Below are 72,089 nucleotides of genomic sequence, written 5' to 3' on the forward strand. Positions count from 1 at the left end.
AGCCGTGACACGCCCCCCCCCCGCACAAAATGGTTTCCCGGGAGGATCCGGGCCCCCGACCATACGTTCGGGGGGACCGAGTGGTCGCCCCTTTCCAATAATTCTTTAGTTCATCATGTTCATTTTAATGGCTCTTTCTACCAAGCACTTATTACTGCTATTCCTAAACAGAACAATGATCCTAAAATATTGTAAACATTATAGGCCCACATCTTTGATAAATTATGATTGCTAAATAGATGCAGAGATCCTTGCTATTCCATTAGAGCCAGTAAGACCATATCTTTTCAAAGCAGACCAAGTGGGTTTTTATAAAAGGCAGATTGGCAGCATATAATTCCCATATGTTTTCTAATATTCTATTGTTATCCTCCCCATTTAAAATACATTTAACGTACCTATGGCTGTACTTTCTCTTGATTCTGAAACATCAGTTGATTGTGGTAATTGGAAGTTGTTTTTGGAAACCCTTCAGTAGTTTGGTCTCCTGTTTTTTCCTACATTTATTTATTTATTATTTATTTACAATATTTGTAAAGCGCAGCTGTCACCTTACAGGCATCCTGGCGCTGAGATATCTCCAGAGGGGGGGGGGGGGGGAACACGGGGGAGAGTAGGCAGTACAGTGACCATCAAATTAACACTTTGGGAACAGCCAAGTTTTGACACGTTTCCTAAAAGGAAGGAGTTCTTTCGTTTGACGGATATCTAGGGGCATACTGTTCCAGAGTTTAGCGGCCGCAACTCCGAAAGATCTGCCTCCGGACCTAACTTTTTAAAATCTTGGCACTTTTACAAGACATGCCGTTGTAGAACGAAGTGCTCTGGTTGGGGAGTACCAGTCAAACATGGTTTGCAGAGAGCTGGGCCCAAATCCATACATGGCTTTGAAGACGAGACAGAGGGATTTAAAGGCCACTCGTTGTTTCAACGGGAGCCAATGGAGTTCGGCCATCGCTGCTGTGGCCGAGGATCTCCTAGGCCAACCAAGGGCCAGTTTAGCAGCGGCAGATTGTACTCTTTGAAGTCTGTCTAGCAGCAGGCCTGGAGACTCGAGTAGCAGCGCATTACAATAGTCAAGGAGACTTAGAATAGTACACCTGACTATTGAAGCCCGGGCCTGTAAGGGGAGTAGTGGCAAGATCTTACGTAAGGATCGAATGAGGGCCGAACAGGTGGACACTGTTTTTGCAACCTGGGCTTCCATGCTCAGTTTGTTGTCCATCATAACACCCGGATTGCGAACAGTGGTAACCGGCTGATGTTTTGCCAAGGATTCAGGGGGCCAAAAGTCCACCGTTAAAGTGCGAGGGATCCGACTTCCAGCATAGAACAAAACCTCAGTGTTGGAGGCGTTAAACTGTAGTGAGTTGTTATGTAGCCAGCCAGCTGTGTCTCGCAGACAATCATAAAAGAATTCCAAAGGAATTGATTCCTCACCCTCCCAGGAGAGGATGAGTTGAGTGTCGTCTGCGTAATTGATGGCCTTTAGCCTGTGAGATTTTATCAACGTGATCAATGGTTTTAGATACACGTTAAATAAAATCGGGCTGATGGACGAGCCTTGAAGCACCCCATGAGACACCGGGGAGAAGGCAGATTAAAACGGAGGAAGGGATACAGCCTGCTTCCTATCCCACAGGAAGGAACAAAACCAGTGCAAGGCAGTGCCACCCACCCCGGCCTCCCTCAGTCTCTCCAGTAGAATCCCATGATTTACCGTATCAAATGCGGCAGACAGGTCCAGCAGAATCAGAACTACTGCCTGACCAATGTCTGCACGCATTCGAAGGTCCTCCATAGCAGTAAGTAGGGCTGTTTCGGTACCGTGGGCTGGGCGGAAGCCGAATTGTATATCGTCCAGGAATTGATGCTGCTCCAGATGTTTGGAGAGACATGAGCTCACCCAACGTTCCGCAATTTTTGCAGGGAACGGCAGCAAGGATATGGGTCTGTAGTTCTGTAGGCACTCTGGATTTAAAGAAGGTTTTTTTAGCAGTGGAGAAACAAGAGCCTGTTTCCAAGGAGCAGGAACTGTGCCACTAAGCAGAGATTGATTACAGATCCTGCATAGAGTAGGAAAGAGTTCCTCTCCGGAGGCTTTCCAGATTTTATGGGGGATAGGGTCCAGAGGCGATCCAGGTGAGATACCGCGAGCCATTCTGTCGAAGTCCGCCTCAGTAATGGGGGAAAGTCCAGCAGACAGTCCGCAGGCTGCCATCCTGGGTTCCCCGTACCGATGTCTTTATTACCCTCCCCAGAACAAGGGGGGCAGAACAGAGATGGGGTAGTACTCAAGTTGCGAATAATGGCTTCTATTTTTTCATTAAAAAACAGAGCTAGATTGTCGCAGAGGGCCTTTGTGGGTAGGGTCGATTTTTTTCTAGCAGTCAGGGTGAGTAAGACTGTTCAGAATCTGAAAAATGCTTTTAGAGCTATTTGCAGCGGTACAGATTGTGGAACAGAAATAGTCCGATTTAGATTTCTGGATCAAGGCTTTTGTTCGGAGAGTTTGGTTTTCCAGAGCAGTCTGCTGGCAACGGAATAACCCTGCCTCCATTTCCTTTCCGCCTGTTTAAGAGCCTTTAAGGAATCATTAAACCACGGGGACGACACTCTGCCCTTATGCTTACGTGTTTTTAGTGGAGCAAGAGCTTGAACCCTCGTGGTAATCCTGAGGCATAAAGTCTCGTAATTGTCATCGACTTGCCGGTTAGGGGAGAAGCTGTCATTCACCTTGAACACAGCATCCGTAGTTCTCAGCCTCTCGAGAGCTCTCCAGTCTCTATACTTAAATTCAGAGGAGGTGCCATGTGCCGGCGTTCTGACCCCCTTGCTGTTAATATAGAATTTAAGAAGGGAATGATCAGTCCAGCCCATGGGCAAGATTTCATCCAGGTGTACTAGCTGTGGGACCGAGAAGATAAGATCAATCCGATGCTCTGCTCTATGAGTGGGTTCCCTAACTAATTGATGGAGACCCACACTTTCACAAGAGAGCAAAAGATTGTGCAGCCCAGTATCTAAGGTGCCATTCGGCCAAAGGTTAAAATCGCCTAGAATAATCAGTTTGTTGTGGGATGTCGCCATGTTGGAGAAGATATCGAGTAGCGATTTTTGTTGCTGGGTGCTGAAGGCCCCCGGTGGTCTATAGCAGATGACCACCATAAAGATAGCCCCTGTATGACTGTTAATAGAGAGGCCAAGCAGCTCAGTTCCAACGACGGGTCCATATCAAGAATAGTGATATGCCAAGAAGCTCTATAGATCACTCCCAAACATGTAACTCCTAAGGGAAACTGATATTTAATAATAATTTGATATCAACTGCAGCATAACATTTACAATAAGTTATTCCAAACTTTTAAATCTGCAGTTGTTACCCAAGTGTTATTTTAATATATCCCAGTCAATAATTACTTGATTGTGTATTGATAAATGTAATTCATTTGCTTCTAAATTGTGTTGAACTTGAAATAAGGAGGAAGGGATGTTGCTTCATATTTTATTGTCAACATTAAAGTTAGTTTGATCTGAGTGTTCAGAGATTTTCTTTTTTTTAACCATCTTTATTACATTTATCAAGACATAAAGTTCCACTTCCTCCCTCCCATCCAAGCACATACAAGGCAACAAATGCAGATACCAAAATACACGGTGAGTAAATCTTCACCACCTAGCACTTACTGCACTGCACAACAAAAAAACCTGCTCCTCTGTAGTCAGGCGATGAAGCACAGCTGGGTTGTACTCAACAGCCCAGCTGGGACCCCAAAGATAAAGCATGCCACCAACTAGGTTGGTGGGTGAGGGGTCTTCTTACAAATCCATTCAATGTCCGTACTCTGCAACATCATATTAAGTGGATATAAGTGGCAACACATGTCTATGGGTTTGTCCATATTGTTCAGGGAATAAGTTGTATGGGTAAGAGGATGCAACCCATCATACTTTCCTCACTCTTCTGTTGTTTCCCAATGATATAGAAAAACTTACATAAATCTAGCAGGATCATAACATATAAAAGAAAAATACATACAACAAATGTCATTCCTGTCCTTGGGATAGAAACCATTCCCTCAGAGGGGCCCAAATTTGAAGACCCCTTTTCCTAGCTCGGACACCTTTGTGTGCATATACAACCCTTTCAATCTGATATACAGAGATTAGCCGAGCCAGCCAATGGCTAAATGAAGGAGGTGCCGGATCCAGCCATACAGCCAGGTACAATCTGAACACCGCCGTAGCTAAAAAAAAAATGGAGTTAAAGGGAGAGCTCTTGCTCCTGGACTCCCAGCAAAATCAGTTGGGAGGTAACCTTGATCTGCAAATTTATTTGAGATTCGAAAAAGTGAGGTATCTCCTTTCTCAGATTTGCCAGATCAGGACATTCTGCCAGCATGTGTACCAAATCTGCTCCGAGTTCCTGACACCGAGGACAGTTTGTGCCGGAGACTCCCCCCATTTACATATTTTAGCCGGGGTGATATATAGATTGAACCAGGTTTTGTAATGTTGGATCTGGAGAGTGGCAGATATAAATGTTGACCGGGCTAATTCTAGGGAAGAATGAACACCCTCCTCTTTAGATTGTAATGACTTCACCCATCGAGCAGTGTGTTTATCTGTATCGTCCCCCATGCTGTCATTTAATAGTTTATACATGTCTCCAATCTTAGGTTTGTGTCTAGCTAGTACATCTACAAGTTGACACCTATTAAACCCCTCCTCGCCTCCTCTTTTCTTCCCGATAAAATTCCTAATTTGCAGGAATTGAAAGAATTTGTTATTCCCTAATGGGAATTTACTCCTCAGATTTTCAAAAGTAGTGAAGCTATTGTCAAAAAAGAAATCCCCAAAAATAAATAGACCTGAATTTGTCCTCCATCGCTTAATATGTGAGTCATAAAATATATCAGGCAATAGAGGGTTATCAAAAGAAGGGTATAAAAACTAAAACGGCTGATCCCCAGTCTTTTCCTAACATTAGTCCATACTCTGAAAACATATATAAGAGTCTGAAACCTAACTGTAGTGACTGCACTTCATACTTCCTTCCCCTTAGTCTCTTGCCTAGCTCTGTAGAATGTTGACATCATGATGATGTAATAGAATGCTACAAAGCTCTAGGATTTCAGGTGAGAGTTAGGGCTGAGCTGGTACCATCCTGCTCCTAGTGGGGTTTTGTATTTCCTTTACTTTTACCTAATGAATGTACTACTATCCTGTACCATCTTACTTTAAATAAATATATTTCATCAACTACCTGGATTCCTGATCATCCTTCATTACACATTTTGGCGACGATTTGGGCCTCTGCCCTTCTCAGTGCACCCTAGCAGTGTTTTATTCATGTTTTCTAGTTTTTTGTTCATGTGTTGTATACCTGTTCCACCTCATGCTTTTATTGCTTTCTCCTATTCTCATTCTTGATGTTCTTTTCTTGTTGTTCTTTCTTTTAGTGTTTTTTTTTATTCTTCTCTACTGTGTCTTCTTCTTACTGCATTGTTTAAGCCTTATGATTTTGTTGATATTGTAAAAGGGGAAGATGTGTAGTAACTGCACTTCATACTTCCTTCCCCATAGTCTCCTGCCTAGCCCTGTAGAATGTTGACATCGTGATGATGTAATAGAATGCTACAAAGCTCTAGGATTTCAGTTGAAAGTTAAGGCTGAGCTGGTACCATCCTGCTCCTGGTGGGGTGTTTTATTTCCTTTACTTTTACTTAATGAATGTACTACTATCCTGTACCATCTTACTTTAAATAAATATATTTCATGAACTACCTGGATTCCTGATCATCCTTCACTACACTAACATTTTAAAAATAGCCAAAATTTAACTACCGGAACAATAAGCCACAAACTGAAGCCCTGGTGGTTAATTCGAAGCATGAGGGGACCGTGTTTCGGCTGGGCTCTTCATGTGCCAGATCAAACAGCAGTGGAGTTAATTGTTGTAAGTCCGAGGACCAGTAGTACAGGCATAGGTTTGGAACAGCCCACCCACCCTGTTCTCTGAGAAGGGAAAAGAACTTCAGGGCCCTCAAGGGGCTGGTGTATGCCCAGAGAAGCCACCCAATCATTGTCTCCAAAACCTTGAACCAAGAATTTTCTACATCAAGGGGTAGAGCCCTGAAGAAATACAACACTCTTGGAAGGAACATCATTTTGATTAAATTACACTTTTCTATCCGGGAGAGTCTAAGATTAGTCCAACTTGACAATTCAGCTTTGGTTTGTGGATTAGTGGGCCCAGATTGCCCCTGACCACATCATCCGGATCAGCACTAGTATTAACGCCCAAGTATGTTGCGTTGGGGACCACCCGCCTATCCTCAAACCTAATGTATTAATTTATAGGAATTTGGGTTTTGCCCCTATTAAGTCTGTACCTTGAGATGTGTCCGAAGCCATCAGCCTCCTTTTCATCCTACCTGACTACTTCACCAGGAGCGGAGGTAATCTTCGCAAGATCATCTGCGTAAGCCAGAATTTCCTCTCCCCGCCCCTGGTAACCATAGATGGAATAAAAGCATTACCTTGAATCCAAAGAATTAAAGGGTCTATATAGAGGGCAAATAATGAGGGAGAACAGGGACAACCCTGCCTTGTACCCCACTGGATCTTAGCCAACTCCGACTCTCCCCCCATTAGAGAAATTTTAGCCGTTGGATTAATTACATCATTTTCACCCAAGATATAAAATCCGCACCCAGGCCGTTCTTCTCCAATATTGCCCATAGAAAGGGCTAGGAGACCCTATTGAATGCATTTCAGCATCTAATAACAACAGCGCCATAGGGTCTCCTTGGATTTTAGCCACGTTGAATAACAGGATTACCCGGCAGATATGGTCTGTGGTACCCATTCCCGGGATGAAGCAATGTTGAACAGGTGAGACAATTTTTTTGATAACCTGGGATAGTCTAAAGGCTAACATTTTAGTAAAGAGCTCAGTGTCCACGTTAATCAATGTGATAGGCCGATAGGATTCAATTAGGTTCACTGGTTTACCCTTTTTAAGGAATACTACCATCCTAGCTGAAGCCCACGAGTCAGGAGGAGGATTACCCCTCTGGATGGCCAAATATTCCTCTAATATAAACTTATTACGAGTAGAAGCAAACATTTTATAAAAATTCCCATAGGATGAAATCTGTCCTGACGGCCTTTCCAGATGTTAATCCTGACACTGCTGCTGAGATTTCTTCAATTGAAATCAGTAAATCTAAGTGCTACTGGTCTTCCCTGCCGTGTCTATCCATAGCCACTTGGTTTACAAATGACTGGATCCCTTCCAAGGCCACTTCTTCCTTTGGATACAATTTCTGGTAGAACCTTTAGAAGGCGCTCCGCTTCAGAGATGGGGCCCAGCTCAGGAGCTAGAATTAGTTTCATATTACTGTATGTTGTCTGCTGCCTAGCACAAATTGCTAAGTTATGCACCACCTTTTCACTTAATTCATAAGCTTTATTTTTCCATACTGTGTATATTCCGGCCATTTGTTTTGCTGAGATATCCCCTACACCTGATTTAGTTAGTATAACCTGAAGTTGGGCTGTTTCGATATCAAGGCCCCGGATAACAGCCTCCACCAGGCCAGCCTCCACTTGTTCTAGATCCTGGTAGAGTCCCTGCAGTTGACGTTTTGCTCTTTTCTGCCTGTTCCAGCTGTATCTTGTAGTTGCCCTACATATCCCAGCTTTAAAAGTGTCCCACACTACCTCAATGGGAGCAGTACCAACATTTCCACCCAAAAATAACAAAATCCATTCCCTGATACAAGAAATATACTCCTCATCCAGTAGCAGAGCCCTTTCAAATGACCATCACACTTTGAGTTGTTGATTTGTGTGGATATCAAGTTCTAATACAAGGGGGTTAGGGTCGGACATCACCTTTGGGTATTTATATTTACGAGAGGTGGAGAGCAGTCTACTGGAAATAAAAAAATAATCTAGGTGTACATGGACGTGGTGCGGGCGTAATAATACGCGTATCCTGGATCTTATGGTTCTTTATCAGCCCATATGCCAAGAAGCCCGTTTAAGTTAACCAGCTGAGCCAGTGCTCAGCTGGACAACCTTGGGCTTTCGTCCTGGATACACTGTTGTATTTAATAATAAGGCCTCCGTTTTTAAATTAATGTTAAAGTCCCCACATACTACCAGAGGCATGGGCCACCCCACCAATTCAACACTAATCCAGTCCAATAGTGCAGGATCGTCGATGACAGGGCCCTATATAGAGCAGAGTGTAAACCCCCACCATCATATTTGCATTCTACAATGGCCCATCTCCCGAGTTTGTCTGCCTTGGCTCCAATAGATCTAACCTTGCCTTTACGTGCGAGTATCGCCACCCGTCCCGTACGGGTGCCTTGCAGCATTCTAGAAATAACTTGATTACCACGTGAGTTCCAATAGGTGTTTCTGAGATCCTTCCAAATGGGTTTCCTGGATACAGAGTATATCAGCTTTTAGATACTGTATGTCAATATTAACCCTTTCTCTTTTCCGAAAGTTGCTGAAGCCATATATATTAACTGAGGCAATTCTTAATCTACTCATTCTTTAATCCGGAGTATAACTGCGTGAAGATTACCGACCAGAAACTCAACCCCTTACCATGCTTGGAAACCCCCTGCCCCCCACTTTTTCCCTCCTAACCCCTCCAAACTGTCCCACCCTCCCCCTTTCTACCCTCACCCCCCTTGCAAGGCAAAATAGGCCCAAGGACCCTTGTGATGCCTCCTGTATAGTGCTGCTTCCCACCGCCACCCACCATCACTCCGCAAAAACCAACATGTAAAAACAAGAGAACCCTCTATTTGTAATTAAAGAACCACTAATATATAGTACAGGTAGAGGGGAGAGAAAAGGAGACCAAGAGAGAGATATCAGACCAAACAGCCTTAATAGACAGGAGTATTTCTGCCTCTCTCTAAATTCCTTCTATTTTCCTGTCTCAGAAATCTTTCAAAGGTAATCTTGTGTTTGTACTTCTGAGGAGAACACTCTTATAACCCTCTTGTGAAAAACCTCAAGGTGTGCAGGACTAAGAAGATAAACCTTACACCCTAGCTTTTGAAAAAACATGATAAATTGTTGGAGCCTCCACCTTCTCTCCACAGTAATGTGGCAGACCTCTAGCCTGACAAAAAAGGTATATCCTTCTGCGGAGCATCTGGCTTCCGGTCATGCCCTGTCAAATACCGCTTGCCTGAGGAGAAAGTTTCCCAAAAATATTAAAATAGCTCTAGGCCTTTCATTGATTTCTGTCCTTTCTTTTTTTAGCATAAGTGGAAACTGATGCACTCTCTGCACCTCCGTGTCCCAGTCCCAGTATGCCAACTCCAGGAAACCTCCTTTTAGTAGACGTAGCATGAACCCTCGGATGTCCCTCCTTCTGCATTTTCTGTTATGCCCAAAAGTCTGAGGCTATTGCGCCGTTGGCAATTTTCGAAGTCTTCCAACTTCCACATGACATCCACCATCCAGGCCTGTTGTACAGTAGCCTCAGCTTCTGCCTCCAGAGCCACCACTCTGTCTTCCAATGCAGTTGTCCGCTCTGCAATTTCTGAGCATGTCTTGTTAACTTTTCTAATAGTGCCTTGAAGCGTCTTTGTTGCCAGATGAGCCCTTTTGTGCTCCTGTCTTGCTTCCAGTTGCATTTGCTTGATGATGGAATAAATTAACCCCATTAAGGGAGGTGATTCTGCCCCTGTTTTAGACTCAGGCAGTATTTTCTTCAACCCATGCGCGCCATCCTCACCACCTGGTCTCTCCTCGTCAATCAAAAAATGCATAGAGGAGTAATTCCATTTCAGCAGGCTAGATCGACTATGATATGAATCAAATTGTATTACCTCCATCTCCTTTCCACCTTTATTCCTCCTTCTCCTTCTTTGAGCAGAACGTAGCTTCTGGATTCGAGGATTGGAGAGTAAACTGTCAGAGTCCGCATCAGAATTATCGGGGCTGATACATCAATCTCAGTGATGTTAGACAGCTCAGAGTCCTCATTAAGAGAGAACCCCCCCTGGAGTTCTCCCAAACTTACATAATGTGTGGGACGGATTGGGATTGATTGCTAAAGCCCCCTCTGGTGCCTTCTCTCCCTTCTCCTCCTCCTCCTCATCCCAATTGTTATTATTATTGCTTAAGTTATTTACCGTGTTGCCATTGTCTGCCCCCCACAAAACTGCATCATTGTTGGCTATAATGGCCAGTCCCGTACTTACAGCATCCAAGGGGAGAGGCTCAGTATTCACCGCTGCGATTAGCGGAAGAATCTCACCAGCAAAAGTCTCCTTTTTGCCATCCACTTTGCAGCGACCGGAAAACATCCCTGGAATGACTCGATGCTTGGAGGAGGTCTTCTACTCCTCACTGAGACGCTGATCCTTAGGCTTCTGTTTCCCCGCCTCTACCTCTTTGCGTCTGGCCGTGGGATTAGCGTCTCCCGACTTCGTTGCCGCAGGCATCTTCCAGGCAGTATAGAGGAGACGGAGATTCCCGGCAGTTTCGGAGGTGCCATTCTCCAGACGGTCCTATGGGGGCTTAAGCTGTTTTGGTTTCATACTGCTGTGCCGAGGCCGCTCTTCATCATTAAGCTAGCCGGCCAAGGTTTTCCAGACTCCGCGGATTAGCAAGTAAGGGCCAGATGTAGGTAAGTTAAATTTAGTGAGTCCTTAATAGGTTTTTACCGAATTGCAATTAGGGACTCGCTAAATTGAATGTAAGTAGGAATCGCAAAAATATTTGCGATTCCTTCGTATTCCTTAAGTGCGAATTGCAAATTGAGATTCGCAATCATGGAATACCATCCCATTCATTCTAGGGGCCCATCGGAATGAATAGGATTTGCGCCCGCAATTTGCGAGTAACCAAGAGGCACTCGAAAATTCCGGGCGCAATTTCAAGGGTGCAAGGGTTCCAAAAGGACACCCTGTTGTACCCCTGAAATGTGCATGTGTGCACATGTGGCGCACATACATGCCCTAAGTGCATGAATGTGTGCCACATGGCACTTTTAAAAAAGCAAAGAGTGCTTTTTTGAAGGAAATCGCTAATTACCACCAACTTGAAGTTGGTGGTAATTAACAATTCCTTAAGGCTAAAGTGCACTTTCTTTTGTGCTACTTACATTATATTTAAGGAATCCATTGCAAAATAAGGAATCACAATTTTTGCGATTCCTTATTGTGCGAGTAGGTTTAATCTTACTTACATTTCACAAAGCCAAATTGCAACTGCAAAGGCTAAAATTCTGTGAATTTCTGCGTTTTCGGCCGCTATTTGGCTTCCTACATCTGGCCCTAAGTTCTTTTTCCAAAGCCTGACTGTTTTTCCCCAGACTTGGTTCTCCAGGTGGTTGGACTTTTCACAAGGATCATCGAAGTAGTTTATTTTTAGCAAAAACTCCTCATATCATCAGTGTGCCAGATCGGTCGGTGGGCGGCTCCTGCTGCGCTTACACAGCCGCCATCTTGCCTGCATGCAGATATTTTCAATATATGCATACCATTATCATTTGGAAAAAAATTCTTATTCTGCTTATATATTCGTAGTTCTAGGTCTATGTATAGTGTCAGACTATTAGATTTCTTTATTGCAATTGCCTTTACACAGATACCTTTCTGTATGAAAGTTTTTCCAAATTATCTTTTATTTCCTAATGAAGCAATCTTTGTTATAACCATAGAATTGACACTGTTTCCACGCTGGAACTTAAAGCTAAAATTAGAAAATGATAAGTTATGGTTACCTTTTGATAATTATTCGACTTGTAGGTCTGGTGATTAACTTCATATTGATTAATCTATTTACCTGGTACATAAATATATCTATCATGAATGCCTTTTTCTGACATACTATTTTAATATATTCTCCTTTGTTTTTGATTTCTTTCTTCCTTCTGTCATTTTTCTTTTTTCTTGTTATAAAATGTTTCTATGTGTGTTATATTTTAATGATAATTATTACGATGTATTTCATTTTCCTTGCCAGCAATTGTTTGGGTATTTATTTGCTCGTCTTTGATAATCCTTCATTCTTGTCATGGTCTTTGGCTCTAGGTCTTTTCCTTCCAGTTTATTACCATTTATAAATATGTATTCAATTGACAAAAATTTGACAGAGCAGGGATAGGTGGGTGCAGGAGGCACTAAGGAGTAATAGTTCGATAGAGAGCAGGCAGGATTAAGCACACCCTATAGTTTGGGTACCCTCTACACATACAAACAAAAACTGAAAAAGTCATGTTAAAAAGAAATTAACAGCAATATGTGTGACCTATTCTTTAATTAGAGCACATCTGCAAAATGTTGTGAGCTGATACTAGTACTGATGGACAACCCACAAAGCCAGCACCTAAAGATACCTGCCCCAATGGCTGAAAGGAGCTGCCCAAAGCCCCTCTGTGCACATGTATATTGCATGTTGTGTGCTGCATTGTGTGTTGTGGGATGTGTAACTTGTGGTGATGTATGCTCTCACTTGACAGCCAAAGTTGTCAATTGGCAAGACCTAACAAAAATGTTCTGGAGTCCAAAACATAGATAGAAATAGAGGTACAATGAGTAAAATATATTAGCTTTTAAAGAACAGATTAAACTATGTATTTACTTGCTTTTTTGAACCCCAGATGGTACTTTTACTTTCATGATATACAAAAGAATATGACAAGTTTATAATGCATCTGGAGCCTAGGTATACAATAAGTTCATAAAACGTTGCTCCTAGTCAAGCCACTTTTGTGAGTTCTAAAGCACCAATTCGTGCATTTAACAGAATCGTTTATGATTAAAAAAATGATACTAGGAAAAACAAAACAGGAAGTTTCAGAAATTATTCATAAATACATTTGATTTCATTCAAAACAACATAATAGTTGAAAGTCATTAAAATTCATATTCACATATGCACAACATACTTTATTTTACTAATATTCATAAAAAATTAGGAAAGAGTCCCGAACAATTGTGAAAAATCACAATAAAGTTTATCATAAATGTAAATTAATAAACGTAATATGCTAACCTTAAAACAACAACCCTAATATCATCTGAAAAAGGCCACATAAAAATTTACAAAGATTGAATAAATAACCATAAATAATCAATGTTTGCGACTCCTCCAGGATGTATTTTGGAACTATTATCAGGACTCCTAAAATATCATTCCACAAAGCTATAAAACTAACTATATTTAAAATAGAATCAGATATAAAACCACATGTCTATTAATTGGAAATATGTGATATAACATCATTAAGGAATAAATGCTTGCATCATATAGAAGAAGGCATACTGTTGAGAAATCTCAAAACGTGATGAACAAACCGATTCTGATTAATAAATTAAATAATGTGCTAATAATATCAGCATTTAAATATGCACTCCACTCATGGAATCTATTTATACACAGACAAAGGGACAGCATAGAAAATGTGTAAGATAATTTAATATACTCCAATACAACATACCTCATTGTAAAAGTTGTTATTCATAATTGTCTCACAAGGCAATGCATTTCCTGTTAAATATCCAGAAGATAATGTAAGGAGTGTGTGCTAGTTAACTGATCCATCATTAGTACTGTTAATAGTGGCACAGACTTTGTACCAGAAATCAACACATTAATCTCGGACTGTTAAGTTCATTGTGATTTCCATTTCCAAAGTTTAATTATGGGTTGATCGAGTACGTAATTAAATTATTTACCTTTTGAGTTAGCACTATAAGGTGTTACCTCACAGTATAACACAAAACAAATATAAAACAGCAAATGGAAAGAACATGAAGAAATCAAATTTCAACTTTAAACAAACAGTAAAGGACACAAAACATAATTAACTGTAATATCATCTTCCGTGGCCCATGCTCTTCTCAGTCTCAAACCCTCTCAACGCCACCACAAGATTGCAGAATGATTTCTTGGAGTGATTAGTTCATGGTCCTTATCTGTTTATTTTGCTGTTAGAAACTATTTTTCTTGAGGGTGGCAGAAATAACACTATGGGAGCTGGACATTGACTCTTCGGTGCTTTTGTTGTCGAAACCCCATTACAGCACGCTGCAGGGTTTGACAAAAGCATGAGATCTGCAGTAGGGCAATATTATCTCATGCAGCTCACATGTGATTTTATTTGGAAGATGAGAGTACAGCGAATCCCACTGCCCAATTGTCTAATATATACCAATGTCTGTTTCTGACTATGCACGATACAGAACTCACTTTCTATTCCTCTACACGTTTATATATGTGTCAGTAGAGACCAGCAGAGTGTTTTTTGTGATATCTGGTAGACAGAAATTGATACTCAATTGGTTGGAGGATTGCAGCCTCAATGCTGATTTTCTTTTTCTTTTGGAAGCTTCGCAGCTATTAAATAGCCCAGCAGCTTTGCCTTTGCCACTAAGATACATTTACATTGATTTGGTTTTTATCAACAAAGTACATAATCTAGGTGTCTGATGGAAATGAAATCTGAGCTTAAATTCCCAGATTGTCTCAGTAGTTGAAATTTTCTTAAAACTGCTAAGTTCAAATGTGCACTACTATTTATCTATGATACAATGTGGTTGTGGGAATCCTGATCAACTCTAAGTTGGTTTATGTCAATGCTATGTGGGACAGACTCCCTGTCAATTCCCTCTGGGGAGGCCAGAAAATATTTAACATGTCCAGATATGATATGTATCTATTTCAAGGCAATCAGCATTGCTACCTACTTACCAATGAATAGCATCTAATGCTTGATATACACATGCCTAAATGTTTTCGATCGTCTATGGCTTACAGATAAAATATTGTATTGTACCTTCTCTCACGTTATTCATTCTGAAAGCCCAAATCTTGTATTTCAGTCCCTTTTTCCTTTTCGTAAATCTAGGAGTGACTGTAGATGCTTGCCCGAGGCTGCTTCGTCATGAAATAAACTCTTTCTAGGTATACAGTCACATACTGGCTACTTAATACTTTTGGAAAAGTTTTTAAAGGATATCTACTGCTAATATCTCCTCCCTGCTCACCATACCATTAATACAATAGAAGCCTTTTATCTCTAATATAGCACCTAAACAGGATTCAGTTTGCTTTGTGTGCCAATGAATCCTCAAAATCAAAATGCTAATTGAATTTAAAAAATGGTTGAATTTCTGTCCTCAGTCTCATGCTGCCATACAATCCTGGCTCGAGGGTGCAGAATGTCAGAAAACATACCTTTAGATCCTACTGTGACTTCATTATTTGGTTCATCGTGCAGCAGTGTTAAGGCTGACAGAAATTAGGGGGAACATCTCAACCAATCAGCGGCTGTGTTTAGTCGTATTGTCACAGTGAAAGACTGCTATGCAAATGATAACACTGTTTTGCAGAATTGTCCCTCACATGCAGGGAATGTACACCATAGCTGGATCTGTATTGTGAGTATTGAGTTACATTCAGGGTGGCGAAATTTGTTGGCAGTAATTCCACCATATGATGCAATTTCCACCATTTGTTTCTCCAAGAATAAATAACCTTCTAATGCTGGAGACTGCTACTTTCAGGTACAAAGTAGTGCTGACATGGCAAAAACCGTTTTATGGTGGGTTTTTGTGCAACCTGTGAGCCAAATGTGATGCCTGCACCATACTGGTGGATGTTTAATCTCCGTAAAAAGGCTAAATTGTGCGGTAAACTTGATGCTTAACTAAAATGTTATAAAGTAAAAATGTGCCCCAGTGTAAGGTTAAGAAAGCAAAACACTTCAAAGTTAATGACTTGTACCTATAAATTGGAAAAAAGAAATTGAGGAGCGCAAAAGAAAGTACAAATGACAAAACCTTGTCACAGGGTGATCCCCTAGTGGCCAGCCACCCCCTCGGTGTTCCTATTTTCGTGTCTTCCAAACAAATCTCTCTTCTTCGCAGCTCTTTGTAAGTGTTATACCTGCCCCGTTCTGCCCCCCTAATATAACTTCTATCCTTTATGTTGTATCCCTTCTCACTCTTCCACTCTTCTTCACTATCCCCTGGATTTGGCTGTTTCATTCTTTATATTCATTAAAGTGTCTCTGGCTGTATTTATTTGTGTATTAAGCTTTAATAGTCATTTTCTTGAACGTTCACCCTGAAGCTTGACATTTTTTGGCTGTGCTGCGTATTAAAAAAGAAAAACATGCAAAACAAAAATACAAACTACTGTAAGGGCTCCATTGTGTACTTTATTCTTTTTCTAGGTTTCTGTTATAAAAGTCAAATACATAAGTACTTGGAGAACAATATAAACATTAATAATGATATACATAAAACAGGCGAAATGAGACCTTCTTAGTAACACTGAACAGTCCAATAATCCGAATCTGCTCTGCCCTTCAGAGAAGATGGAATGTGATATTTCACGTCCTTGCCCAAACAATTTCTCGTTCAAGGGCAATTAATGCCATCAGCGAGTCATATAGCAGGTCTGACTGCTCCCACACTATACAATTCAGGTGGTGACTACGATGTTTTCGGTACATTACACATGTATTCCAGATTCTGTATTGTGAGTGATCTTCGACCCTAAAGCCTATGTTGTTTGAGAGAGTAAGCTGTTTCTTTGTTTGCCTGACATGCTGTACTGCCCCTGAACTCCCCTTTTTTTCAGTTGCCGCTCCAGTATCATTTCAACTGGCATGACACATAGCTGGAGAGGCAGCTCACCACCCTTCTCTGGCTGTTCCTTTCCAGCCCTGTTCTTCTGCTAAGGGGATTGGCAAAAATGATGATAAAGCCAGAAGAGTTATGATGTGTTCATATGTGGTTGTGTGATGCTTCATATGGTCGTGGTGTAAGTGTTCATAGTTGTGCATTTTGTCATTAGACTCTGAGTGACTCAATATTCCACAAGAGCTGGATAGGAGCTTCAGTGATGATTGAGCTGAGAGACAAACAATAAAGTGGCCTGTGGGGTACTCTACCTTCATCATTAACTTGTAAGTAAACTACTGTAAGAAAATAAATCATGAACCTCATACCTTGTGTGGAAATTGGTCATCTGTAAGGGAAGCTTTAAAAACAAAGGAACCCATGATTCACAGAGTTCCAAAAAGATTAGCTTTGTCTTTCACCCACATCAAATGAAAAAAAAAAGAATAAGCTATGAAATACATTGAGACTTAGCAACAGCCAAGAGTGTGTAAATATTAGGGGCCACATGTATGAAGCCCAGACATTGTGATTATCTATTTGCGATGTGTTGCTAATCGCAAACAGGGAACTGCTACAGTGAACGAAATTGGGACTCGCACAGCATGTGAGTTGCAATTTAAGGAATCCCTATTTGTATTTTCCTAATTAGCTAAACACTTCCTGGTACAAATGCCACACACTGAGGTCCAAACACCTGAACCAGGAAGTAATTCTCAGTGGCTGCCAGTGAAGGAGAGGGACAGAGAGCAGGTGTGGCAGGCTGCCTCTGACTGCAGAAGTCCTTGAGCCTTTGCAAGTCACCACCCCACTCCCAGCCAACATGCCAAGCCAGAAAGGAGTGAAGGAAGCAGGGAGCAGGAAGAGAAAATTCAAATTTACAGAAAACGAGATTGAAATCCTCATGGATGAATGCAGCACACATCATGACTTACTCTTTGGCAAGGCCTCCATGACTGTCCCTGAGGCCCAAATAAGGACATATGGACAGACATGCAAACCAAAATCATTGCTGGTGGGGTCACTCATTGGAGGAAATGTGTAGGAGATGGTACAACCTCAGGTCAAGAACCAAGGAAAATGTTGCCATCAGGGGAGGCTCCTCCGTTTCAACCGAGGAGCGTCACCTCACAAAGAAAAGCCCCAGGCTAGAGCTAAACACTAAAATGGTAATAACGTTTATTTATTACCATTGTATTTTTCCAGCAACTAACCCGTCCCGAACTGAGTGACAGTATGGAGTGGGGCCAGTGCTGCCGAGTGGCAGCAGGAGGCTGTGCACTTTAAAATGCACATATCTCTTTGGCCGGCCGTCTTGCGACAGCCAGCCAGATGCACATTTTAAACTTCTCTAACCTAGCTGTCTGAGACGGATCAGTGACAGAATATCGAGGGACATGATATCGACTGGACACAATATGGACGCCAGAATATCGACAGACGAAATATAGTCTGCCTATCTACAAACAGGTAAGTGCCAAAATATCGATTCCAAAATATATTTGTTAAAAATATAGTTTACTAAAATATCGAATTTTTTAAATGTCTTAAAATTGATATTAAATCATAAATATAATTAGGTAAAACATACTTAAATATAATATATTTAATCCCCCCAAAAATTAAACATACATATTTAGTTTTTAAGAGTTGTGGCGCAGCAGCCAGGGTGCCTGACTCTGGACCACAGGGTTCGCAGTTCGATCCCTGGCTCTGGCGGCAGGTCAGCCCATCATCATGTGACTCTGGGCAATAGCTCGCTTAATCTTCCCGAGAGCCCCCAGCGCCGGGAAACCACTTCAGTGGTTGCTGTGCGCTTTACAAATTCATATTTAAATACATATTAACTTAATAATATTAAAACATAATCATTCTTTTGAAAATATAAAATGCTAAAGACATAATTTAACATATGATTACATATATATAAATAAACATATAACATAAATATAAAAATATATCAGATATAATAAATTTAAATATTAAAATAAACGTATTTTTAAAATATTATTTCACACTAAATTAAATATAAAAATAGTGAAAACGTTGCATAGCATAGGATATAAAATTACTATTCCCACTCCATCAAGTTTAATAGTAGGGAAAGTGTTGGATAGTGGCAATATAAAAATTACTATTCCCACTACACTGAGTGGAACAGTAGGTAAAAGTGTTGGATCGTGGGTGGATAAAAATTACTATTCCCACTCCAGTGAGTGAAACAGTAGGGAAAGTATTGGATAGCGGGTGGGTAAAAATGACTATTCCGACTCCAGCGAGTGGAACAGTAGGGAAAGTGCTGGATAGCAGGAGAGTACAAATTACTATTCCCACTCCAGTGAGTGGAGCAGTAGGGAAAGTGTTGGATAACGGGTGGGTAAAAATTACTATTCCGACTCCAGCGAGTGGAACAGTAGGGACAGTGTTGAATAGCGTGAGTGTAAAAATTACTATTCCCACTCCAGTGGGTGTAACAGTAGGGAAAGTATTTGATAGCGGGTGGGTAAAAATTACTATTCCCACTCCTGTTCCACTGAGTGGAACAGGAGGGAAAGCGTTGGAAAGCAGAAGTGTAAAAATTACTATCTCCACTCTAGTGAGTGTAAAATTAGGGAAAATGTTGGATAGCGGGAGGGAATAATTTACTATTCCAACTCCAACAAGTGTAATCGTAGGGAACGTGTTGGCTAGCATAGGGGAATAACTGAGTATACCCACGCATGCAATATAATTAAATTTAATTAACCATTAATTAATTAATACAAATGTATTTACCTCCCACCATTTTCCCCTATAAACGTCACCTCCAATATTGTAAAATAAAAATCAATTAACATAGTTGATTAACAATTAAATAATTAGCTAATGACAATTAACAATGAAAATAATAACCATCGCATCTAAATTAATTCACATCATTAACACTATAAAATAACTTTTAATACATATTATATAAAAAATAATTGATTTAAAATTAAATTACTTTGCAGTCTACTCCCCCTGTCAACACTCAACCTGCTCCTAAAAAAATTTACACAATTAACATATTAATACATTAAATATTAATAAATAATATCTAATTATTACTAATTAATCATTTTTAACACAATTAACATAACTAAAATTAATCATGACTTGTATACTTCACAATGGGAGCATGCATTCCGAGCGGAATGCATGCCTCCAATGTGAAATGAAGGGGTGCAGTTCATCCCTGCACCCTGTGGCTGGCACCCCAAGGTGCTTGCCTCCGGGTGCAGGGATCAACAGAGGGGCACCATTTGGTGGCCTCACACCCATGGGGGCTCTGCTGGGGGCCCCCAGAGACAGTTTCCGAATGCCTTTTTGTACTGGACACACCGGCACGAAAAGGCAGTGAAAAACTGCCATTGTACTCCCTCAGTCGTAAAGAGGTGACCGAGGGAGTACTGAAGGATTTCCGGATGGTGGACGGGCTCTCTGAACTCGTCGTAGGCCACCCGGAAATCTGAGTCGGATTCCATTCCGACCTAGCCCATCGGAATGGCTTGGTCAGAAAGGAATGCGGCCGACATGTTTCGATTTGGTCGGAAGGGCGCCGAACATGGTTCGGAGCCCTTCTGACCGGAATCGGGTTCAGCCCCTATATTTTAGGAATTCCATATTCTGTCCTCGTGATATTTTTGACACGATATTGTGTCCTTTCAATATTTCAAATTCAATATTTTGGGTGTTTACCGTCTTAGACAGCTGGGTTAGGGAAAGCACAGGCCTCCAGTACTCTTGAGAGTGCTGAGTGATGCTGCTCCCTCAAATCCTGGCACCTCTTTCATGCTGGTGAGAGCAGCATCAGGATTGGTTATCAGATTTGGCTTGGTCCCGTGTTGGAGCCTGCCTTCAGAGAAGACCGAAGGAGGAGGACTTTGAGTTGTGTCATGCAGGAAGGTAATTGAATAAAAAAAAAAAGAACAGAATGTGTGCCCCTACCTCACCACCCTCTGTACAGGCCAGCCGCCACTGGTTGCCATACACCAGGTAGAGGGTTGTGCGACATTGGGTGGACCCTCCACAGCACCCCCACCTACAGCGATAGAAACAATGGTGGAAGGCACTTTTGAGCCTGAGGCAGTTGCAGGATTTGGAAAATTGACACCTTGCCACCAGGACCCAACCCAAGTAAGGGCAGCATGTACATTGTACCATTTACTGTAAATTGTACATCCACAGAGCTATGTTAAGACTACACTTACTGCAGCCATACCAGTGCATCATTGGACATGTAGTACATGAAACATAGTAATTTTACAAAAAGGTTAATGTAACCAAACTGCAAAGGTATGTTAGGTGGCACCCAAACATATATAAAGGAATTTAACTAGATTTGTCTGAACTAGAGGTGTATCTGGACAGCATACAAAAGAGTTAGAATCTGAGGCAGGTGAGGCAACTTGCATGGATGAGGAGGAAGACCCAAATGACAAACAAAGTGGGCCTTCCACATCACTTTGCTTCATCACCAGTGTTACCTTTTCACCTTAGCATGCCCTAGCATGCCTCAAGAGTGGAGGATGAGGTCCATCGACAAACAAGTCCTGCAATTTCTCCCATATTCAGACAAATCCAGCTGCGTCTTTTGGGACATGGTCAAAATCTACGTAGGGCTTGACCTGTGCCACAAACACCTCGGCCAATGCAACAGGCATTAGAGGAAACACGGGTGTATGGAGGGCTGGAAAAGTCCATGATATGCATGCGATGCCTGCAATATAAGCAAATGCAGATCATGAACAGGATGTTGCAGAGAATGCATGACAGTTTGGCAGTGGGATTTGGCAATGTTGCCAGACAAATGGCAATAAACTAAGACCAAATGGACCAGTAGATGGATAGCGTGACAGCTGCCCTTCTAAAGTTATGTCTGCAACTTGCAAACACTGACTCTGGTCAGACATGGTGGGATAGACACAGCACAGCCAGAACGAACATCTTAAGCAACTCTATCAGGAGACTGGCACATGCTACAGCAACTCTGTGCAGACAGACTGTCAATGTCCAGGTAGAAATGAGCTACTTCAGTGACTATGTCACAAGGGATCTCCAACAAATAACATCTGCTGTTGAGATCAGTCAGACTGACTGCATTGCTGGGGTACAGGTAAAAGTGGTGCAGATAGCGAGGAGCTGTGTCCACTACAGATGCCAGATCTTTGAGACACAAAAGCAGCCAACACATGCTGCCACACAACAAGGAGTTAGCCCCTCTGCCTGTAGGGGCAAGAAACATTAGGCTGAATTTGTTGTTTTGCTTTTGGATACTGGGTTCACTATCTGGTTACTTAACCATGCAGAGTGTTATTTTAATTTACCAGTGTGTGCTTTGTCGCACTCCCGACTACGCACTTGTCAATAAAGTTTATTTGGTTTAAGTCCATCAAGAGGGTCTAGTGTTCCTTTTACATATACAATGCATTTTGATTGTAAATTTACCTCCCAAAGTAATATGTGGCAATGTGGTACCTACGCCTTCTCCCCTCCACTGCTCTGCTCCCATCTATTGGCTTGTGGGCTGGTTTCACAGGATCTTCATCCTCTGAATCTGAGTCTGACACCTCGAGGTGTAGGTATCTCCTGGTGGCATTATTGAGGAGGATAGCTTTTGAAGAGATAAAATTACAGCAGATGAATTAGCAGCTTGTACAATTGAATAATATTTCCATTTAGAGTAATAATCAATGGCCACCAGATAGAATCTTTTATCTGAAGGTAGAAGGTGAAATGGCCCGGAAAAGTCTAATGCAATTTTTTCCCATGGAGAATTTGGGAATAGAACTGGCATTAAAGGCTTCTTGTGAGTTTTCCAATGTTTATCTGAAACTACACAACTAGGACATTTATCAATAAATTAAATAACCTGTTTATCAATTCCTGGCCACCAATAAATGTCTTTAATTCTTTTGCAGGTTGCAGAAATCCATAAATGACCTTCATGGCCGATGTTAATAATTTTCTCTCTTAAAGATGAGGAGGTACAAATAAACCATCCCTGATGCAAATACCATTTTCAAATGACAATTGTTCACCAATTTGAGCAAATTGTTTAATTTCATTACTAGAGTTTTTGCTAGTAGGCCATTGGCTTTTAATGAACACCTCTACTTTTTTAAGAGTTTCATCTGTTTCCATAGCTGATAACCACTCTTCTTGTGAAATGCTACCTTGGAACTTGGAAATCCCATTAATAATGCCTACAACACAATCTTTATTAATATCTGTTTAATCTTCACTGCAATCAGGCAGGGGAATGCAGGAAAGACAATCCGCTCGGATATTTTTCCCTCCTTGGATGTATTTCACAATGAGATTATATTCTTGTAATTTGGACAAAAGTCTTACCAATATTGCCAATGACTTTCCCAAACCATTGCCAGAAAGTAAAGATACCAAGGGTTTGTGATCTGTGAAAATGTCACATTGATTGCCCCAAATTTAGGTCTTGAATTTCTGGACTGCCCAAACAATGGCCAGAGCCTCTCGTTCAATTGTACTGTAATTGCTTTCAATTGTAGTAAGAGCACGGGACTCAAAGGCGATAGTGTTCTCTTTGTCCTCAACCCACACACAAACACTGCTCCTAAACCTTTCTGACTAGCATCTACAGATACAAAAGATTTGGCATTAGAAACGAAAGGCTGTAATGCAGGAGCATTATTAACAACTGATTTGATTTTGCAAAATACATCATTTAGGGCGTCATTCCAATCAAATTTTGTTCCCTTTTTAAGTGGATTCCTTAATGATTGTACTAGTTGTGCATAACCAGGTACGAATCTGGCTTAATATTCACAAAGTCCTAAGAATGACCTTAATAAATCTTTATCATAGGGGTGAGGAGCATTCTGGATAGCTTCTATGTTTGAAAATATAGGTTTGATGCCATTGTTAGATATAGTATGGCCTAGGTATTCAACCTCATCAACAAGTAGTTTGCATTTGTTGGCTTTAACCATCATACCTTTATCTTGCAAGATTTTGAGTACCATGTTAAGTATGTGTAAATGTTCTTTTTCTGTTTCAGTGTGAATTAGGATGTCATCTTGAAAAGCCTGTACTTGAGCGAACTTACTAAAAAGACTGTCAATAAGTTTTTTGAAAATGCTTGCAGCAGATGCGAGGCCAAAAGGAAGTTTGAGGTATTTGAATGCACCAAAAGGTGTAACAAAAGCAGTAAGTGCCTGGCTGTTAAGAGAAAGCGGAATCAGATGGTAGGCGGAGTGGAGGTCTATCGTTGAAAAAAATGTAGATTTCCCAATGTTAGCTAACATCTCCTGTATAAGGGGTAATGGATGGCAATCAACCAGGATATTTTGATTTAAGGACCTAAGTTCCACACAGAGCCTTAGATCCCAATTACTTTTCTTTCGTAAAACCACCGGAGAAATCCATTGTGAAGAGTCTATAGGAGCAATGATGCCTTGATTCTGAAGGTTATTGAGTAATGCTTTCAAGTCATCTCTAACACTTAGTGGTACAGGTCTGACTTTATGTATTCTGGGGACTGCATTTTTTTTCAAGATTATTTTGTGTTTGTAACCTTTGACTGTGCCAACCACATCCTTAAACCATCAGGTGGAGTTTAACTAAGTTATCGACAATGGGGGCAGGTTAATCAATAGCTAAAATAGAAGATGGCAAATCACTTAAAATTATTGGTGGATCTTGACCTGGACGTAGAATAATGCCTAACATTGCAAGGTCTTTCCAACAGATAATATCTCTACCTTTGATGACCACATACATTTTAGTTCTGATGGATCTCCCTAAACACTCTAAAATATCCCAAAAATATCCAATGAGATCAATATCTTGTTCTCCGAATGCTTTGGGATTTATGTCAAGAGCAAGTAGGCTAAATGTGTTAGGCCAAAATGTATAAAATGTGATGTCTGCTAAATCGGTCACAGGCGCTCCTGAGTCTGTCATTGATAAAATAGTTATGCCATTAATAGAGATGTCAGTTAGAGGCCCCTTAAAAGGTTTGTCATCATAATCAGGAACCTCAACAGTGACTATCAAATTAGAGAATTGAGAGGCACAGTCTTGAGTATCATTAATGTCTAATGCAATATTAGAAATGTTGACTCTATTAGTAGATGAGGAACTAGTGACACTTCTACATAGACTTTGAAAATGTCCAAACTTTAAACATTTGGTAAATTTTTTCCCTAACGCAGGACAGTTAGGGTTGTTCCCAATATGAGTCTTAGAACCACATCTAAAACAGACTGGTTGACTTCTCTGTAGTAGATTCCTATAAGGTCTTCTATTGAATGTTACTTTGGTATATGCAGTGTTGGGAGTAGACTTAGGGGCCCATTAGGATGGCGGGCGGATCGCCCCTGCCAGGCTGGCAGTAGCCACCGCTAGCCTGACGGGGCTGATCCGCCCGCCATCTGTGCTCTAAAGACCCCCCGCCATATTAGTATGGCGGGTGGGGACCGCGGCGGACGGTAAGACCGTCCGCAGCTTTTCGACCGGTGCTGAAAAGGTATAATATGGTGGCGGTGTCTATCAGACACCACCAGCCATATTATGATGGGCAATTTTGAATGCCCAAGGCATGCAGAGAATCACTGAGGGGGGCCGTTGCGGGCCCCCAGGGACTCCGGGGGGTTGCTATGGTACCCCCCAGCAGTTCCATGTACATCATGGTGGGCACCACGCTGTGCCTGCCATGCTGTGCATGGAAGTGCACAGCATGCTTTCCTGCTATTGTGGCGGGCAGTGCTGAGTGCAAGCTGGTGAGTTTTTTTATGCTTGTGTAAGCTATGCTTACTCCATGAATTAGGTTTTACATTTTTCTTTCCACCTTGCTCAGCTCGGCGTTCCACTGAGCGGCCAGATTGTGACTTTTGAGCGAATCGTCTTTCGCGGATTTTGAAGTGTTTGCCTCAGTCTGATGATCATCACTATGGCTTGAACCTGGTGCCAGATCTTTGTAACTTGTGTTGACTGGAAGTGGTGATCGACTTATTGTGTGTGGCTTTAAGCATCATGTGATGGATGGTTGTGGTCATTGTAGTGTTTGTTTCCTATGTCATTGAATAAGGAGCTTTTGCTTCTTCGCACCTTCAGGTGCCCTGGGCGTTGTCTGCGTGTGATGGGCTGATTGCATATGGGGGTGTGGGGATCTTGTGTCCTCATGGTCAGATTCATTTGGGGATCCATGCATGTCTTTGCTCTGTTGGGATGAAATTTGATGTGCCTTCTGTATATGTCATACTCATCTTTGTGGGTCTCTTTGCCTCTCCATTCTTCCCTAGTTTTTGTCATTTTCATCTGCTACTGTGGCCCTGAGGTAGCGTCTAGAATTTGAGTACCTGGAGTTTGACTTGGATCCTTAAACGTTTTTGACATTATTGTAGAATTGTTGCCATTCCTCTTGAGGTGGTGGTTTACATGATTGACTACAGTTGTATTAGGGTATTGGACGTTTGTGTTGAGAAGCAGGTTTAGTTGGAATGAATTTGTAGAGATATGGGGGTGGAACTAACCATTTCCGTAGAGTTTGGGTCTTGTTCCATAGAGTTTTCTGTTCTTAGAGGCTGTTGAATGGACTGCGTATCGTGGGACATGTTCTGTGATGAGATGGCTCTTGTGTGTGCTCTTAGTTTGGGAAACCATTGATCAAAGATTTCGAGGTCAGGGTTTGATGCTTGTTTCAGAAGTATGCCATTCTTGTAGATTGATATTGCCACTTATGCCATGAATGTTTGTGAGGGGGAAATAAACAGTTTGAGACCGTGCAGTATTTCGTTGGTTTAAGATTCCTGTAGTACTTTGTGTATCCATTTTCTCCACCTTGCTGTACAGCGTGTGAAGAAGATCAGATCTCATTGTATTGCTCCTTTCTTTAGGCAAAAGTATGAGTCAGTGATTAGGGTTTCCGGGTTGGCTTTTAAGAGTCTATGTTTGAACTGGTTTGTTGTATTCTTAGAGAGATTCGGTGGTTAATGTATTTACCTTGATTTATGGTTGTGCCATGTTGGAGTAGTGGTTACTTGACCTTGCGAGTTTTGTAGTGTTGCATCGAGCTCTGTGGTCAGGTAGTATTCACTGAGGAAACCCTTATGTGAATTATTGTATCAGCACTATGTCATAAAGTCTGTACCTGTAGTCGGTAAAGTAATGGTTACTTTGTATCTCTTTTTCACCACTAGCCAGGGAAAGCATTTTACTATTCTGAGTGTCCTAGGTGGCATTATGTGAATCTGAAATATGACAGTCTTCCATTGGTGGTGCGATGCTACATCGCCTGGATGTTGTTATAGAGACTTTATAAAAGAAGAAACCCCCAAAGGAGGGGCAACACCATTCTTTTTCATTTCCCCTTGCGAGAGAATACAATGCTGATCGATGTTTTTATGATTACTAAGAGGTATCCTTTTACTTTTGGACTGCTTTGCTGAGGCTACAGTAGGTAGCTGATGGACTGAAGCACTCTTTACAGAACCATTCAAAAACTATTTAAATTAAATTTTCTTTTATTTCCCTTAATGGACTTTTAATCTGAACCCTTTCCCCTTCTTCGTAGGATTTGAGCTGTTAGACAAGCAAATTATCCTTTTACCTTTAAAGGTAGTGAGACTCTGTAACTCTGTAAATGTATCTTTTTAAAATAACCATCTGAAAAACCTTGCCTAAATGTTTGACGCTTTTATTCAAGCTGTGTTATTCTTAACTGAAAATCTCAAAAGATTTTTTATTGCTATGAATTTTGAATCTTTAATATAATACCCATATTATTCAATTATTAGTATATCGGTGAGTCTTGTTGGTTATTCCATTTTACCTGTGCTATTTTACTGATGTCTTAAATGTGTTGTAGGGAAAATCAGCAAGCTCTGCTAGAACATCAAGTATTATTTATTTTGTTCTGTGTTGCTGTTGCAGAACTTTTGGGCTACATAATTCTAGTCCGACTTAACTTTTTCAGGAGGTTGGGTCTCCCCGTTGCTATTCTTCATTTTTACAGCATGATCAAGAGTGGTGTTCCTAAATCTGATTTCAAACTAGTGAGATAGCTGTCAAATATTGGTCCTTCATTTAACAACAAACGTGATATTTTGGCCACCCTAATTTCCACCCTTCCTATTTGTGGAGAAAGCTTCATCAAATGATCATTGCCTCTGTGATAAATGGTAATGCTCCCAATTGTCTAATTGTAAAGGGCCCAGTACAGTACAGAGCAGTAAGGAGAGTAAGCATATAATAAACTTTTACCTCACTTGCGCTGAAACCCGAAATTATCACCATAGTACTAATATGTCAGACATTTTAAAACATCCTACAAGGCAGAGTGTCAGAAGGTCTTAACTGTAATCCACTAAAAAGCATGCAGCAAATAGATATATAGCAAAACCTGTACAGAAACCTGTGAACTGCTACAGTTGTAGCCTTTAAAAGATTTAAGGGCAAGCAAGAGACCACAACATTATTATTATTTGAAATTTATAAAGCGCGCGGCTACCTCCACAAGAGGTGTCCCGGCGCTAAGGTAGCATATTCACACAGAAGGCACAGGAAGAGGAGGTATGTATAGTTACAGAGCCAGGTTTTTAAAGCTCTCCTAAAGGCCGGTTCTGGCTCCATCATGTGGAGTTGTAGAGGCATGGCATTCCAGAGCTTCCCACTTCTGACAGCAAATGCTCTGCAGCCTATCTTGACCTTACGGAAACGAGGAATAGTGAGCAATTTGATGTGGTTTGAACTCAGGACCCGGTCTTGTTGGTAATTTTGCAATCTGAGTCTCAGGTAGGTCGGGCCCGACCCCTAGTGGCTCTGTAGGCCAGAGTAAGTGCCTTAAATTCAGTTCTCTTACTGATGGGTAACCAGTGAAGGCTCCACAGATGGAGAGAGATGGAATGGCACATTTCTAATCAACCTTGTTGCAGCATTTTGAACTATTTGCAGTCTGAGACCAAATAGGCTGGTAGCCCTAAGTAGAGACTAATGGAATAGTCCAGTTGAGATGTAAACAAGTCATGGACTACAGTCTTCCTACAATCCATCAGGAGGAAATGGAGGAATTTCCTCAAGGCTCGCAGTTTCCAGAAGCATTCAAAGGAGACCTGGAGAATCTGGGTCTTATAGGAAAGATCAATATCGAATTTAGAGGGTGGAGGGACAGGTTGGTTAAAGAAAAGCATCTCAGTTTTCTCTGTGTTCAACTTTAAGCAATTTTGAGTCATCCAGGCCGAGATGTTATTCAGGCATTGCCTAAAATTGATAAAAGCCACCTCCTATTGTTCTTTGATTGAGAACATCAACTGGGTATCATTAGCATATGAGATCACTTTCACTCCGAGAGTCTCAACCAGGTTCACAAGTGGGGTGAGGTATACATTGAAGTGTAAGGAACTCAGTGCCGATTCCTGCGGAGTCCCCCATACAAGCGGCTTCTTGGAGGAAACATAGGGACAAAGAAAAACTTGTTGTGAACGCTTCTCAAGGAAAGACTGGAGCCAGGAAAGAGTTGTACCCTGTACTCCCAGATGTTTAAGTCTCTCCAGTAGAATCGGATGGGCCACAGTGTCAAATGCTGTAGACAGGGCACACAGCCCTGGCATTGCTGCACTGCCCTAGGTCCACAGTCTCACGTACGCTTTCCGCAACTTCCAGGAGTGCAGCCTGTGGGCTGTATCCCGCTATAAAGCCAGATTGAGAGTCATGGTACTGATCATTTAATTTTAGGAATTCAGAGAGTTGTCTCTGAACTTCCTGCTTAAGAATTGTAGCAGGAGCAGGCAGAAGAGAGATGGGTCTAAAGTTTTTATGTTCTGCTGGGTCGGCGTCCAGTTTCTTGAGGATTGGCAGTAGGACGGTTTGTTTCCCTACCGCCGGGTAGATACCAGTACTCAGAGAAGATTTTCAAATCTGGTTCATGGGGCATTAAGACATGTGGGCAGTAATTTAAAAAACTGAGACGGACAGGGGTCTCTGGGGGATCCAGATTTACATTTATACAGTTCCTTGAGAGACACGTCAAGTGGTAGTGGGCGGAATTCAGACCAAGTCTTATGAAAATCAGGAGTTGGATTTTGGGCAAGCAAAGGCATGTTGGAGGGCAGGTAGAGTAAATTAATTGGCTCTTATCTGAAAAAAATCCAACAGGTTAGCACAGAGGGTAGGGGAGGGAATCACAGTACTATCAAGAGCTGTGGGTTTAGTAAAGCATTGGACAATTTTGAATAGTTCTTTAGCTGAAATGTCTGCCAATTTAATTTTTTGTAATTTTTTTTGTCCTCATTTGTATTTAGCTAATATAGATTGGAGATGCCGAAAAATGGGAGAGAATTACAAGAAAAGGGGGTTTTAATCTTCCAGATTTCGCTTACGTCAATATATGAGGTGATCCGATCACTCCTTTTGCTGTACTGAGCATCTTGGACCCTCAATTTGTCCAACCTTATACCCCTTTCTTATCTCCCTCCTTCCGATTCTCTTTCTTCATTATGACAGGACACACGGAAAATCCGCTCCAGGACTGTCAGTCCAAACCATTTTGGACATTCCTGGCCTGCATAGCTACCACATAATCATAGGACTAAATTAACCACTATAACAATTGTTGGAGAAAGAGACATCCTTAACTGAGAAAAAATAAGCAAAAAAAAGGGAAAGAGAAAACAGCTACCACAGAAGATAAATGAAAAAACAATACTTTAGGCAGTTTTTTTTATGTTTGCCTACTTCTACACCAGTCATCCCAAACCTTCCAGAATTTTGTTTTTATTGTAATGTGTGTTGCCCTATCCAGTTTTGCAATCCTATGTATCGAGTTGAGCCATTCACACTCCACAGGGGGACAGGCAGAATCCACTTGATGCACAGCTCCCTGCGCGCCAATAAAATTAACAAAAACATAACAATTTTATGCTGTTTGGATACATTAGTTATTACATCCTCATCTGGAGTTACACCGAAAATAGCCTGTTGAAGACTTACCTTGACTTTATACCTCATAATGCTGGAGATCGTCTCACTTACTTTATCCTAAAAGATTTGTATGGCAGGACACCGCTAAAACCTATGTACTTTGCCTGCATCGGCTTCCTTGCATTTGAGGCACTTCGCTCCTTTGGTACCGATTTTGGATAACCTTCGCATGGTCCAATACGCTTTATGAATAGTAAATAAATGATTTTTTCTTAGAGGTGCAGACTTAACACTTTGCCTTAAAAAAGACAGAGATACTTGCCAGAAAGTATCAATATCGTAGCTCGGCAGCTCCTTCCTACAAATTGATTTAAACCATGGCTGTGAGTCCTCATGGGGTTGAACTAGCATCCAATATCATTCAGCAATTTATTTTTACCCCAGGGAAGTGGTAACTAGTTTACGTTTGAAAAGTTCATTACCATTCCCGCCTCTTCTCAGTGATTTGGCCCAGCTTGATAATTGATAGAATTTGAATTTGGAGACTGCCCCCTCTGTAATGTCCTATACCTTTTGCCATGAAATTAACTCTGACCCCTCTAGCAATTCACCCCATCTCTCGATTCCACTTGCTTGGATTGGAACCGCAAGAGAGTCTTGTAAGCATACTGGTGTTCCGGGTGAGTTCCATATTGGGGCGTAAGTGCTATAATAGGGGACTCGTAGTATCACTCTTATTTGATACCAGACTCTACAAGCTGCCAGTAGGATTTTTTATTTCACTTTTTTGAAGAATTTCAGGTCTCCAAATTTAAAGAGAAAGGACCTGGATTGGAGCTGGAAACCAAGGCCCCCATTAGGATGACGTATGGACTTTGTCCACCCGCCATCCCATCGGAAAAAGGGACCGCCCGCCATAAAGGCGGGGGTACCGATGGTAGCATTAGGATGCGCCTGCCATAGTGGTGGGCGCATCCCTCATTTTTAACATTGTGGCGGGCGGTGCTCTCTGCACCGCCCGCCACAATGCTAAAAATGCATGTATGCATTTGCACACACGAAGCGGCAGGCACCGCGTGGTGACTGCTGCTTCTTGTATGCAAATGCTGGTGGGTACCACAGGTACTCCCCTTGTGCACCCCCCACCTCTCCTTCACTCTGGGGGCCCGCACGGGGCCCCCAGAGTGAAGACCGCATGCATTTCGATGCCACCACGGGAAGGCATCTATCCAAGCCATCATAATATGGCTGGCGGTGTCTAATAGACACCGCCACCATATTAATCCTTTTCCGCCCTGGCCACAAGGCAACTGGGGTGGAAAAGTAGTGGACGGTCTTTCCGTCCACCACGGTCCCCCCGCCATACTAATATGGCGGGGGGAATTAAGGTACGGATGGCAGGTGGATTGCCCCCGCCAGGCCGGTGGTGGCTACCGCCAACCTGGCGGGGGCAATCCGCCCGCCATCCTAATGCCTCCCTAATGTCAATGCCCAGATAATGGTGTAAAAGAAGTAGTGTCGCCCAATAGCGGCCTAAAGATTTTTAAGTGAAACGCCCTCTGGTATTGCAGGAGATCTGGACTAGTAATCCCTCCATTTTCCTTTTTTTCCATGAGCTTTTGCCAAGCTATTCGATGTCTTTTTTTCGGCCCAAATAAAACTAGTGAGAAGACCTTGTGCCTTAGTTATCCAATCCTTCTTAAACTCCAATGGAATTGAATTAAATAAAAACGTGTATTTCGGCAGCATTACCATTTTTAACAGGTTCGACTTTCCTAAAAAGGATAGAGATAGTGAATCCCATTTCTGCAGTTGTGCCCTGACTTTAGAAGTTACTTTATCAAAATGTAATTTCAGTAATAATTTGAGTTTCTGAACTACCTCTATCCCCAAGTACCTAATGCTATGTCAAATCTGATCACAGCTGTAGTACGTATTCCATTGCATAATTTCTGTTTTGACTGGGTTAACTGCATATCTTCATACCTCCCCAAAACTTTTTAAGGTGTCCCAAATGGCTAGTATTGAGTTTTGAAGGTGTCCCGTAAAAATCATTAGGTCATCCGCATAAAGGCATATTTTCTTCACCCATCCACTACACGAAAATGGAATAATATCCTTGCACTTCCTTAGTTTAATGGCAAGCAGCTCCATATATAAGTTGAAAAGTAATGGTGAAAGGGGGCACCCCTGCCTGGTGCCCCTGCCTATTGCAATCTGGAATGAAAGGGTGCCATTTACCAGGACTCGGGCAATAGGATTTTTATATAATGATTTAATTGCTAGTAAAAAATTACGGCCTAGATTAAAGTGTTGAATTACTTCTTGGAGAAAAAAACAGTTGACCCTTTCAAACGCTTTAGCTGCGTCGCAAGTCATTACCGTTAGGGGCATTGCATTTACAGTGGGCATATCAATTGTGCCTATTAATTCATGTGTTAAATCATGCAAATGCCTGCCCTTAATAAAACCCTTCTGATCATTATGAATCAATAGACCGACTGCCCTATCTAACCTCTTTGTAACTACTTGTGTGTATATTTTATAATCTGAGTTGAGCAGGGAGATCGGTCTATATGACTCACAGAGTTTTGGATCTTTGTTGGGCTTTAATAATGTAAGTATTGTGGCCAGATCCCAGGATGCAGGGAGATCTTGTTTTACAATATAAATGGAATTAAACAAGTCAAGCAGAATGGGGTTGAGTTCATCTTTCATAAGAGAATAAATTTCATTGGGGAGGGCATCAGGGCCAGCAGCTTTACCTTTCTTTAAGCTTTTAATAACGTTGTAGATTTCGTCAATTGTGAAAGGGGCTAATAATTCCTCTCTAAGTTCATCACTAAGATGCAGAAAGTTTATATCTTGTAAGAAAGCTGCTATTTGGCCCATACCTGGACTTAAATCCTCTTTGTAAAGATCTTGAATTTTTTTTTACAAATGCCTGTTTTATCCCCTCATCTTCAGTGATTCTTGTTCCAGTTTCTTAACAATTTACTTCACTTATTATATTACTAGCTTGGGCTGCCCTTATTTTCCACGCTAGCAGTTTATCGCAACCTTCCCCATACTCATAGTTTGCAAGTTTACTCGCTTCCCATCTTTGTCTTACTTTAATCTCCAAGTAGTTGGCTAAATTGTTCTTTGCTTTTGTTAACTCCGATTCAGTAATTGGGTTTTGAGAACATTCTGAATTTCTCTGTGCCTGCTTAATTGCCTCATCTAGTGCCTGGAATTCTGCCTTGTCCTTTTTCTTATGATATGCACTGATGCCAGCTCATGTCCCTCTAAGATATGCTTTATACGCATCCCATAATTTATCTAAAGGGGCAGTGTTTAGATTAAAAAGAAAAAAATCATTTGTAATATGTTTCAATTTTTCTATTGTTGGAGTATCTGAGAGTAAGGATTGATTCAAAGTCCAACGTCTTTCATCTGGTTTGCTCCTTAACTCAATCTGTAAAGAGACTGCCGAATGGTCAGACAGATGCTCTGGGATATGCACCACATTTCTAATTTGTCCGGTAATCGACGCTGATACTAAAAAGAAATCAATCCTGGACCTATGGCCATGTTTTTTTATTATGAATGTATATTTCTCTGCTTCTGATCCCGCCCTATAACCCCTTGTAGCCCATATATCCACAAGTGCTAATTCTTGAATTAGTTGTTTTACTGTTGGTCTCAGTCAAGTCAAGTCAAAAGATCTTTATTCGGAATAAAAACATCCATAAAAGTACAGGCAAAATACAATAAAAACATTCAGTGCAATAATGACATCTGGAGAATGAATCAGAGAACAATCAAGCATAATCAAATTTCATTTGCGATTTTTCATCTAAACGCAATTTGTCCCTCCATAATCTAAAAGGAAGTTTAAAAACACAGTTTAAAAGACACACAATTTTAACGACCATGATTTAAAAAGGATGGGTAAAACAACATCATAATTATATCCACATAAAAAGCTACTGCAAAAAAGTAGGGCGTGCAAGTAAAAGGTTCTATAAAGTGCGTAAGAGAAAGTGCAGTGTGCAATGATTATACCTCAGTATAAAGAGTGGCTCGTAATCTGAAGGCAGCTTTAAGAAAACAGCTCACCCTGAGTGTGACTTCATCTGATCCCAATAATAGAAAAGACCTCAAAGCTAAATTAAAATTGGTCAAATCATTTTTTCTACAGTAAGGCATTAGATAATGACCGGAAAGCTTTTTATAAAAACCACAAAAGAACAAGAAATGCATAAGGCTCTGTTTCATGTTAGGGTTACATGGACAATTTAAAGTTTCAAGGTGTTTATTGTAACCCAAGGGGAAGTTTAGTAGATTTACTATACTCCCATCTCGGAAGCGAAACAATAAACCCCTAACCCATCTGCCAAGATGCAAACGTAAATACCTGTATGGTGGGCCAGGGTTTTTAATGTGTGGTTCAGAGTGAGCCAAATATTTTACAACAGTGCATTTAGTCAAGTTCTTTCTTTCCCGCTCTTCTCTGTACAAATCATACAATGCCCTAAGAATAATGGTTTTATGGGAGCGATTTATTAAGCTTGGTGTGGTAAACAGAGAACCCAGCCCCACGCTTACAAGGCAATCTTTTACCGCTTTCAACCATGGTATATGGTGTCCCCTATCGCATTTTAGACAATCCAAAATAATTTCACGGGTCAAAGTGGCAGCCGTGTATTCCATATCTTTATCCAGAAAAGTACTGGTCTAGATCTCACAAAGTCTTCTATGTATGAAATATTTAATTCGTTGTGGCATACATAGTTGGGCGAACAAATAACCCCACCCAGCACCTACCGGCAAAACCGGTTTTCTTCTATTTGGATATTGGAGCAGTTAGTATAACCCCAAACCTCGGCGCCATAAGTACCGGTTGGCATACATTGGGTTTGATAGATCTTAACTAGGGGTGTTATTACATCAGCGTGGTTGGGTTGTCTCAAAGAAGTGACACAGTTTATGGCTTTGCCCAACTTGTTCCTGGCGTAAGATACATGTGCATGCCACGTACCGGTGTTTGAAAATAGCAACCCTAGATAGAGGAAAGTGCTAGTGCTTTTTAGGACATTTGACCCTGATTTGATCTCGGGGATTTTGTAGTTTTTAGGGCCACAACTCATGATTAGGGATTTTTTAAAATTAGTTGTCAGGCCTAAATCGGCCATAAAAAGGACGAATCCTGAAATTAAAATGCGGAGTGCCTTTGGGGTGCGGCCCATCAGGACCGCATCGTCAGCATAAAGGAGGGTGGGTATGGGAACACCATTTACGTGAGGTACATCTCTGGTTAAAGTACTCAGGGAGCCACTTAACTTGTTGATGTACAGAATAAACAGGAGGGGGGCCAGCACACACCCTTGTCTGACCCCCCTACCGATGCTGATGTCGTCAGAAACTTCACTGGTTTGGTTTACACGCACACATGCTTTTAAATCGCGATGTAAAAAGGCTAAAAAGTGTACCAAATGATCATCTAAGCCATACTCGAGAAGGGTGGACCATAGGCGGGAGCGGTTGACAAAATCAAAAGCCGAGCTCAAGTCCATGAAACCAAAATATAAGGGAGATTTCTTAGCAATGTTATATTTTGCCATGATCAGGTTCAAATTTAAGCATTGTTCCACCGTTCCGACACTGCTGCGGAAACCAAGCTGGCTAGGGTGTAGGATATTATTCTCATCCGTCCAAGTTCTAATCCTTTTAAATATAATCCGTCCCAACACTTTCAAGGTGTTATCGATTAAAGAAATGGGGCGGTAACACCCTGGATCCAGCCTATCGCCCTTCTTAAAAATTGGAACAATTATGCTACGAGACCATGTTTCAGGAATTTGCCCGTCTGTTAAATTGTTAAAAACATTACAAAGCAATGGGGCCCAAAAATCGGGCTCACACTTTAGCTGGTCAATTGAGAGTCCATCAGGACCGGGCGCTTTATTCCCAGAACTTTCTAATATGGCATCAGCTACCTCAGATACAGAAATATTAAGTGGGTTTAAAGGGAGTGGAGTCAAAGGTGGGTTGTCTGGTGTTGCATACATTTTTTCAAAATGTTCAACCCAGGTGGGACCGATGATGTTACAATTAATTTCGGTTAAGTTAGAACCAATTGATCTTATCTCCTTTACCTCCTTCCAGAACCCAGTGGTATCTTTCAGGTCAGCTGAACGTGCTAGGGAATCCCAGTGGTTTTTAAGCAGTTCATTTGATCTAGTACGTAGGGTACATTTGTACTCTGCTCTGAGCAGCCTTATTCGTGGTATATCCCTAGGTTCGGCTTTTAGGGCGGCTCTAAGCATCCTGTTTGCTTTAGAACATAGGGCATCAAACCATCTAGGTGTTTCCTCAGCTTTACCAGAAGCAGGTCTGGAAATCTCACCTTTAATTACAGAACAGAGTTCAGAAAATGATTTAATTATGTTACCCCCATGGTCATCAATAGTGAGACAGTTTTTGATCAAAGTTGGGTGTTTTTTAAAAATTCCTGCTAGGATTCCCTTATTGTCTGCGCCCTTCCAGATTACCCTCAATTTATCTGTTGAGACTTTCAAATCCCTTGCGCCTATTTCATTTCTTGAATGCTTACCCCTCAAGAGTGATAGGTGAATGACAATCGGGTAATGGTCACTATAAATTTTACATACCACTTCAGCCTTTATTAGGACCTTGGCAACGGGAGGTGAAACGAAAACATAATCAATTGTGGTGCCGCCCCCATGACCAATGAAAGTGGAGAATGGGGCGGCGCTGTTTTCCATACCTACATATTCCATACAGTTAACAAGGTCTCTGGTTGCGAGAAAATTAGACAGTTCTGTACCTCTTTTGCATGGGGGATTTCTTGGATGTATATGTGCATTAAAATCCCCTCCTAGACAGATACCGTCAAATTTCCCATATTTCTGTCCATCCATGATTTCATCGATAAAATCAAATAAAAGAATAAAATTTGGATTAGGTTGGGACAAAAAGTCATTGTTATAGAAGTTGATCAGACATAGTCTTGTCCTCTGGGTATATGATAATGCCATGAAGCTAGGACAATTAGTAAGTAATGTATCAACTTTTACTTCTGCAGTGATTTTTATCCAGATAGACAATCCGCCACTTGGACGGCCGAACAAGGGGGCTAAAACAGTCCTGTTATGGCAACTATACCCCTCGTATAACAGGTCCTCAACACACCAGGTTTCTTGGAACATTAATATTTCGTGACAATTGACCCAGTCCCTCCAGGAAGGAATTTCCATCTTGGTCTTCAGACCAGCAATGTTCCAACTGAGAATTTTTAAGTTGTTATCTCTCCTCGGACAAAGGCCCCGGTCAGGTCCTAAGACAGGTTTAGCTGTAGTATGCCCCTGTGGTTCACATAATGTGCTAGATGGAGAGATCTTAGGTGTTAACGGAGCTGCCTCAGGAGGTGTTTCCACTGGCTGGACTGTGGAAGAGCACGTAGGAGGCAATTCGGTGCTACTGGAGGGCAGTCAGTCCAATGTTTCCAGATCCTGAAGTATTCCAAACCTGTTATACAACGGAAAAACAGGTGGGGGCTGCATCATCTTGTGGGGAGGTCGGTAAAAGTAATTTAATGGTAAGGGGGTCACCACAGTAGATGGACCGTGTCGAGCGAAGTTGTTGTTCAGCAAGAATTTTGCAGTGCCCGGGTTTCTAAAGTTAATTACGATACAGTCCCCATTGATGTTTTTGAAAAGAGGACCAACCCAGGTTACTCGCCGTGTGGATGTGATCTCTTTAGAAATATCATATCCCACCCCCTTGTGTTTTGTTAACCAGTCTATGCACTTGTTGTGCAGTTGAACCCACAATTCTCCTTGACCTTCCCTAAGGGGTGGAATACCAGCCAGAACTAAAACATAAGGACAAGCCTCAGGTGGAAGGTGTAGGGCAGGGCCTTGATGTTTTACCGGCCTGGTGTCTTCATGCGAGGTCTTATTGTAGCGCTGGCTGGAATTAGCGGGGACCTTCTGTGCTGTGGTGGTCTGTATCGCTGAATTACTCTTTTTATTATTTGTTGATGTTCCGTTTGCAGCGATAACAGAAGCGGAAGATTTGGTCGAGGTGTCAGGACCACGTGTAACGTTGGGTGATGGCAAGGGGGTATTGGTTAAAGAATCAGGCGGGTTACTGCCTCTTGTGCATTTGCTTTTAGTCACCGCGGGTATAACAGACGGTGGTGGATTTATGACAGCCTGTTGTCCCACAACCCTGTTAGTGCCATGGTCACTGCTAGTAAGGACACGGGCGGTGGATTCTAGATCTTTTAGCAGACGTTCTACTCTTATTTTGTCCAAGTTCGCTGTGCCTTTTCTCTTGGCATCCTCGTTTTTAATTAGATTTTCCAGTCTGTCAAGTCTTTTAAAAATATTATTACATTGTTTGATCATTTGACCTTCAAGATTTTTAAAAATAGTATCTGCAATAGTCTCAATAAGGTTCCCCTCTGATTTGGAGTGGGGACTATTTTTGTCATTTGCATTGGGGAGTTCAGTCTGGGTGGAAATGGATATATAATTTGAATCGTCGTTATTTATAACAACGACGTCACCCAGATGCGATTGTTCCTGCGTGGATGCAATTTGCTGAATCAACTTCTGTTTCTTCCCCCTATTCCACATGCTTTGTGGGGTTGGTTGGTTTACACTCCTTAATGGCTGCTTCCTTTTGTTGTGGGTTAATTTGGCGGGCCCCTCTTTCTCTTAGCTACTGCTTTCTCGGGCGCCTTAGTGGTAGCCTCTGTGGATGTTGATACCGAAGCAGGGTCAAGAACTACTTCTGGGGCTATGTATGTGCCAGTGTTTTCGTCGTCTAGGACAATTGGCACATCAACAGCAGGATGTGAAGATTTTACCACGATAACTTCTGGGTTTATATGGGTATTGCTGTTTATACCACTCATGACATGTAGTTGGTTAATACTCATTGAACCCATAGAGAATCTCCTTTCGGTCTCAACGATCTCATTGAACGCGGTATCTATCAATGTCTCAAAAGACGTTATCAATGAATCAGGGGACTCTGAGTCCTGAGTAAGAATGTCAACATTATTGCTTATAACAGTGCAATCAGCCATTGTATTAACCAATTTGGAGGCTAACCTTTTCGGAGTGATGTTGGAGGGGTGGCCCGCCCGACCACTGTTGACCTCTGAGGGCCTCAGAGGGCCCGCCCTTTGCCCGGGCTTCGCCCGGCGCCGTCCGCGATGCGGAGGGGATTTCCTGGTTAAGTAGCGCCTCCGGGCGCGCAGCGTCAGGAAGTGGAGCACAGGAAGTCTTCGCACTGCCCTCTGGGAGCTGTAGTCTCCAGCCGCTGCGATGGCGTGGAGCGGCGAGACCACAGCGTCAGGGCCCCAGGTGCGAGATGGTGTCCGGCGGTCTCCGTGTGGCAAGCACTCAGGTGAGCAGGAAACTGTTCTCCCCGCTCCACCGAGGGGACTCCCTGGTTAAGTAGCGCCTCCAACGCGCAGCGTCAGGAAGTGGAGCACAGGAAGTCTTCGCACTGCCCTCTGGGAGCTGTAGTCTCCAGCCGCTGCGATGGCGTGGAGCGGCGAGACCACAGCGTCAGGGCCCCAGGTGCGAGATGGTGTCCGGCGGTCTCCGTGTGGCAAGCACTCAGGTGAGCCGGAAACTGTTCTCCCCGCTCCACCGAGGGGACTCCCTGGTTAAGTAGCGCCTCCGGGCGCTCAGCGTCAGGAAGTGGAGCACAGGAAGTCTTCGCACTGCCCTCTGGGAGCTGTAGTCTCCAGCCGCTGCGATGGCGTGGAGCGGCGAGACCACAGCGTCAGGGCCCCAGGTGCGAGATGGTGTCCGGCGGTCTCCGTGTGGCAAGCACTCAGGTGAGCAGGAAACTGTTCTCCCCGCTCCACCGAGGGGACTCCCTGGTTAAGTAGCGCCTCCGGGCGCGCAGCGTCAGGAAGTGGAGCACAGGAAGTCTTCGCACTGCCCTCTGGGAGCTGTAGTCTCCAGCCGCTGCGATGGCGTGGAGCGGCGAGACCACAGCGTCAGGGCCCCAGGTGCGAGATGGTGTCCGGCGGTCTCCGTGTGGCAAGCACTCAGGTGAGCAGAAAACTGTTCTCCCCGCTCCACCAAGGGGACTCCCTGGTTAAGTAGCGCCTCCGGGCGCGCAGCGTCAGGAAGTGGAGCACAGGAAGTCTTCGCACTGCCCTCTGGGAGCTGTAGTCTCCAGCCGCTGCGATGGCGTGGAGCGGCGAGACCACAGCGTCAGGGCCCCAGTGCGAGAATGTGTCCGGCGGTCTCCGTGTGGCAAGCACTCAGGTGAGCAGGAAACTGTTCTCCCCGCTCCACCGAGGGGACTCCCTGGTTAAGTAGCGCCTCCGGGCGCGCAGCGTCAGGAAGTGGAGCACAGGAAGTCTTCGCACTGCCCTCTGGGAGCTGTAGTCTCCAGCCGCTGCGATGGCGTGGAGCGGCGAGACCACAGCGTCAGGGCCCCAGGTGCGAGATGGTGTCCGGCGGTCTCCGTGTGGCAAGCACTCAGGTGAGCAGGAAACTGTTCTCCCCGCTCCACCGAGGGGACTCCGTGGTTAAGTAGCACCTCCGGGCGCGCAGCGTCAGGAAGTGGAGCACAGGAAGTCTTCGCACTGCCCTCTGGGAGCTGTAGTCTCCAGCCGCTGCGATGGCGTGGAGCGGCGAGACCACAGCGTCAGGGCCCCAGGTGCGAGATGGTGTCCGGCGGTCTCCGTGTGGCAAGCACTCAGGTGAGCAGGAAACTGTTCTCATTTTTGGTACTGCCATCGCCGCCTTCTTAGATGTTGTGCCCTGTGCTGGTTTCAAGGGAATATTAAAGTCATCCCCCAAAATGAGGGGTGCATTCACCCCAATTAAGCGTTAAATAGTGATTTTAGGGGAGCTGGTTTGTCTAAATTTGGACCATAGTAGCCTACCAGTGCAAGCCAAATGTCCTGAACCTTAATCTTTGCAATTACCCACCACTAATGGGTCCACTTGGGTTCCTCCTAGTACTCTGACAGGTTTTTTTAACCAAAATTGCAACTCCTTTTATTATAACAGTTTGGGAGGTGCATATACAATAATCTATCCATGGCTGACATTTTAAGATTTCTAACTATTCCTCTTTAACAAGGTGTGACTCTTGAAGGAAGATAATATCCGAGTCAGACAACTTCAGATACCTTAAGCCATTGATATTCCGAATCATAATTTTCAGGCAACTAGATTTAGTTAAAACTGCCATTCAGTAAATAATCCAACTGCGTTTTTCCAGGTAGCTTAAAAAAACAAAAAAGAAGCGATAACAATTGAGGACTTTTTTTTTTGTTTTTTCAAACATGCTCCCACATCCTTTGTGAAAATTATATTTTTGCTGTCTTTTTTTACATTTTGAAATATTACCTGTGCTACACCCCTCCCTCCCTGGGGAAGCCTCCCAAAATTCTTGAGGTATAATAATACACCTCTATTTGAACTCTCCTACTCTTGGATGGGCTTTTAAATACACTTTTTATTGTGCTGTGCTCTGATCTATGAAAGTTCTCACGTCATTGGGGTCTCGAAAATTATGCATCTTGTTATTCAACATAACTCTTAGTGGTGCAGGAAATCTAATATTTGCTGTGGCACCAAGATCTCTGAATTCCGGAATAAATTTACCGACCTCCCATTGGCGGTCCAGCGTAGTACAAGATATATCTGACCTTATGCGATATGACCTGTCATTTTTCTTATATGAACCTGCCTTTAGTGCTTCCGAGAGTATCCTCTCTTTCAGTGTATATGTCCTGAAGTTTACCAATATTCTTCTGGCTGTCTTTCTGCCTGTACGGGCAACAAAAGCGTCTCGATGGACTCAGAAAGCATTGTCGTCATTATCTTCTCCAAGTCTAGTGGATTCCCCTGTGTCGGCAATGATCCCGGGTCCCCTATGCTATCTGAATGTACTGAAGGAGATTGTAAAGAAGAGAACTGGCTTTGAACACTGGTGGTATTAACACCATCCAAAACTAAGTCAGAAGCATTGTCCATATCAGCTCGTTGCTCAAAACTATTTTTTGTAGGTATTAGTGAAATAAGATCCTCCTGGGAGCCAATGGTTGAGGCCAAATTAGAATTCATATTCCTGCTCGGTTCCTGCTTTTGCAGTGTAGCTTTATCAAAATTTTGTGCTTCAGGATTAGCTTTTAGATTGGTTACTAACTTATGGGTTTGTGCTTTAAAGTATGGGTAATTTTTATTGTCGTAGGCTTCCCTTTCCCTTTTTCTTTTCCTTTCTCTTTTGCTGTAGAGCTTTTAGGGTGGGTTATACACTTGGGTCAGACCAATATTCAATTTCACCCCTGTTTGTGCTTCTGGAGTAGGGGCAGGAGTAGGCAGCTTGACCGGACTGCACTCCGGTAATGTTATTGGCGAGATTACTTGAACTCTTGGTCTTGAGTTCGCTACACTTACTATGAGGGCTTCCTCGCCCCACACCCCTCTGCTCCTTAATGTATATCGGTTTACTGTCTTACTGCTAGGAAGCTCCTTAAAGGACCCACTCTTTATTTTCTCCTGCAGCTTGTCCTCTCTTTTGCCTTTCCTCCCCTTCTTTCCTGGGGTTTTTCTAGAGATTTCGGCCCCCCTCCCTACTGTGCCCTCTTTCAATGCTTCCGGCTCTTGCCTCCTTACCGGGGTCATCGATCTCGGCTCCCCTCTCACATCCTCTGGCTCCTCAGACTCCTGTGCCCTTATTCTGACAAATGAGGCCACTGGGATAGAGTCGCCTGCCTTTGCCTCTCCAAGTAGAAATTCTTATTTTGCCAGAATTTCTTGTTTTACCTGAATCTTGCAAGGCGATCCTGTACCAGCAACCCCCCTGAGCAGGAGCCCGACTCTCGCTGCCGCGCAACAACTCTTTCTGAGCCGTGCAGCCGCCTCCGTCCAGATGCCTCCCAGTGTTGCCGTAGTGACTTGCTATGTGTTATGTTATGTTATGTTATGTTATGTTATGATTATTTATTACGCGCACAGCTGCTCCAGCGAAGGAGCGTCCTGGCGCGAGACAAGGTAACAACATAACACAGCTAAAAAAGTGATGGACTAGAGATACAATGATTTAAGTAAATAAAAAAGTCTTGATCGCCCTGCGAAATGAAGAAAGATCGTCAAGGGCACGAATCTTTGAAGGGAGGGAGTTCCACAACGCCACAGCCCGTACTCGGAAAGAGCAGCCACCAGCACGGCAGAGCTTAAACCGGAGAACTACTGCAAGTTCAAGATCCGACGACCGTAGGGGGCGAGCCGGCACATAAGGTGATAAGAGATTCAAAAGGATCTGAGCAGAGGAGCCCTTGAGGATCCTATAGGACAAACAGAGCACTTTGAATTGAATCCTCTGCTTAATAGGCAGCCAATGGAGAGAGCGCAGAGTCTTGGCAGCAGAGCAGAACCTAGGTAGGCCCACCACTGCTCTAGTGGCGGCGTTCTGCACACGTTGCAGGCGAGTGACTTTGGCCTGGTTTATACCTACCAGGAGGAAGCTGGCATAGTCAAGCCGAGAGATCACTGTCGCCTGCACCACAAGCTGCCTGGTCGAGGCATCAAAGAATTTTAGCACAGGTCTTAAGCCACGCAGGATTCCAAAACAACAGGCAGCAGTTCTCTTTGTGTGGCAGACAAAGCTGAGGGCCCGATCTAACCACACCCCGAGATTTTTTATTTCCGAAACCGGAATCGGGGTGGGGCCAAGCTCTGAGGGCCACCACATATCGCCCCAGAGCTCCGCTTGCTTGCCGACAATCACGATTTCCGTTTTTTTAGCGTTCAGCTAGAGACAGTTGGAATTCATCCAGCTGGCGACCGCCCGCAATCCACTCTGGAATCTTGGGGCATCCAAACAAGGGTCCCCGCTAAGAGTGACCGCCAGCTGAGTGTCGTCAGCGTATGACACCATGGTCATGCCCCACTGCTTGACGACATCAGCCAGTGCCCTCACATATAGGTTGAACAACGTGGGGCTCAGCGAAGATCCCTGAGGACCCCAAGATCCAGAGGGTAAGATTTTGACTGGTGGGGCGGGACGGCCACGCTAAAAGATCGGTCAGCAAGAAAAGAGCGGAACCACTGAAGAGCGGAGCCAACGACGCCAGCTTCCTCCAGTCGCTGTAAAAGAATCCTGTGCGAGACAGTGTCAAAGGCGGTGCTAAGATCTAATAATACAAGCGCCGCCGTTTGACCCGAATCTAGCACAGTGCGCAGGTGTTCGACCATAAAGAGGAGGGTCGTCTCCGTGCTGTGCCCAGCACGGAATCCGTTCTGCGTGGCATCAAGAATGTTGGCCCGCATAAGATGGTCTGAGAGAGCAATATTGACATGCGCCTCCGCAACTTTTGCCGGCCACGGAAGAAGCGATATTGGGCGATAGTTCTCGGGTTTACGTGCGTCAAGGGACAGCTTCTTCAGGATGGGCATAACCACTGCCTGCTTCCACTTGGCGGGAACCACACCAGATGCAAGCGAGATGTTAATCCAGGAACAGACCGGCAAAAGATCAAAAAATGCCGGATCTCTAAGCAAGGCCGGTCTCAAAGGATCTGCCGGAGACCCAGACTTGACTTGCTGAGCCAGTTTCTTGAAGCTTTCAGGTGGAAGGCAGGGAAGAGAATGTAAAACATCCTGCACTGGGGGGCTGTATGTCTGGGGCCGTCTGCGATGAGAGAACGCCCGGAGCAAGCCGCACGAGGGAAGCATGCCAAACCACGCTGAAATGCCAAAACGCCAACAACCTCGGTGAAAGAAAACTTCCCCAGAGACCTCGGGATCCTCAGAACTATATTCCCGCAGCCTTTATGTGCGAACATCAGCTCCAGCTACGCTCACCCATCCGCCAGGTAGGAGAGCTCACGACATTTACAGGTTAGCGGCCGCCATGTTCCCCCATGTCTCCTGCCAATTTAATTTTGTTAGAAAAGTAATCTTGCATAATGTTACACTTAAGTTTGTGGAACTTTTTTAGAGACTCTCTATTGGAGCTTTTGCCCATGGGGTCGTATGATTGTCTCCAGGAGAGATCAAGTTTCTTACATACACTTTTCTCAGCCTGTAGTTCCAAGGGGTTGAAGGTTTGTTCTAGAGGATGTCATAGGTCTGGGAGGGACCACTCTAACTAAGGCATCGGTAACCCTGCTATTGAAGCTGGATATATCTTTATTTGGGTTCTCTGTCAGCAGGAGGGGTGCATTTTGAAGCATAGGTATCATAGAATCATTGCTGACATTTCTCCAGTTTCTCCTTTTCTCAGGTATAAGCTTGGAGCTACCGCCAAGGTGTTCAACTTTGAAATAAATGGTATTAATAGGTGATCGATCCAGGTCAGTGGTAGTGGGGCCTCTACAACAAGGTCATTGAAAAAATAAGGGGGCATATTATCAAGGACAGGCGATACATTATCGCCGCTTTATCAGCAGTTTCCTGCCGATAAAAGCGGCGATAATGTATCGCCTGTCCTTGATAATATGCCCCTATGTCCAGCATGTGGCCCCTATATGAGTAGGGGCAGTGACTCTTTGCGTCAGGTTAAGGTCATCAAGAGTTTCAGCCAGCTGAGAAGCTTTAGTGCATTTTTCATTATCCATATGGACATTGAAGTAAGCTAGGATGGATCACTGACATAATATTGATTACACTAATATAGAATTACACAAATGTCGAAGATAAAATATCGAATACAAAAATATCGAATTCCTATCTACAAACAGGTAAGTACAAAAATATTGAATCAAAAATATCGTTAAAAAATATAGTTAGTCAAAATATCGATTTTTTTAAATGTCTTGAAAATAATAAAAAATAATGAAACATTAAAAATTAATATACTTAAAAATACCCAAATAACCTTAAAATTATTATATAATTAAAGTTATAAAAAAACATACAATTTTTTTTCCAAAACATATATATATATATATATATATATATATATATATATATATATTAACATAATATGAATAAAAAAATATAAAATATTTTTACCGTAGGATAGCGGAAGGGCAAAATTTACATTTACCAGTCCAGTGAGTGCAACAGTAGGGAAAACGTTGGATAGCGTAGGGGTAAAAATTACTATTCTCACACCAGAGAGTGCAACAGTAGGGAAAGCGTTGGATAGCGTAGGGGTAAAAATGTATTCCCACTCCAGTGAGTGAAACAGTAGGGAAAGCGTTGGATAGCGTAGGGGTAAAAATTACTATTTCCACTCCAGAGAGTGCAACAGTAGGGAAAGCGTTGGATAGCGTAGGGGTAAAAATTACAATTCCCACTTCAGAGAGTGCAACAGTAGGGAAAGCGTTGGATAGCATAGGGGTAAAAATTACTATTCCCACTCCAGAGAGTGCAACAGTAGGGAAAGCGTTGGATAGCGTAGGGGTAAAAATTACTCTTCCCACTTCAATGAGTGCAACAGTAGGGAAAGTAAATACTTCATATATTAATAAAAAAAATACATATTAATACAATTGTTTTAAGTAATTACCAATTTAATATAATATAATAATTAATCAATTAAAAATACAAATAAAAATGAATTATTACAATTCCTTACCTATTGATACAAATTAATTCCCAATTAACAATTAATTAATTAGCAATTAAAAATTAATTAACAAGTATTTCAAAATAAATACAAATAAATAAATTAAAATATTCAATTAATGACAATTAAATTACTTCCCACCCTATTCCCCTATAAACCCACAACCCGCTATGGGAAATACATTTATAAAATTAACATAATTATCAATTAATCAATTAATAAAAATGAATTACCAATTAAATTTTAATTAATTACCAATTAAAAATAATTAACTAATAATTCAAGATAAATACCAATAAATAAATTAAAATATTTAATTAATTATATTTAAATTACTTCCCACCCTGTTCCCCTATAAACCCACAACCCGCTACAGAAAATAAATTAATAAAATTGACACAATTATCAATTAATCAATTAAAAGTAAAATTAATTGTCAATTGAAATTTACCTAATTACCAAATAAAAATGAATTAACAATTAATTCAAAATAAATACCAATAAATAAATTGTAATATTTAATTAATTATAATTAAATTACTTCCCACCCTATTCCCCTATAAACCCAGAACCCGCTACAGAATTAAACTACGCAAAAATTAAATAACATAAAATTCATACTTAAAAAAAATCATAAAATAAATATACACTTTTCACACATATACTAACATACAAAACACTTTAAAAAATTCGATATTATTAAAAATTCGATATATTAATACCTATATTATATACTTCGATATTTTGACTTTCTATATTTATGAAAATCGATATTAAATTACTTACCTTAAATTCGATATTTTTGTTGACTATTACATTCTGTCCATTCGATATTTTGTCCATTCTATATTTTGACTTCGATATTTTGTCTGTATACCAACTAGGACAGTGAAACTAGGGTTCTTCACGAGAAGTCAGGGACTATGTCACAGAATTCTAGCGAATGGGAGGCTGGCATGTCGGGGTCTGTATGTCAGAATCCCCTCCAACGATAGGGAGGGCGACACTCTGACGCAGAAGGACAGAGACTCCATGATCCCTATGTGTTCTACCCTTCTGCAGGAGATTTCCCATCAATACTTCAGAATGATAGCCACACCACCTCCAATCTTGTTGCTTGCCCTATTGGCACAAGTCATCCGGAAACCTGCAGGTACCGCCAGCATTAAATCTAGATTAGAGCTCTCCTTAAGCCATGTTTCAGTGAAAAACATTAGGTCCCATGAGTTAGACTCCAGGGCAAACCAAATGTCCTCTGCATGTTTGGAGAGGGATCTACAGTTACTTAGGCAGGTCCTGATATGGGTGCCCTTTGATCGGGGGGGGGGGGCATTTGTAAGGTAGGACTATCCTTTGACCTCTCTTCACTAACCACTAGTATAAAGGGTCAGGTGTAACGGCAATACTCATGGTTGTCCGTTCCGGGGTCTATTTTGGTCCTACTAGCACAGGCCTTTTTATTCATCCTTAGTAATTGATCTCTAGACTATACTAAGCAATATTGCTCCCAGAGGAAAAACAGGCAGCATGTCAGGCGCTGGCTGCGGTCCGGACACGGACGGGCGCATACGAGCTTGCGCCGCAGCCTCGTTTTTGTCACCCATGAAAGAAGCTAGAGCACTGCCCCACCAACTGCGCTGCTTCTGGTCACTTCCCAAAGCGCGAAAGCTAACTCACTGCATGGCGGCTTTCTACCCTCCAGATATCTCACAAAATACAGGTGAGTTTAAATGAGTTTTCTGAATTGCTAGCATTTTTTTAAAAGCAAATTCAGGACTAATTCAAGACACTACAAGTTCAAATTCAATTAAAAACAGTTAGTCAGTTCTGGTACCGAAAGCAAATCGTGATGCTAAAAAGTGCAGTCATACAGAATCGACAGCCTTAAGTTCTCTGTGCCGCAGTCCCGTTTTTGTAGTCACCCATGAATAAGAAGATTGCGCGCTGCCCCACCTATTGCGCTGCTTCCGGTGACTCGTGAAGACTTCTTAACGCGTGAAAGCTAACTCGCGGCATGTCGGCTTCCCATCCTCCCAAAATCTCACAAAATGCAGGTGAGTTTGAGCAAGTTTTCAAAATTGCTTGCGGTTTCTTAAAAGCAAATTCAGGGCATTACAGGTTCAAATTCAATTTAAAACAGTTTGTCAGTTTTGGTATCTAAAACGTCAAATCGTGATGCTAAAAATCAGAGTGCAATCGTGCAGAATCAGCAGCCTATGTATTTAAAGAAAAAATAGAAACCTAATATTGCAAGGCACCATTAGGCAAACTGAGGAAGATTTTGACAGAAATGTTAATCCTGATGAAACGTGTGAAAGAGAGTCCTGCTTGATCCCTTCTTCTCAGGTTCCCAAAGTAAGGGCCTTTGCTTCCCTTGTCTCAGTTACTGACAGGCCCATGCTCAGATCAATGAGGAGTAAGAAACTCTGATTACTCGGAGATGACAACACTGTGGTCCTCTGGGTGAAGCCTGGAGGGGCCATTTCCTAGAAGCTCCCTCTGTCAGCAAAATCATGGAGTCTGAAATTGTGCAATTTGGCAGCCGATGCTTTTTACACATAATTATGGTTTTTGTTTCCAGCTCAAAAGATTCAAAAGCTACTAAAATGGTACAAAACGTATTGCTGCGCAGATTACATGCCTTTTGCAATGCAGATCACCTTTCAGTTGATAATTACTATATTTAGGTTTTAAACTGATATTAATTAGGTGAAAGCTTTGTGTACACACTTTTAGTGTATGTAAAAATGACATTCTAATGTAATAATACTGCTTCAAAATGTGATGCATTAAGCTTCACAATTTGCCTTTTAGTTTATCCTGCTGCTTAATTTGATCCTCCCCTTCCACATAATTCCAGTGACCCAGAGTATATTAACCCTAGGAAATACCCCTTACATACCTGATTATTAAAATATAAAATGTTGAGGTATTGTGAGAAGAGGCATGGGATAGCCAGAAGCTCTTTTTGAATATCAGACTTATTTTTAAATATCAGACTCTAACCCAGAGCAAAAGAGGGGTAGACAGCAAAGGGAGAAATATAGAGGAAGGGAAATATAGGAAACAGTCACAAGGGGAGAAAGCACGGGCGAAAAGAACCTTAAAAAGTGATATGAAAAAAAATGAAGAGGACTGGTGGTGTCTTCACAATATCCCTACTTATAGTAGCAGGGATTGGGGTTTAGGGTTGAGTTGTGTTTGCAATGCAAAATGCTGTTCATAGTGAGGTGGTGTACATGCTCCTGTGCTCCCATAAATGTGTGCTGCTTTAGGAAGCTAAGCTGTGGTTCTAGACATGCTAGCGGTGGCCATGATTATATATAGGACAGTCTTCAAGTGGACGCATGTCATATGTTACAACTTTGGTCCATCCTGATTTTTAGAATAGCAGACAGTTGCATTCTGGGACTTGTAGATCCTTTTTAACATTCTAAATATGGGCTCAAAATCCAACATTAACACAATATTTAAAGTGTGTTTGCATATGTCACGCATTACATGGGGTCACTTGGCATCTATAATGTAAGCAGAGTGTGACTTCCTGTATTCTACTCAGGATCTTATGGCTGTTAGTACACTTGATAGTGGGGGGTCAAGAGGTTCTGCCCCCATTTTTCATGATTAAAAATTGGCCTTTTCTTTTCCAGATAGGGTTGATGTGTTTTGAATGTATACAGTCTTGGAAGAAACTTGAAAAACTCCCATTCTCAGTGAAGATACATGGGTCCTGTGTCAGTTAAACTGGTATGACCCTAACATTGGTGACCTTGACTTCTTCACACATTGCCATGAAAACAAGACCTATCTGAAACTTGTCCTAAAATAGCAGTCCAAACAATGATTTCCAGCCAACTTAATGGAACCGTCCTCTGCTCGTCGGCATCACTGCTCCTGGGATCAACCCACTGAGGGCCTCCTACTCACTACCTTCCCATCATCATCAAAGCACTTAATAAATGCTTAATAAATGACTTTGACAGCAGCCTGATCATTGACGATCTTTGCTGTCTCCACCACAAAGCATGACCATCTGCAAAACCTGCTTCATCTCAAACTAAGCTATGGAAACAGCACTCTTGCATATGCTGCTTAAACAGTAACCATTTCAGGTATTCAACATAACAAAATAAGTCATTTGATCTCTATAGTACTTGTAGAATGTTGTTATGATGTTCCTTGCATCTTCTCTGTTAAGTTCTATACAATCATAGAAGTTCTAAAAATGCTTGTTTTCAAGTGTGTCGGTTGATGGGTCATTTACTGCTGGACTTTGTGGCTTATGGACCAGCCAGCCATGTGGTCTTACCAATACACAAATTAACCTTACAGTGAACCTCACTACAGAAATTCTGGCAACAAGGATGTGATACAAACCCATGCATGCGAAGCACAATGGATTAGCAATTGTTTTTTATTTTACAAAAGAAAAGATATCACTCCCGAAACCTGGGAGTGACAATAACTCTCCTAACTTTGTGGCTTATGGACCTACCAGCTGTGTGGTCTTACTAATAAACTAATTGACCTTACCTTGACTCCTAAGTCTTCACTACAGAAATTGTTGCACAGAGAATGGGAAACGAACACACATGTGCAAAGCACAATGGATTAGCAATTATTTTTTTTTACAAAAGAAAATGTTTCACTCCAGAAACCTCCAGGCAGTGATAACACCTCTGGAGATACTCCTAAGTACTCCGATCTCGGGCAAACCAGACATCTGGCCACTCTCACTGTTATCAGTCAAACTCCCATTCCGGACCTTGACAACCAGTCCATTATCACTGGTTCTTGCTTTGACAACTTTAGCAAGATTCCACCAATGTCCACCTTCCACCTGAATATCATTACCACCAATCTCATAACCTTAGTATGTGCACTGTATTTACTTCTTCCTTTCTTGACATGAACAGGAGACTTGCTATGAACAAAATCCCCCACTTCCAGAGGAACTATTTTGGCCCCCTTCATCTTATCATAACACATTCTTTGCTTATTTTGCATCTGTAAAATATTTTAATTCAGTATATCCATAAGTTTTGCCACATTGGACTCTGATATGAGCCACCTACTCATCCATGCTGGTCTAAAACTAGTATTAGTCTTCCTTCCTCTCAAAGGCTCAGATGGTGACACTCTAGTGGCAGAATGTGGCGTAGTCCTATAAAACCATAGCATGCTGTCCAAAGACTTGACAACATCATGGTTTCCAGACACTGCCCATTTGATGCACTCTCCCACCACTGATTCATCCTCTCCACAAGATCCTTGCTTTGCGGGTGATAAAGAGAACTCTTCAAGTGCTTCACACCATATGAACCCAGAAATGTTTCAAACTCACTGCTTACAAACATTGTATGAAATGAGAACCTCAGGGAACCCTTCCCTCATACAAACCTCTAAAAAACGCAACAATACTCCCAGCATTGGCTTCCTTGACCATCTTGTTATACGGCCATTTAGATACATAATCCATGAGACTAAGATAAACCTGCACCCACCCAGGAGACTCAAAAAGTCTCATTACATCAATCCCCAGTAGGACCCATGGACCTGAGGAACATTCAACAGATGATAATGGAGGCGTTACCATTTTAAAACTCTTTTGTACAGGCCTACACACACAACAATTTTGCACCAACTCACAAATCTCTGCATCCATACTGGGCCACCAAAACGTTTCTTGGATACGCGGCTTCATGAGGGTCATTCCCAAATGCCCTCCATGAGCTTTCCTGATGATGATTTTTTCTGACAGAATGGGGTGGAATGATTTTATCAGAGTGTAGTAACATACCATTGATAGAGCGCGCAGGTCGCCCGACTCTTTATTTTACCAGATTTCACGCACTTGGGCCCATGACGTGATTATGACAGTATTTTTGTGAATCGGGCGAGTTTACACACCAACATCAGTAATTCTCTGTGTTTTCTTACCACTATTACCTGAGTACCTGACTTACCACAGGCACATATTTTCCTGACGGATCAGGAGCTAGCAGTGGACAGGAGATAAAATAATCAAAATACTTTATACATTTAATAACACTTCAATACTTTCTAATGACCACAGACACCTGAAGGGGTTTTAAGGAATTTATATATTAAGTTTAAAAACAGAATGACATGAGGATAAAACTAATACAGATTAAAATATCAATAATCAGGATTATAACGATAATATAACTGTGAATGAGGGCAAGCACCATTGAGTGAAGAACTACTGGGTATTCAAAACTGATCTAAGTCTAACTGCTAATTTAAACCTAAATTCTTAACACAAGTAAATTAGATCACACTAATTAAGTAAAACAGTTTCGATAATGTCCTATAGGTAGGGGAAAAATGGAACATAGCTAATAAACAGGTTTGCATGTAAGTCTTTTGGAGATGACAGAGAGAATACTATGAGCAAGGATGCTTTATTAAAAGGAAAAGAAAGAAAAAGAATGGATAGACGGACACCCACAAATGTATATTTACCTAGGACAGGAATGAGGACTAACCCTGGCCACGGGTCCGCTTGAGAAAGGCGAGAACAAGGACCCTCAAGGTCTTAGGATGCCAGTAGGCGAGCAGGTACAGCTCATGAACAGTCAGGACAGGATACCCCTCAGGATTTGGGTCAGGACTGGGCTCACCAAAGGGCACGACCAACACCTGCAGCTTCGGATGCAACGCCTGCGCTACTCCCTCTCTGCACGGAATCCGCCAGTAACCCCGATTGGGTTCTCAAATCACCCAGCAAAGTGCTTCGCCAGCACTTAAGACTATTTCCACCCCTTGGAGTTTGTGGAAATTTCGGACAGAGTGCTCCGCACCTCTCTGTATCAATCACCTATAGAGTTCGTAGGGTCGGTGACAGGTCAGCTACTCGGACAAGTCGGACAATCTCTCTAGCTAAAACTAGACTAGTTAAACTCTTTTCGGGTCCCTAGACCACCCACAAATGTTGCAAGTGACAAGATTCCCAACTTAGGATTGGTCAGGAAAGGTGGTTAGGTCATTGTCACCACCTAAAATTCTGGGTTCCCATAGTTAATATTCAAATTTCGTACCCACCCCTTGCATTCCAGTTCCCATGGTTTGAGAAAGGTGTAAAACAATAAAACACACATAACTTTATACAATTGTATCGGTTTTAGGTCAGCCGAAATCTTCTCCCAGTACAAGTAAGATTTTCCCAGGCGCTTCTCAGCTTCAGAAGCCAGCTGGCTTGGTTTTGCTTCTGCGCGGTGCGGGTTTTCCCTCATCACGTGTTTGGGGTGACATGGGTTTCAAAGATGGAGCGGCTCCCCACTCCCAGGCCCACAGATACCCGGTACATGAAAAGTAAGCGAAAACAAATTAGAAACACCGAAAAAATGAATACACTGTACACCATGATTAGCTACACTACATCCCTTACTTTATAATATCTATAGCAGTAGGGTTTTAGGCAGAAATAGATAGATGAGCAAAGCGGCAGTAGCAAGCGGAGAGCATGTTAAAGACAAAGCGGCCATTTTAGCAATACTGCGCATGAGCGAAAAATCCCTCCAGAACTGCGAGTGCGTCACATCACATGGGTATGACCGACGCATGCGCAGACTAGATTTTTGCGAAGCAGCGATTCTGTAGTATGCAAGCCTCATTACGATTAATAGACACATAGGCAAGCATCTCTGGGACACCCGCGTGTAGTGTGAAAGTGCAATATTAATGACAAACAGGTTGATTAACGATATTACAGGATAAACCAGGTTCTTGAATGTGAGCAAGGCGCTTTACGTGCGAATCCTTGCTCCATCAATCCCATCTTTGATGATATTTACTATCATCACTATTAAATGGAAACAGATGCCAACTTAAATTCTCACCCATCTCAATCTACACACATTTGTTGTTAATTCTTTTCCCTGCATCCTTATTAGGATGGAAATTCTTTGCCTTTTTGTATATTTTTTTTCTCAGCTCTTCTAATTCCAACTCATCAACATTCCGTTTCACTCCCCTCTTATTTACTGTGTACTTCTTTCGGCATTTTTGGCATTTGCAGCAAATTATAATAATCAACACAATCAAACTTATTCCAGCTATTGGCATAAGTATTTTCCCCACAATACTTCGACCTATGTTAGAAAACCAACTACCTACAGAGGAGAGACCATCTGTTAGCCTCTTCCATGCACTATCAGCCTCCAGTGGTTTGAGTTCCTTTTCCAAATTAGTTATGTTTCGCACATATTTCTTAATTTCTACGCTCTTATCAGGAATGTAAGTGCAACAAATATGCGCCTTCAGCATCCTGCAGACTCCGCCCTCTTTTGCCAATAAGGTATCAAGAGCAAGTCGATTCTGTAAAACCATTGATCTGATCGCAACCATTTCAGTATTGACCAGTAGGAATCCAGCAGCAGTGTCAGTTGATAACTGATCCACTACTGTAGACAATTTGCAAATTCGGTGAGTATTCAGAACCACTCCCACTCCAGGTATCAGTGCACTAAATATATCACCTATAATTTCTCCTACACTTTCTCGTCGACTACGTATTAAACCATTAGTATTTTCATTGCTTCCAGCGCGTTGTTCACATGGTATATTTTCGGGAAGACAATGCCAAAATAGCAGCTTCCATACCAGTGATCCGGCAATTTGAAATAAGCCCTGTTTCCACATATATAATAAATTCCGGGAAACACAGGTTCTGACCCATTTTTGAAACCCCAACCTCCAATTATCTTGTAATTGTGTTCGCATTCACTGGAACCGATGAATACATTGCTATAATAACTAGTCTTTTCTCTATGAAGACAGAGTTTCCCTTTCCGTTCGAAGTCCAGCAACAATGCAGGATTAGTTTCACCATTTGAGGTGCTTTCCATGTTTTCAGCCCATTTAGGGGTTTTCTGTTTCTTATCATTTGCCTTTTCCTGGAAACTCTCCTTTCTCTTTTCTGCCATTTTTAAGAACATTTTCTCTTGCTCATGTAGTGAACAACTCAAATTATCTCTAAGTGCTTCATTTAAATCTATGTCACCTATAGTCAGAAAGTATTCTCCCATGTAACGAGTCACGTCGCTTTTTGTATGTACAATGTTCAGGTTTCCCCGTATAGGAAGTTCAGAAAAGATTACGTCAGAGTTCGAATAGTAGTACTGTAAGGTGCTTCTATAAAATAAGCTTGCTAATATACTTCAGGAAATTCCATAGGTCAGGGGTAAATGGTTATAGGTCACACCTTCAGCTACAGAAGTAGGTAGCTTCATGCAGATATAGCAATCTTCTATTTCCATGGCTTCTACATAGTGCACTAAAAGATTTGCAAAGACATTTAAATGTGTTCTGTTTCTGATTCTGTGATAATGTAGTCCTTCCTCATCTGATGCATCTAAGTCAGGTCTAGTTTGTTTCAGGCTAACTAAATTCTCACGTCTTTCTACACTTCGTGGTGTTTCTTCGGTTTGTACAACTTCTGTGTCTGGCGTCACTGGTTTGGTAGGGTACAAGTTAGTATCTTTACTTATCATAAAAGGTACAAAGACTGTTAGTCCTATCCATACCACTAGTACTATTGCTACACTACATAAGCACATTTTACAGCATGTTTTACAACAATTTCCTCTAGGTCTTCCATTCACATTTGAATCAGACATTTTGGCTTACAAGTGGCTTTCCAACCCCTCTTTGTTTCTTTACACAAGAGGCTTACGCAGTTTCACTTTCAAGTTGGGTCTTCTTCTTCAGAACTCTGATCAGCAATCGAATCTTGGTCGCTTTTGTCGCTTATTTCGGGATCATCAATTTCTTCTAACACCAAGTAAGTCCATTCAGGACTCCGATAATTTTTGTTTTGTCTTTTTATTCAGGTACTGCGTCTGTTTGGCTGAGTTCCTGCTTTCTGTCTTTCGCTGGCAGCCCTTTTTCGATCTTCTAATTTCTCTTCTACTGTCTTTAGCCTTAGTTTCAGTCTTTTTATGTATCTGGGTTCACTTTTCTTCTTGAGCCTTTTAGCTGTCACTGTAGTTTGGCCCTCCTCACGAGCCCTTTTATTTTCGTTCAGTTGTGGCACTGTTACTTCGACGGTATCTTTTTCCTTTCCTGTCTGACTAGTCCCGGTCTTTCATCAGTTTCTTCCGCCTGGTTTCTAAGCTGGCCTTGTTCAGGTATATTTTGGATTTGTCTTTGATTTTCAACTATTTCAGGCTCTGCCTCCTGAACACGTTCGTCTATTTCTATCTGTTCCTGTTCATGCACTTCGACCCCTTGACTTTCTTCCGCATGAACTTCAGCCCTAATTACTATCTGCCCCTTTTCAGTTTCTGGAGTCTTTGGAGGAGTGCCGATAACTTGGTCTGTCCCTACTTGACCTATTTCCTGATCAGGTCTGATGTGATTCTCGATAACCTGATCTTCTCCTTCTATTCCTGTCTCATCCTCACTATCCCACTCTCTATCTAAGTAGGAATACTTTCTGGTTCTTATTGGATCAAGAATCAGATTGTCTGCTGGGAACCATTCGTCTTGACTGGTGCTCGGTAGTATGACATCAGCTAGATCCGGACCCTCATCTGGAGACTCCTCAGCTGCACCACCTTCAGCTTCAGTCGCTTCTTCTCCGGTTACCCTCTTAGTATGGCTGGCATGGATCCACTTTGGCACGCCTGCGCACTTCACGGCAGTTGTAGTGACAAGGATCACCTGTCTCGGTTTTCCCCACTTTGGTCCAAGGCAGCTCTTCCGAGTGTGTTTCTTCAACACAACCCAATCACCAGGTTTCAGTTTATGAGCTGGAGTTGTTGGCCAGGCGACGGCGTCCTCCCCAATCTGGTGAGAGATAGAACGCACTTGGTCACCCAGCTGCCTGCAGTATTATAGTACCAAATCATCAGAAATACTTAGCAGTTTGTGTCCAGGTACCCATGCCTGTCGCATCACTCTTCCCATTAGTATCTCATGGGGACTCAGGCCTGTCTTTCAGTCTGGAATGCTTCTCAATCCCATAAGGACAAGAGGCAAAGCTTCTATCCAGTTCAATCTTGTAGAGTTACACATTTTCGCCAATCTTGATTTTACAGTGCCATTCACCTGTTCGACTACTCCAGAAGCCTCTGGATGATATGCGCAGTGCAGTTTTGGCTCAATCTTGAATGCCTTATAGAGTTTTGATAAGATTTCGTTGGCAAAATGCCCACCTCTGTCTGTTTCAATTGTCTCTGGAAAACCATACCTAGGTATTAGCTCCCTTAGTAACAGTTTGGCTACAGTAATGGCATCATTTTTCTTTGCTGGGTAGGCCTCCACCCACCTTGAGAATAGGCAGACTATAACTAGGACATACCTATATCCTTTGCACATGAGCAACTGAATAAAGTCAGCCTGTAGTCTGATAAAGGGACCTTCTGCCTTTTCAATTGTACTCTGGCCCACCACTGTTCTTTTTCCTGGGTTAAATTGCTGACAAACCAAGCACCTCTGGCAAAGTGTCTCCGCAATGTTTCTGAACTTCGAGTTATACCACACTTCTTGGAACATACGGCACATCGCATCCCTCCCTATGTGTGTGTCTCCATGTATCAATCTGGCCATTGGAGCAACCATACTGTCTGGCAATACAGGCATACCCTTCCCATTAACAATAACACCATCCCTGTCCCTAGGTTGACATCCATCTGTCTCCCATCTCTCCTTTTCCTCCTCTTCTGCTGCTTGCTGCAACTCTTTCAGTTCTGTCCAAGTAGATACATTCTCAAACACCATAAGTTGGCAGCTGTTTCCGCCTCCCCATAATTTGACTTTTAGGGACATTTTGTATCGGGCACATTATTGGGCAATTTGGTCAGCATATCGATTTCTGGCTGTCACATCGTCGTTGCCAGATTTGTGAGCAGCACACTTGACCACCGCCAATTCTTTGGGCAACTGGATTGCTTCCAGTAGGTTCTGTACCACTTTTCCATTTCTGATAGGGGTACATGAGGAAGCCATGAATTCTCTTTGCAACCATAGCTGGCCGAAGTCATGCACAACCCTGTAACCATATTGACTGTCAGTATATATGGTTACTCTCTTATTTTTCCCTTGTTTACAAGCTCGTACCAGTGCAATTAATTCAGCTACTTGGGCAGATTTTATTTCACTTAAGTAAGATGCTTCTAGGGTTGTTTCTAGAGTGACTACTGCATAGGCAGCACTCAGACCTCCATCCTCATGTCTTAAACAGGAGCCATCCACAAACATCACAAGGTCTTCTACAGGTAAGGCTGTTTCTTTTATGTCAGGACGTGGTTTGGTGCTGAACTCAGTCAAGTCAATGCAGTTATGTTCCATATCACCCCCAATTTCTGCACCTTGGGTGTTTGGTAACAAGGTTGCTGGGTTCAGAATATTACATCGGGAAATTATCACATTTTCTGAACCTATAAGAATTCTCTCATACTTAGTCAGCCGACTGGGTGTGAGATACTGAGTCTTTGATCGGGTCAGTAGAATCACAACTGAATGTGGAACATATACTGTTACAGGATGTCCCATCACAATGTTTTCACTTTGTTCTAGACTAGTGCATGTTGCAGCTACTGCTTTCAGGCATCCAGGTAATCCAGCAGCCACCGGATCTAGAGTGGCCGAAAAGTAGGCCACTGGACGTCTAGTGAGACCATGTTCTTGTGTTAGGACTGAGAGTGCACAATTGTCTCGTGTATCACAAAACAATTCAAATTTCTTGGAATAATCGGGCATTCCTAATGCAGGAGCTGAACACAGACAGTTCCGCAATTTTATCCAGGCTGTCATACTTTCGTCATCCCAAGTAACTGGATCTTGTACTCCTTTCTTGGTCATTTTTATCAAGGGTTTGGCTAAAACAGCAAATCCCACAATCCACTGTCTGCAGAACCCTACAACTCCTAGGAACATTCTGACTTCTTTCTGGGTTCTAGGTAACTCCATATCTCGAATTATTCTAATTCTTTCTAAAGTGACCCTTCGGATACCTTTTTCTATCTGGTGCCCCAGATATTTCACTGAGTTCTTACAGAACTGCAATTTGTCAGGTGATACTTTATGTCCTCCCTTGCCTAGATGATTCAATAAGGCAATGGTATCAGTAACAAAGTAATTCCGATTTTTAGACGCCACCAGAAGGTCGTCTATGTACTGGACCAAAACTGATTCTTTAGGCAGGATTAATGATTCAAGGCATCTTTTTAAAATCTGATTGAAAATCGAAGGACTTTCTGTGTACCCTTGAGGGACATGATTCCAGACGTAGACATGGCTGTCGAACTCAAAAGAGAAAATAAATTTGCTGTCTGGATGCAATGGGATGGAGAAGAATGCGTGACATAAGTCAATAACGGTAAACCATTCCGCATCCCATGGGATCTGGTACAAAATCACTGCAGGGTTCGGCACAATAGGACAGCAAGGTACAACAATCTGGTTTACTTTTCGCAGGTCCTGCACTACCCTGCACTTTCCGCTAGGCTTTTTAATTCCAATTATGGGTGAATTACAAGGACTGCTCATTACTTCCTGTATTATATTTGCCTCTAGCAACCTTTTTACTTCAATTGCAACTCCAGCTTTCACTTCTGCACTCATTTTATACTGTCTGGTTTTCGGGTAAATAGCATTTGTTTTAATGGCTATTTTAACTGGGTCCACATTTGCCATTAATCCCACATCTCTCCCAGTGAAATCCCACACATCTGGTATCACCTTTTGTTGGAGCTCTTCCGGTAAGTCCTGTATTGTCAGTGTCTTAATTTCTGTGTCGGGCCTCAGTAACATCAATTTGTACAGGCCATCTTCATCTGGGGTCTGAATTTCGACGCCCTTTTGTGTGCAAAAGATGGTACAGTTCATTTTGCACAACAAATCACGTCCCAGTAGGTTCACTGCACTCCTCGTCCTCCTCCCTCAGGCCCCGTCAGTATGGTTCATCACAGAGGAATGTATCATTTAACAGGAATTGCGAAGTTGCTGCATTTCTCTCATCCCCTCCTTCCCATACCTCGATCCCCTCATTTTGCTGAGCCTGACTCTTGTAATTAGGTCTAGGAGCTCGAGGCAATGGATGCTGTTTTACCTGTTGCTGGTTCTTTCGTGGCCCCTCTTTCTGCACCTGTGGATTTAAACCATTTATGGGGGCATTACCAGCCTGCAAATGTGGACACTTGTCTCTCCAGTGTCCTATCTGACCGCACCCATGGCAGGGGAACTTCTTTTTGGCCTCTTCTTTACTCATTTTTACTCGGGGCTTCCCTCCTCCCCCTGAATTAGTGTTTTGAGTATTATTATTCATTTTACTTAACTGTTTCTCTTGTTGTTCAGCCAATTTTACTTGTGCCCACATAACCTTCTCCTTCAGGGCTTTTCTTTTATTCTCCAACTCATCCTCACAGTACTTGGCGTACTTAAGGACCTCATCTATGGGTTTGACCTGCCAACAGATTTTATTATCTCTGATCCACTAGGATATTTCAGGTCTCAAACCCAACACGAATCGATAAATGAAATGGGTCATATCCTTCATTTCAATATTATCGATTCCACTGTAGGTTTTGAATACCTGTAGTAATCGTTCATAATAGGAATACACTGTTTCATCACGATTTTGGGTAGTTTTATCTATTCGGGTCCAATCGGTTTCCTTTGCTGGCACTTTCTCTTTTAGGTATTGTATGACTTTATCATACTTCCTCATTACATCTGGTGAAGGAGCTCCGGTTCTGGAGACTCTCTCATATTCTTCACTGGGCCAATCAACTGCAATCTTGCATTCTGTCCACAAGTCTACAGGAACTACAATGTCAAAGAATCCATCCAGGTCCTTCAAGAGACATTTTTGAACCTTCAAAAATCGCTCAACCTGCCTATACCACTCTACTGGTTTCTCTCTTAATTTTGGGAAGTCATTGGTAAAAGACACAATATCCTGTCGGGACCATGGGACATGTACGTATTTCCCACCCGGTACCTCTCTCATGGGATACAGATTTTCTGCCTTGCCCACTTCTTTTAGAACATATTCAGAAGTCGTTGGTTTGGCCTTACTGTCTTCCTTTTTCTTTGCCGAACTGGCTTTCCATTTGTCTAGATCTCCCCATTTCTGCAGTATGTTCAGTAATTCCCTTATCTGTATCTTCTTTCCTGACACATTCATGTTTTCTAAATCTTTGTCTGAAAATTCGGCTCTGTAAGGTTTCTGTAGTACCTTGGATCGACTAACATCTATTCCCATATTTGCTGCTGTGTCCATTAATTTTTCATGAAGCACTTTAGTGTTCCGGGTAAGGCTTTTGCATAGGAACAACAGCTCTTCCTCATCAAAGGTATTTAACCGGTCTAATCCCACATTCCCAGCCGAGTTCTTCCAGCTCTATTCTTAGCTTGTAAATATCTAAAGGCTTGGGCTGGGGAGTTTCCTTTTCTATTTCTCTGGTCCATCGGTCTAGCTCTTCTGGTGTCACCACGGTGGCACTCCTGATTCCTGAAGTTGTTTCAATTAGGACTTCCTTTGCCTCAGTCTGATTTCCTGCCCTTGGTACACTGGTTCCGGGTTCCCTTATGGGCAGATCCATTAAGGAGATTACAGACTCACATTCACTTGCCTGATCATCAACTCTGAGCGGCTCTTTTCTCGGGGGTGCTACAATTGGTGTGATGACTGGGGTTCTTGGACTAGCCTGTCTATCTCCATAAAGAGGAACAACAGGACCAATAGTTACTGGGATTGTCAGGGCGTCAGGACTGGGATTAATCTGGGCTATGGCCTGAATGAGTTCATTTCGCTGTTTAATCAGTGCTTCCTTTTCTCTTTCATGCAAAACCCTTTCCATAGAGTTGTCATGCATTACTTGGAGTACCAATGGAGGGTATATACTCGGGGCAGTTGGGATTGCCAAACTTGGTCTGTCCTCACCAAAGGGTTGATAATTTGGAATTACAGTACCAGGCCTACAAAATCCATCACTGTCACTGAGTTTGCTACCAGTACCAGCTACATCTGTCTCACTGGCCCTTCTACTTCTAGGATGTCGGAAAATTGATTTTTTGAGCTTAGGGGCCCAGACTCTTCAGCATAGGGGGGTGGATTTTTCATTAGTAAATCTTCTAGGTATTCATTCTCTGAGACCCCCATAGCCATTAAATGTCAGGTTTTCTCTGTCCTTTTTCCTCCCCCTTGTTCAGTTACCCCAAACATTGGAAATAGTCCCTCAACCATCATATTCTGTCTCCACTGCTTCATCTTTTTCTCTTTTGTTTCCCGCTGCAATTTTGGATACCATTTGCTCACTCCCATATCCATTCGGGGTCTGTCTCGCTCTAGAGCTTCAATCTCCCATTCCTCTAAAGCTTCATATTGCGTTAATCTGGGTCGGGGTGTAATTCATTCATTCGAGTCCTCAAGTTAAACAGGATTCTACCATTAAAGGTACCATCGAGGGGAAATGCTAGGACTCCGTCATCTTCAGTATACTTTACCCAATTTTCCAACCACACACAGGTATGGTACCCTTTGTCAAACATCATAAATGATGCGGGAGTATTAGGCGGTGGAATGATTACACCCTCCCTAGTTCTAATGGGCTTATCTTTCTTGAAATAATTCTTGATCTTTTCAGCAATGGTCAATTTTCTCTTTCCTCTGTACATTTTGTAGGGTCTACCTCTTAGCATCTGCTCCTTATGAAAACCTAGATTTTTCGGATCAGGTAAAAATTCAGGATACCACATACACCTCTCCAAACTATCTTCAAGCTCGGATTGATTAATTTTGTTTACTAATATGCTTCCAATGCTAGTGCGTCTTTCAATTCACAGCAACCAATCAGCACAGAGGTTGCAAAATGCCCTTGACCAATGGGTGCGCTGCCCCTTCGTGAGACGCGGTCTCACTCTTCGGCGCTCACCCCTCCCTTACAATTCTTAGCTTTGCTACACACCCGCTGGCTCAACCAATACCAGCGCGGCACGGAGTGACGTCAGTGCAGCCTTGCGACCGACTCCCTCCTTCACCAGGTAACGGAAACTTTGAATTTTTCTTAAAGTGCTCAATTTAGTTAACAACGTATAACATTCGACACTGTGCTTGAGGGTTTTAAAAAGGAAAAGGGTTTTTCTCTTACTGCAAGTAAACTACTTCTGTCTACTTTTCATGCACTACGGATAGATCTCTTCTGCCTATCCTCTCTCACAAGCATTAGAGAACCTGCTACTCCTTTGACTCATCCACTTCTTTCCGGGATATATACTAATTATTATTATTATTATTGCATTTCTTATATAGCGCCAGAATCGACCCCCGAAGGGGTATCTCCGCGCTTGCCTTTGGAACCCGTCCTGGTTTTTCCCTGTGAGATAGCCCCTACAGGGCATCCCCAAGGTGAAAGCCAGGCATCCCGCCGCAGGGGGCCGTTGTGGAGATTAAGCAAGCTTAATGCCCAGAGTTGCAGAGTGTGAACCCATGATTAGGTCAGGCACCGAAGCGAGAATTATCGAGTCCGTGGACATTTGAGCTCAACACCCTGCCGCGTCGGGAATCGAACCCTGGTCCCGGGTCTGACCTCTGCTTCAGGGTCTGCCTGCTCTAACCAGTGAGCCACACTTCTCCACGTCAAACTTTCACCAGTGGACTCCTCTGCTGTCACTCAAGCTCCGAAGAACCTATTACTCCTTCCGCGCGTGACCCTTACTAGGTGATATCACAACGGGAGTTTCAACCGGGGACTTGTAGCTCTCATTTATTCAATAATTCATTCAGGAAAATCCTAATTAGCGCTTCCAGTCCTGCCTAACCATGCACTAATCTCCCTCCTAGCCAGTGACCTCACAGCCAAGCGGATTCTACTCACCACTTGCTATTTTATTTCCCCGGGGATTCCAACAACATAAAACAATCACGGACAATTATGTTAATTACATGCAATAATATAGCAGCAATTCATCAAAACCCTTTATAACATTCAAAATGCAATAATAGAAACTTAATTTTAGCAACAATACATTTTAGCAGCACAATTTTATTTTTCACAGTTCATCAAAAAACGTATCTTATCTACCTATCTTAACTAGTCCTAACCATTTATCTGCTACCAGAAAATTACTGATAGAGCGCGCAGGTCGCCCGACTCTTTATTTTACCAGATTTCACGCACTTGGGCCCATGACGTGATTATGACAGTATTTTTGTGAATCGGGCGAGTTTACACACCACCATCAGTAAATCTATGTGTTTTCTTACCACTATTACCTGAGTACCTGACTTACCACAGGCACATATTTTCCTGACGGATTAGGAGCTAGCAGTGGACAGGAGATAAAATAATCAAAATGCTTTATACATTTAATAACACTTCGATACTTTCTAATGACCACAGACACCTGAAGGGGTTTTAAAGAATTTACATAGTAAGTTTAAATTCAGAATGACATGAGGATAAAACTAATACAGATTAAAATATCAATAATCAGGATTATAACGATAATATAACTGTGAATGAGGGCAAGCACCATTGAGTGAAGAACTACTGGGTATTCAAAACTGATTTAAGTCTAACTGCTAATTTAAACCTAAATTCTTAACACAAGTAAATTAGATCACACTAATTAAGTAAAACAGTTTCGATAATGTCCTATAGGTAGGGGAAAAATGGAACATAGCTAATAAACAGGTTTGCATGTAAGTCTTTTGGAGATGACAGAGAGAATACTATGGACAAGGATGCTTTATTAAAAGGAAAAGAAAGAAAAAGAATAGATAGACGGACAACCACAAATGTATATTTACCTAGGACAGGAATGAGGACTAACCCTGGCCACGGGTCAGCTTGGGAAAGGCGAGGACAAGGACCCTCAAGGACTTAGGATGCCAGTAGGCAAGCAGGTACAGCTCATGAACAGTCAGGACAGGATACCCCTCAGGATTTGGGTCAGGACTGGGCTCACCAAAGGGCACGACCAACACCTGCAGCTTCGAGTGCAACGCCTGCGCTACTCCCTCTCTGCACGGAATCCGCCAGTAACCCCGATTGGGTTCTGGAATCACCCAGCAAAGTGCTTCGCCAGCACTTAAGACTATTTCCACCCCTTGGAGTTTGTGGAAATTTCGGACAGAGTGCTCCGCAGCTCTCTGTATCAATCACCTATAGAGTTCGTAGGGTCGGTGACAGGTCAGCTACTCGGACAAGTCGGACAATTTCTCTAGTTAAAACTAGACTAGTTATACTCTTTTCGGGTCCCTAGACCACCCACAAATGTTGCAAGTGACAAGATTCCCAACTTAGGATTGATCAGGAAAGGTGGTTAGGTCATTGTCACCACCTAAAATTCTGGGTTCCCATAGTTAATATTCAAATTTCGTACCCACCCCTTGCATTCCAGTTCCCATGGTTTGAGAAAGTCGTAAAACAATAGAACACACATAACTTCATACAATTGTATCGGTTTTAGGTCAGCCGAAATCTTCTCCCAGTACAAGTAAGATTTTCCAAAGGCGCATCTCAGCTTCAGAAGCCAGCTGGCTTGGTTTTGCTTCTGCGCGGTGCGGGTTTCCCCTTATCATGTGTTTGGGGTGACATGGGTTTCAAAGATGGAGCGGCTCCCCACTCCCAGGCCCACAGATACGCGGTACATGAAAAGTAAACGAAAACAAATTAGAAACACCGAAAAAATGAATACACTGTACACCATGATTAGCTGCACTACATCCCTTACTTTATAATATCTATAGCATTAGGGTTTTAGGCAGAAATAGATAGATGAGCAAAGCGGCAGTAGCAAGCGGAGAGCATGTTAAAGACAAAGCGGCCATTTTAGCAATACTGCGCATGAGCGAAAAATCCCTCCAGAACTGCGAGTGCGTCACATCACATGGGTATGACCGACGCATGCGCAGACTAGATTTCTGCGAAGCAGCGATTCTGTAGTATGCAAGCCTCATTACGATTAATAGACACATAGGCAAGCATCTGTGGGACACCCGCGTGTAGTGTGAAAGTGCAATATTAATGACAAACAGGTTGATTAATGGTATTACAGGTTAAACGAGGTTCTTGAATGTGAGCAAGGCGCTTTACGTGCGAATCCTTGCTCCATCACCATCCTCCAGAAAAATTTCACCCTCAACCTTGCAGTATGGTTGCTGAAAAGGAGACAACACCTCCCTTGGCCAAACTTCCCTGAAAAACTCACAAACTCGTTGGAGAATAGTATCTTCACTCAATGCCCTCATCTAGTCTTCTTCAGAACCCACATCAAGTTCAGGAATCTCCATGGCGGCTTAGAAACAATCTTCAGCATCCTCATCACACAACTCCTTGAAATCTAATTCGACAATCCGCCCTTCCGTTCTTCTCACCTGAAATGTGGAACACTTCAAACTGATATTGTAACAACCTGCTTATCATTCTTGTAATCCTAGGGGTACAACACTTACTGGTCCCAGAACCTAGAATTGTGACCTAAGGCTTGTGATTGGCAAGCTGTTTGAAACGTTTACCCCAAACATCTGGACAATACTTCTCTATCGCCAACAGACAAGACAACAATTCCTTCTCAATAACTGAGCACTGGATCTCCGCACTCCTGCGCAGACTTGAGGCGAAAGCCACAGTGTTCTCCCTGCCACCACATCTTTGGATGAGGATCACTCCCAATACTACCTGGCTTGCATCAACAGTGATACAGCATGATGGGTCTAGATCAAAAGGTTTAAGGGCCTCGCTGTTACTTAAACTAGATTTGACCTTGTAAAAAGCAGCACAACACTCCTGGGGCCACTCAAATGTGGGTCCCTTCTTAAGTAAGTTGCTGATGGGGCAAACAACAATGGCAAAATTAGGCACAAACCTTGAGTAATAGTAACAGTGTCTATAAGACCCTGCCTAGGTCTTATACCCTCCGTTGTTATCAAATGACCAAGATATTCTATTTCTCTGCATAATAATATGCATTTCTCGGTTTTGAGCACCACACCATGTCTCTTGAATATGCTGAGAACCTCTTGCTATTTATACATAACAACAAGGGCACCCAATCGAGTCAGAACAGGACCTCGGGTAACATATTAATGAAGACAACAGTGGTCCCATGCACAAAAGAATTTAGAGCGCAGAATAAATATAGACACATTGGAAACTATATTAAGTACTGACTTGTCCAGCCGGACAGAGGTCCAATTTTTACTTTAGACAACAAATGTTTTGAATAGATACCTTCAACAATTATATAGAGAAGGGCACAAGCCTGTACCCAAACATGTACAAATTGTCATAGTGAGCAAGGTAGCAGAAAATAGAGCAGAGTTTTTAGGCAAAAGCTGTTGTTTTCTGTAGATATTACAGTAACAGAAATTCCATTAACACCATTACTAGCCTTATAATAATTTGTACATTTCACAGTATATGATGTTTAAATGTCGACGGCGTTTCGATCCCATTTAAAGAATCACAGGGATCATCATCAGGACTGAATAATGCCTAAATATTGCATACATGATAGCCATGAGGAGCAGCCTGAGCACCTTTGGTGCCGGCCAGGTACAGAACGGCGAGTTTAGGATCACTTTCAGAACAGCAGGTGTTACGTTCCGATTTGTTATGGCAGACCTGGCCATTGCATCGGCCAGGGAAGATACTGCAGCCCACTGAAAAGGCTCCTTCTTGACACGACTAAGCATACTGCTGGTGCGTCCTTGGTAATATCTGCCGAACACGGGGAGATTGATCCCCCTCCAAATCGGAAATTGTTTCCCCATAACAAATCGGAACGTAACACCTGCTGTTCCGAAAGTGATCCTAAACTCGCCGTTCTGTACCTGGCCGGCACCAAATGTGCTCAGGCTGCTCCTCATGGCTATAATGGCTTGCAATATTTAGGCATTATTCAGTCCTGATGATGATCCCTGTGATTCTTTAAATGGGATCGAAACGCCGTCGACATTTAAACATCATATACTGTGAAATGTTCAAATTATTATAAGGCTAGTAACGGTGTTAATGGAATTTCTGTTACTGTAATATCTACAGAAAACAACAGCTTTTGCCTAAAAACTCTGCTCTATTTTCTGTCTACCTTGCTCACTATGACAATTTGTACATGTTTGGGTAAAGGCTTGTGCCCTTCTCTATAGAATTGTTGAAGGTATCTTTTCAAAACATTTGTTGTCTAAAGTAAAAATTGGACCTCTGTCTGGCTAGACAAGTCAGAACTTAATATAGTTTCCAATGTGTCTATAATTATTCTGCGCTCTAAATTCTTTTGTGCAGAGAACCTCTTGCAGCACAACATCTTACAACTGGTTATCACTGGTATGACTCAAGACATTGTCCTAAAATACAATCACAACTTCAACATCCTTTAACAAATTCTGCATCATCCTTTGACACACAGAAGCAGCGGATGCCAAACCTAAAGGCATTTTGATGATAATGAAATGTTCCAAGAGAAGAAACAAAAGCAGTGAGGGGATGTAAATCAGGATGGAATTCAGCCTGGTGATATGCACAAGTTTGGAGAATACTCAAGCACCTTTGACACATGCAAAGAAGTCATTGATTTTGGGTTATGGGTGTGAGTCAGCACAAATGTTTCTATTGAGAGACCTCAAATCCACACATACATGTAATTGCCCACACCTCTTGCGGGCAATACCTAAAGGAGACAACCACAATGAAGATCAGTGTGTTCAATAATGCCCTTCTCACCCAAACTCCTGGGTTCTTTTTTGAGATTTTCCCTTTCACTAAAAGGAACACCTCTGAGTTTGTACTTGACAGTAACAGCACCCTCCTTCACTATAATCTTTTGTTTGAAACCAGTAATATTGCCAAGTGTATCGCCAAAGACAGAGGTGAAATTCTCACTAACAAAACTTGCTCACTAGCACCAGGCCTGAGCACCACACCAAATAAACCTTGATGGAACCATCCGAGGATATTCAGACCTTTGACAGCAACATAAATGTTGCATTTCATTTCCCATCCTTTGAACATCAGTACATCTTCAATGAAACCTAGAAGATCTATTTTGCGTCCTTCATAAGAGACAGGAACGCGATCAGGAGGCATTAATTCTCTGTCACCCCATATCTTCTCAAACAATTTTTGAGTGATCATGGTGATCCCAGCATCAGAATCTACTAACAGTTTAAGTATTTTGTCCCCAACACTCACCTCAGCAATAGGATCAACACAGCTAGAGGGATCACCTACAACGGGTTCATTCACATAACTTTGGGAAGAAATGTTCTCACCCCTGATCACAGAAATAACTTCAGTGTCAGATTCCCCTTCAGAATCTACAACACACGCAATAGTTTTCTTTTGAGACTTTCTCTTAAGGCAAACTTTAGCAGATTGCCCCGGTTTCTTGCAAAAATTGCATGTGACGTTTGCCTTTGCAAATCTACCCCCTCTAGGATGTGGAGAATTGCCACATCGGAAACACATACTGTTGGAACAGATGTTGTCACCCTTATTCTTGGTGCTCGTGGAACCACTAATCCAGACCGATTTCTGTTTTTTACTTACTTGCCCCCACAACCACATTGACACTCTCACAATGCTTATCCTCCAATTCTTTCAGAGAGGCTTGTGAAATTTCGATGCTCATCGCCACATTGATGTTCTCTTCTAAGGACGGATTTCCCATAGCAAGCAGTTTTTCTCTAATCTGCTTATGTTTACATTGACAAACAAACTGATGTCTAATGAGTTGATCAGTGAAATTTTCAAAAATGCAAACAAATGCTAACCTCATCAGAACTGACACATACGCATCTACATCTTCTCCATCAGTTTGTTTCCTCTTAAAAGATTTGTTTCTCAGTATCATAACACTGGGTTGTTTTTCAAACCTGGCTTTAAGTTTACGTACAGTCTCTTGATATTCATCAACATTCTCTGCATCATCATGTGGTATATCAGGCTAATGTCTGAAAATAGACCTGCTTTCAAAACCTAAATAATGGAGTAATAAACATTTCTTCCTCTCAGCGCTAAACCTGAGTGCATCAATAGCCCCAAGGTAGGTTTCAAAAGCATCAAACCACACCTCCCAACTGACATATGGCTCATCAGGCGTGTCAAGATATGCTAGGGGAGGAGTAACTGCTTGCATAGTACACATAGTGAGAAAAAAAACAAATAAAATAATTTCTTGTGAAGTGAACAATACCCAGAACCTCCAAAATGCCAGTAAATAGATTGGACAGCAGAGCATAGATAACTGAATGCTTACAATCAATTGAATAAAATGTACCTAACTGTAAAATACAACTGTAGATGAATTTAAACAAACACTAGAGCAAAAAACAATAGGTTGTAACAGTCTCAAAAGTGAGTGAATCACTGTGATCCAATACTGCAGCATAAGAGTGTGTGGATCACTGAAATCTACAAATGAAGGTAAAGAGAATGAAATGTCTAGAAGATTTCCCTGAAACGACGTATCATAAATAATGGTGTACTAGTCACCGGGACCCACAATACTCTGACTTCCATACAAAGACAGTCATAAGAACAACTGGGTATCAGTTGAAACAAAACTGCTGAGGATAAATGGCTGGAGTAAGTCAAACAGAAACAACAGGAAGTGGTTAGGTGTAGGGCAGGCAGGAGCTCTGCAAAGAACAGATGAGCAAGCATCGATCAAAGTCACTGGATTTGGCAATGAAGACGGTTTCCAGGGCAACGTATGCATGCATCGAGCTTACAGCATGTGCAGGAAAAGGGTGCCCTTTGAGGAAAACCAAAATCAACACAGGTTTAAAATAAACCCAAAATCAGTGTCTTCCAAAGATGATGATGCAACACCAAGAAAAACACCCAATGTGAGGCGGCAGAGTTCATGTAAAAACCAAGAGGAGAAAACTAGTAGAGGCCCAATCCAGTAACCGCGACAGCACAGGCGAGCCACGAACAAAGGAAA

The sequence above is a fragment of the Lissotriton vulgaris genome, chromosome 3_1 (genome assembly GCF_964263255.1).
Source record: "Lissotriton vulgaris chromosome 3_1, aLisVul1.2, whole genome shotgun sequence".
Taxonomy (NCBI): Eukaryota; Metazoa; Chordata; class Amphibia; order Caudata; family Salamandridae; genus Lissotriton; species Lissotriton vulgaris.